Source organism: Oenanthe melanoleuca, chromosome 18, assembly GCF_029582105.1.
Source record: "Oenanthe melanoleuca isolate GR-GAL-2019-014 chromosome 18, OMel1.0, whole genome shotgun sequence".
In the NCBI taxonomy this organism is placed as follows: domain Eukaryota; kingdom Metazoa; phylum Chordata; class Aves; order Passeriformes; family Muscicapidae; genus Oenanthe; species Oenanthe melanoleuca.
In genome coordinates this window covers 11,224,853-11,293,712 of record NC_079351.1, presented here as the reverse complement: position 1 = coordinate 11,293,712, position 68,860 = coordinate 11,224,853, and the positions used below count along the sequence as shown (strand labels likewise).

At 55.0% G+C, this 68,860-nt stretch overlaps 3 protein-coding genes across 4 annotated transcripts in view; all 3 read right to left on the bottom strand.

The window, feature by feature from the left end:
- Window positions 1-14,615, bottom strand: part of PMP22 (peripheral myelin protein 22) — a 16,944-nt gene extending 2,329 nt beyond the window's left edge. The window contains exons 1-4 of the mRNA XM_056506311.1: window positions 14,495-14,615; window positions 13,541-13,641; window positions 12,285-12,375; window positions 2,561-2,701 (exon numbers count right to left, since the gene is read on the bottom strand). Of these exons, the coding sequence (XP_056362286.1) occupies window positions 2,561-2,701; window positions 12,285-12,375; window positions 13,541-13,618 (310 nt within the window). The 5' untranslated portion in view covers window positions 13,619-13,641; window positions 14,495-14,615. The remainder of the gene's footprint in view (window positions 1-2,560; window positions 2,702-12,284; window positions 12,376-13,540; window positions 13,642-14,494) is intronic.
- Window positions 14,616-21,510: 6,895 nt separating this feature from the next.
- On the bottom strand, window positions 21,511-30,973 carry TEKT3 (tektin 3). The gene is made up of 8 exons (XM_056506306.1): window positions 29,637-30,973; window positions 27,981-28,580; window positions 27,376-27,459; window positions 25,744-25,814; window positions 25,361-25,504; window positions 23,963-24,185; window positions 23,188-23,342; window positions 21,511-21,815 (listed from the first exon to the last, which is right to left on the bottom strand). Exons 2-8 carry the CDS (start codon window positions 28,554-28,556, stop codon window positions 21,584-21,586), a joined length of 1,485 nt encoding a protein of 494 aa, XP_056362281.1. The 5' UTR covers window positions 28,557-28,580; window positions 29,637-30,973; the 3' UTR covers window positions 21,511-21,583.
- A 23,205-nt stretch (window positions 30,974-54,178) lies between these two features.
- Window positions 54,179-68,614, bottom strand: LOC130260689 (uncharacterized). 2 transcript variants are annotated; one of them, XM_056506310.1, is made up of 3 exons: window positions 68,578-68,614; window positions 67,364-67,483; window positions 54,179-55,273 (listed from the first exon to the last, which is right to left on the bottom strand). In XM_056506310.1, exons 2-3 carry the CDS (start codon window positions 67,467-67,469, stop codon window positions 54,870-54,872), a joined length of 510 nt encoding a protein of 169 aa, XP_056362285.1. In that variant the 5' UTR covers window positions 67,470-67,483; window positions 68,578-68,614; the 3' UTR covers window positions 54,179-54,869. The 2 variants fall into 2 exon arrangements, with proteins under 2 accessions (XP_056362285.1, XP_056362284.1); XM_056506309.1 differs by lacking the exon at window positions 68,578-68,614 and adding an exon at window positions 67,791-67,852.
- Window positions 68,615-68,860: the final 246 nt, after the last annotated feature.

The following is a 68,860-nucleotide window of genomic DNA, read 5'->3' as shown; positions in this document are numbered from 1 at the left end:
GCGTGTGGCCACCCGCTCACCTACAGACAGCCACACACAGCGGCCATTGTCTGCAGCAGGACTGTGGCCAGCCAGGGGCGGTGGCTACGATGGCACTTCTGGGGCACCTGCCCTGCTCTGGGCCTGAGAAGGTGCTGGGCAGGCAGGCCCAGCTGCAGCCAGCTGCCTGCACTGCTGCAAGCAGTAATGCACCATCCCTGCAGAGCCTGGCTGTGGGAGCATGCTGCAGCCTTGCTTTGGCAGGCCAGAGGAGCAAACACTTCGTGACATTTGTTCCCAGGGTTTGCCCATGCTGGAGCAGCCCCAGCCCTGCAGAGGAACCAGGCTGGGGCTGTGCAAGCTCCAGGACAGCTCTCCGAGCCAGGTGTTTGCAAACAGCTGTAGGATGTGGGCAGGCACATCCCTGGAGGCACCCACAGGGTGCAGCTCTGGGGTGAGAGTGGGGGAAGAGAAGAGGTAAAAGTGTTGATGAGAAGGATGCAAACAATAGCTGGGTCAGACCCCGAGAGGCCCAAACCAGTGTCTCTATAGCTGAGCTATGAGGAGCTATCCATGGATATGCTGGACCCACCAAGGATGGAGGGGAGCCTTTGAGGGCCTTTGGATGCCCTTGATGCCATCAGGACAAATCCAGTCAGGCTTTGGGGGTGATTCCAAGCTGTGTGAAGGTGCTGGGGATGATCCTGCTTGGCTGCTGCACCACAGTCCAAAGTGGCCTCACACTTCTCTTCTTGCCCTTCCCTCTCCTGTGTCCCTGAGCTGAAGCTGCAGTGGGCAGCAGCCCTGCCCTCCTCCCTGGCTCTGAGGGCAGTACTGCCCAGCTCTGCCTCCCAGCAGAGCCCACTGCCCTGACTCCCTACAAGCAGCAAGGAGACCAGAACAGGCTCAGCTCCTGTGACCAAAGCTGTCCCCAGCTCCAGGTGGGATCTCCTGGCAGTGTTGGCACAGCCATGTCCCATTTTCTATCAACAACCCTGACATTTAGGGTCACAAAGATCAAAACTGACCTGTGCCTCCTCCTCCAGCCCTGGCCAGGAAGAACAGCAAGGATGGCCACCAGTGCCCACCTCTGCATGGTCCACCTGGATCCAGAACTCTGCCTACACGTGCCCCTGGCCATAGGAATCTTGATGGGATGAGGACACATTTTTTCTGTCCTTCATAATGGCTGGCCATGGCATTAACCCATAGCTCAGAGACTGCAGGTCCATGCCCGAACCTGCATTCCCTCAGGACACCCAGCACAGCTGCAATCCCATTTCCTCCTCCTCTGACAATGAGCACTCAGCAGCGAGCACTCAGCACTCAGGAGAGAGAAGCCTTCTGCTTCCAGGTCTATCAGAGAAGCTCTCAGGCAGGTAATTGCATTATTAATGCCCATTTCCCCTCCTTGGCTCCATGACTCTAAGGGGTTTCCATACATCTCTTTTTCCAGAGATGGTGAACTGATCTGAACTCCACCTGCACTATGGCCAAGCAGATGCACTCATCATGGATTTCATGCCAAGAAAGGTTAGCTCTGGATTTCTCCAGGGTTTGGGAAGGCCAGTTGCTTAGAGGATGCCCAGAAACTTTGTCTAAACTCAGTGAATGAGTTTTTCCACTGATAAAATAGCAGGACCTCAGGTGGCTTCTAGTTTAACACCTAAAGCTCTAGGAAAGAATCAGTCTCCTTAGCCTGAACTCCTGAAAATCCTCTCCACTGTTTTCACACGTGGAAACATAAACAGAGACAGTGGCTTTACAGCATCAGTACTTGGGGAACTGCAGCATAGGACGTGAGCTGTGGCTCCTTTCCAGCACTGAGTTCTCAAAGAGTTAAAAATAGCAGCTCAGTCCAAGCCAGAGCTCACCCTGCAGCTCCAAGGCTCTGTGTTCATGGGGAAAGCACCAGGCCCCCTCATGGCAAGTTTATAAATAATCACCGAGCTCTCTTTTGCCAAAACAGGATAGTCAGGACTTTCCCCACCCTGCCAGCAGCTGTGGAAGCCTCACCCAGCCTGGTGAAGGATTCCCAGAGCCAGCACAGCCACTCTGGACACCCAATATCCCACTCCAAGCCCTGGGGAACAGGCAGAGCTCTTGTTCCAGCATCCCTGTTATCTATTGCCCCCAGCTCTGCCCCAGTCGCTCTGGCACCCTGTCCCTCCAGTGCCTCCCTCACTGGGGCAGAAATTCTCTTGCTTGTGCAAGGGCAGAAGAGCCTGGATGCACAATGGCCCAAGAGCTGGACCCCATCCCAGGCATGTGAGACCTCAACACTCCTGAAGTATCATTTCCCTTCCCTTCCCTTCCCTTCCCTTCCCTTCCCTTCCCTTCCCTTCCCTTCCCTTCCCTTCCCTTCCCTTCCCTTCCCTTCCCTTCCCTTCCCTTCCCTTCCCTTCCCTTCCCTTCCCTTCCCTTCCCTTCCCTTCCCTTCCCTTCCCTTCCCTTCCCTTCCCTTCCCAGGCAGCAGCTTCAGGGCCCTCCTGATGTGCCCCAGGAGCTGCTTGTTCCCTCCCTGCCCTGTCCCTGCCCTCAGCCTGGCCCAGGGGGCAGTGCCACCGCTCAGCCCACTCACCTGCCAGGACCTGGAAGACTCCGGTGATGTAGAACCTGCCGCCCTTGGTGAGCGTGAAGAGCTGGCAGAAGAACAGGAAGAGCGACAGGACGCTGAAGATGACGGAGAGGATCATCATGGCTTGGACAGACTGCAGCCATTCTGGGGACAGACACAACACCTCAGCGTGGGCACATGGAGCCCCGGCTGTGCCTGTGCCCCTGCCATGAGCCCCGGGCCACCAGCCCAGCCCGGCTCCCGTGGGCTTTGGGAGCACTGGGGGCCGTACCCAGCACAGCCCCAGCTGCTGAGATCCCCAGCACAGGCACACTGGCCCAGGATTTCGGGTGCCATGTGGATGCCACGGATCAGCTGCTGGAATACAAGGGATCACAGGCCTGGGCACTGCCTCGGGCGCATTTACCACAAAAGAGAGCAGAGACAAAAGCCCTGACCTGCAAAAAGCAGACAGAGCCTCTCCCCCAGCTCCGTGCCAGGCCCTGGCTGTTCAGCTGTGCTGCAAACACCAAAGCCATGTGCAACAAGCCCTGGGACAGCCCTCTGGCCAAGCTCCGAGGGCAAAGAAACACACGAGAATGAAAACACTCGCTGCCCCTGTGGAGCTGTACCTTTTGGAAGCCCTCCCCAGCTGCCAAACACAGCTGTGTCCCAGTGCAGACCAGTTAAACCAGCCTGTGTGAGTCACTGCTCAGCTATTTCCAGGCTTAGTGGGTGTGTAACTCCCCACGTTAAAAAAAAAATAAATAAACAAGCAAAATGCAGCTCCATGCCATGAGCTGCTGCAGCTTGACAGAAAGAGGCAGTGCTCACAGATACCTTTGCCTTCCCCTTTCCTTACAAAGTCTGAAATCAAAACGAAGGACTCAGTACAAGTAAACTGAGGCACAAAGCACCCAGTGAAAGGCAGAAAAATTCTGCTAGGGGCTGAATCCTGAATGAGATTAGGCAGCACTGAAGCCTCAGACTCAGTCCCATGTTCCTGCCATAGTTTTACTCCCACTAGTTTCAGTCCTGCCTGTAGAATCGGCTCCCTGCAGCAAATGGCTCAAATGGAGCAAAACTTCCAAACAAAGCTGCCCTTCAGCTCAGCCAGCTCTGACCTTGGAGCAGCAAACCAGGCAGCTGGGACTGTCCAGGGCAGCGGGTGCCCCACAGAGTCCCCACCAAATCCCTGCAAGCCACACAAGGGAGGGCAGAGCGGAGTTTGGACCTGAGAGTGAGCACAGCCTCCAGCTGGGATGGCAGTGATGGCCCACGGGCACTCCCAGCAAATCCATGGCTGCAGGAATATCCTGTGCCACTCTGTCACATCTCTGGGTTTGACTTTGGACCAGGATTTCTACCCCTTGTCTCTGCCTCTTGTCTCTGGATGTTCAGGCAATGGAACAGACACAATCCCTTCTCCCAAAGCTTTGGAACCAACCACAGCAGTGCCTGCTCCTCACAGCCAGCCTGGTCCTTCCCCTCCCTGCCACACTTCCCATTTCAAACTACTCCCATTCCTTAGGAAGGAACAGCTATTGCTTCTTCCAGGAAATCCAAGCGTGGATTTCACTGCAATGTGCACACAAAATATTTAATGTATTTCCCCTAGCTCAGATACTGGGCAGGGAAACCCCCCCTGTCTCAGCCCCACCTGCCCCTTCAGCTCTGGCTGTCCTCCACCAGTGGGAAACAGGATGAGGCAGCTTCAGCACCACCAAAATCATCATAAATCCTTGCTCAGATCAGACCAGAGAATGGCTGGAGGATGTGCAGCTGCTGAACTGCACCTCCTTCCATTCCTCAGCACAGGCAGGGCTCCCATCCCAGCCCGGGGAAGCTGAGCTCTCCTCTCACCCCTTCCCAAGCCCTGAAGCTGTGTTCACCTCCGGCCCCAGCTGAGCCAAAGCCAAGCCCTGCAGCTTCATGCAGGACCAGAAAGCCAAATCTTTTGTGATTGCAAAGGCCAGGGGACCCAGCCCAAGAGGAGCCTTTTCTGCTGGGAGGTGGATGCTCCCACTGCTGGTTATTTTAGGAGAGGGCTGTCTAGACGGAAAGCTGAGCTGAGCTGCCCTTTAATTGCATCCACCTCCCCTGCCTGGTTTTTGGTTCTGAATGCAAATGATTTATAGGGGCTTTGCAAAATCCCATTGTAATCAAGAGCCATGTCAGAGGCAGAGAAAGGAGCACTGAGGGGGAAGCCCACTGTGGCTGGAGGGTTTGGGCAGGAGCCTGGGAGCAGGGAAATCGGGAGATGATCCCACAGAGCAGAGTTCTGGCCAGCTCACATCCAGCCCTTTGCTGACTTTTGCTGGCCTCCTTTGTGAAAACAAAGGGCAGGATCACAGCCCAGGACTGAGACCCACAAGAGTGAGTTCCAGAGCTCCATTAGCTCCAGGCCAGTTGTCCACAGATTCCAGCTGGATTAGGACAACTAATTGCCTTTAATGCATTTAAAATCACCCCTGTAACTGCAGGTAGGGTTGTTACCTCCTCAGCCCCACATGCCTTTACCCCTTGGCTGTTAGTGCTGTGTCCAGCCCTCAGGATCTCAAACACAGCAAGCTCCCTGGAGCTGCAGCCAGGCTGTCAGCACTGTTTACTCCCAGGCTGTTATTTGTGGTTTCCCCTGGGCAGCGAGCTGGCTATCCCATTTTCCCCTGCATCTCTTCAGCTCTGTGTTTATATCTTTGTTCTTCAGGAGGAAGAAGAAAAGGAAACAACATGGAAAGGACAGATAACACCCTGCACGCTGCTTCCGGAGATGACCCGGCAGGAGTGGGTTTAGAGCCCTTTCAGACAGCCAGAGACAAAGCAAGAAGTTTTTACAAAACAAATTTGGATTTTTCTTTAAGTTCTGCAAGCCCTGATGTGCTCACAGAACTGCTTACAACAGCAGGGAGAAGACTTCAGCCCTGGGATGATAAAGACCATGTTTCAGTGCCCTAAAATCCAGCATGAAAGAAAGAAACCGAGAGCAGAATTGGCAGATGAATCTCCCAGACAGACAGCAGAGCCCCAGCCCTGCTTGCAGGGAGGTTTTATGCCCTGACAGGACTGATAGGGCAGGGAAAAATGTGCCCTTGGCCAGGAGCAGAGGCCTTGAAGGACAGGCATTGTCTCTCCAGGGTTTAATTCACACCTCCACACTCTCTTTGGCCCCAGCCAAGGAGGAAAACCAAAGTGCACACTGAAGACACTTATTTGAACACTCAGCTTATCCACGGCTGTGAGAGCTCCCTAAATTAGTGCTGTGCATTAAAACCTTGCTGTACTGCGATCTGCAGCTGATGGGAATGTTTGGCAGACGGAGTTTTCCCTTTGCAAAGTGTGTACGCTCTGTACATTTAAAAAGCAACCACTTCTGGGGAAGAAAACATCCATTAAGGAGGTAACTGTAGCATATAATACAGCCAAAGCTGGAAGGAGGGAAATTCAGCCCCTAGCTGTAAAACCTGCTGCACCCATCCTGCAAGTTAAATCTCAGCAGGGTCAGGAGTAGCACAGGAACAAAGGCACCAGCCCAGGGCTGCCAGGAAAAGCTACATTTTCTGAGCAGAGTTTTCCCAGAGCACACTCTCAGGTGTCAAGACCTGACCAAGATCTTGAGCCCAGCTCACATCCTCCCCTCTGAAGTGGCCAGGTTGCAGCAAAACGCTGGAAGTTGCTGTGGTTTTGATGTTCAAACACTCTGAGGATTGTTGGAAAAGGGTGAACTGGAGATGCAGAAACAGCAGCTCTGGGCTGCACCTGAGACATAGGTCCCTCAGAACCCCAGGATCAGAAAGGCTCAGGTGCCTGTGGTGCTGCTCTGCACAGCCCAGATCCCCCACTGCCCTGACCCTCAGCCCAGGGCTGCAGGGACACCTCCATAGCTGGGGACACCTTCCCTGCAAGGACACCTCTATAGCTGGGGACACCTCCAATGCAGGGACACCCCTATAGCTGGGGACACCTGCAATGACACCTCTCCTGCAGTGACACCTGTTGGGGACACATCCTCTGTTGGGGACGCCTCTCCTGCAGGGACACATCCTCCCCATTTGTAGAGCTGAGCACTGTGCTATCCCAGGGAAAAGCCAGGGAGAATCCAGTCCCAGTGCAGCTTTCTCCTGCTGTGGCCCAGCCTCTCACTGGCACAGTCAGACATTTCCAGCTGGTGCTACCGGATGCTCAAGGCAGGAGCAGCAGGTCTGGCACCCAACACCTGCTCCTTTGCAATCCTCCCCTCTGCATCCCCTGGGAATCCCACTGGCACAGGAGGATTCTAAAGTGCTCCCAAGGTGTTTGTGAGGGCAAGGGGGTGAGCAGAAGGGAAACCCTGGGGCTGCAGGGAGGCACTGACTGAACACAGCACTCTGAGTCCTGTCCAAGGCCTCCTGCTCCTCTTCTGCAGCTCCTTCAGGTGGAGAGGAACCCCTCAAACCTGTATCTTCTCTTTTCCTTTTGGCTCTGCTCCCTTTCCTTTTCCTTGAAGCTCCATCCAAGAAGTCCATGAGGCCAAGGCATGCAGAGCTCTCCAGAGCTCCCACACTCCAACATCCCATCGGAACTCACATCCCGCAGAGGCCACTCCTGATGCAGCTGGGGCAGCAGGACGCTGCTGGCACCATGAGAAACTCCTTCCAACAGCTCCACAAAGCCCAAGGCAGCTCCTTTCCCAGGCCCTTGGTGCAGTGGCTCTGACCTCCTGCTGGCCTGTGCTGAGGTAGCAGATCCATCGTTCCATGCCAGATCCTCCCAAGGACTCCAGTGCCAGCTCCCAGCGAGGTGCAGTCCAGGCAGCAGTGGTGCCTTGGCCACAGACCTGGTGCAGGGTCACTCAGCCTGTGCCCACAAGGACATCGAGAGCCTCATCAAGGCAAAAAAATGTTGCTTGAAGGTTTTTCCAGCACTGCACTCTGCAGAGGATTCTCCCACCCTTTCTTCTGCTTTGACAGTCAATGTTTGCCCACATGCTGCCTTCTTCCTCCCATTCCTCTGTGGGCCAGAACACAAATATGGCAGGGAAGGTTGTCTGACCCCACCTCTCACAGAAAAAATGGGAGCCAAAGACATCTTGAGCAGCTGAGAAAAAAACAGCACCAGTTCCCAACCTCTCCTTTTCAGATGCCCTTTGTAAGAAGAACAGCAATAAAAAATGGTTTTAAGCAGAGAAAATCTCCCTCATATTGAAGGCAAGAAAGTTATGGGACAAAATGATCTGAAACAGAAAACATTCTCTTGGAATAGGAGATTTTTAGATTTTAAGAGAAAGTTCTTTACTCAGAGGGTGGGCAGGCCCTGGCACAGGGTGCCCAGAGCAGCTGTGGCTGCCCCTGGATCCCTGACAGTGTCCAGGGCTGGACCAGGGCTTGGAGCATCCTGGGACAGTGGAAGGTGTCCCTGCCCATGGCAGGGGTGGCACTGGGTGATCTTTAAGCTCCCTCCCAACCCAAACCATCTGGGATCCTGTGAATGCCCCTCAGGTGATTCCAGAACACCAAGGGATGAGTTCCAGTCCCTCAGTGCTGGCAGAGAGGGTTCAGCCCTACCCAAGTTAAGCTGGTGTCACCTGTTATTAATGACATTAATAAAATCTGCTCTGGGCAACCACCTGGGCTTGCTCATGGCCATCACATCAGCTAATCAGCAGAGGCATCACAGGGCCCCCAGCACTCAGTGATCGGGGATTAGCATCCAGGCATTTCCCAAAGTTTAGGGGTTTCCTTTCTCTTTGAAGCAGCCCCAAACCACCAGCCTGCCTGTGAATAAGCCAGCCACAGGAGAAACTGTAAGAAAACAACAGGAGAAACGTCTCCTGCCATTACAGAAGGATGTGGGGATCTCCATGGATCCATGAGGCCCTGTTGCCTCCCCACTTCCAGCACTCGCACCACAATCAGAGTAGAATGCAGCAGAAGTGTTCTTTCCTGCATAGAACATTCTGCTGCAAAAAGAAAAGGTCATTTTTGGAGGAAAAAATATCCCTGTCTGGAAATATGGGATGGAATCTCCTCGAGAGCACTTGCTGGACCCGGCCACGGGGCCGTACAGCCGGGCTGGCACACGGCCCTGCCGACCCACAGGCCCGGGACTCAGAGCTGAATTCCTGAGATAAGTCTTTTCCAGGAATGTCTGACAGCGCAAACGAAGCAAAGATTGCAACATTTTTTCCATAGTTCTCGGCCTCTTGAAGAAAAAAAAGCATTATCTAACAGCAGATGCAAAAATCAAAGCAACAAGCAGGCGGTTGTACACGAGAGGGAGTGGGAATGTGCTCTGGGCTCCTGCTGGGATGGCTCAGCCCTCGCACACACCGAGGGGCCGAGCCCTGCAAGAGGAATTTGGGAGATGGGAGCTCAGCCTCTCCCAGCCAGTCCCATCCAGCCCGTGGCCAGGGGCTGCTGATGTCCCGGAATCCCCACCTGGCAGCTCTGTGCTCAGCCCTGGCGCTGCTTTGCTGCCTGCTCCATTCCCATGGGATGGTCTGTAGGGTGAGGAGCACAGCCCAGAACCTGCCCCAGAGGAAAATGAAAGCAAATCCTTCTGGCACCTGGATTTACAAGCTCTGCTTCTCGTTGAGCATCCACACAAAGGTCATTAAGAAAAGGGTCCCTGTGGGACAGAACAGGGGAGACTCTAGCTGAGATCAAGGCAGACCACAGCACCAACACCCCCCAAAGTCACCATCCAGGACGAATACAGGTGATCCAGCACCATCTAACTCCCAAATTCCTCACTGAGTCCCACTGCCTTCTGAAAAGAGAAGAAGCAGTAACCACACCCTAGAGGCCACTATGATGGCCAGAGCAAAAACTGCCCCTGTGTAAAGACTGAAAGTTCTGCCAAAATTCCCAATGAGGATTCCTTGCTGCTTCCCCAGAGCACCTTGGCACTCCAGGATTAGCACTCAGTACCATCCTAGACACAGGGAAATTAATTTTTATGGCTCTCTGGAACCCACTGCAGCACAGCCTCTGTTCTGAGAGCTCTGACCAAGATGGCTTGTGGTATTTGTATGGAATCATTTCTAATTTTGAAAATAAGCATATTCCTAGGAAAGGGGTGTGAGGATGAGGCAGGAGACAAATATAAACCTTGGAGGTGGTTTTGCTAGGATCCTTGCCCTGTGACCTTGCTGCTGTTCCAAAGAGGGGCTGACAGCAGCTCCTGGCAGTGGTGACAGGGGAGGGAGGGAGCAGGACCCACTGGAAAGCAGACCATGTGGCATTTTGGTTGTTCTTACAAACAGACCTTAAAAGCCTGACATAAACCCAGGAAATATCCTTTGATTTTGTGTTCCTACAGCAGTGGTGGGCTCTGGACCCTGCATCCAGCGTGCCTCAAGATGAAGACAGGTCCTCAGCAGCACTGCTCCCATAGCAGGGTGACTGGGTCACAGGCTTTTATCCAAGCAAAAGCCCCTTCTCCTGATGCCAGAGCCGAACCTTTGGACACGTGAGAGCTGTCAGAGAGCTGCTTAAGCCTTGAGCACAGTGAACTTCTACTCAAAGAGCAGCTCACTGGGGCACTTCATCCTGGAATCCCAGAATGGTTGGTGTTGGATGGGATGTTACAGATCCCACCTGCCATGGGCAAGGACACCTTCCACTAAATCAGGGCTATCAACCCAACCCCAAAATGCTGCTCAGCTGCATTTTCAACAGCATCATCTTGACTATCATCCCTTTAATGATGAAAAACCAGCACTGGAAAGGCTCCAGCAGCGCAGGAAACAGGCAATGGGCACTCCCAGCACGCAGCAGGACTGCGGGGTGTGCAGAAACCATCCAACCACAGCCTGGACAAGCCCCTCTGAGCACTGACAGCCCTGACAGAGCATCCTGTAAACATCCAGAAAGAGCGGTGCAGCTTTGAATAGCGAAAGATTTGGGAGGCTTTAGAGCGCTGGGCTCCTGAGGGCAAGCGCTGCCTTTCATCGCAACCAGGGCTCAGCAGTTTCGGAGCTCGCATGACTGGCCCTGAAGCGGGGCTGCCTACGCTGCAATAGCCGGCCTGGAGCGGGACACGGCTCCAGAAGGCTCCGGGCGCGGCCGCGATCCGGCACCGCCAGGCGTCAGCAGAGACCAGCGCTGGCACGGAGCGGGCAGGCACCGGGGCGAGCGGGACCGGGCACCGGGGCGAGCGGGACCGGGCACCGGGGCGAGCGGGACCGGGCAGCGGCATCGGGAAACTCCAGCTGCTCGCTCCCAAAGCTGGCGATTCTCATCGCAGTCTCCAAAAACCCTCTCACAGCCTCCGTGTGCTGAGGGACCCTCGGCAGTATTTCATGCTCCCCGTGTGCCTCCAGGGCCACATGGCATCGCTCTGCTTCTACCCAGGCCCGCGTTCCCGGCACGGAGTGACCGTGTCCCAGGGACAGGCATTCGCAGCTGCTGGCACTAAGGATTGCACTGGGACAATCTGCTTCCCCAGGAAAGCAAAAACCAGGCTAACGAAACAAATGCTACCCCCAACACCACTGACATTAGCTCTGTCTTCCAGGGAAACTGAGGCACGGGCTTGCCCAGTTCTCTGACACGGATTGTGAGTTCCCGACGCCACTGGTCACCCCGGAATCGGCATGTCACGGTGTCTCAGCACACTCTCCTCCCCTGCTGACCTCAGCAAACGGTCCAGGAGCGATGTCACCCAGTGTGACATCAGCCTTCACCAGCTCGGTCCCGCAGGGGTTCAGCCCCCCGGCTGTACAGGTGCATGGGATGAAGGGGCCGAGCACTCAGCCCCACAGCAAACCCCACAGCCAGGCCTGGGCCCAAACCTCAGCCTGTGCCCGCGGCAAAACGCAGGAAGATTTCCGGGTAGGGAACAGGTGTCCTCTGGAGATAGAGCATCCTCAGGGCCTCATGTGCATCCTTCAAACCCCTCACAAGCAGAGCAACAGGGAGCTGTGCCAAAGAGTCCTACAGCCTCCAGCAGGGTGACAGGTGCCCCAGCGACCCCGCCCCACGGAACACCTCGTGTTTGTGCCTTCGAGAAGAAAAATGTGCTAATAACAGGACCCCCAAAAGGGCTCGAGCCGTCACCACCAGTGCAGCTGAGGGGGTCACCCTGCCCTGGTGCTGCCAGGAGCTGCCCCTCAGCCCGGGGGCAGCTGGGCAGAGCCACAGTAGCAGGTCTAGTTCTCGTCCTAAACCCCATCAGAGCTTCAGGGACTGGGAGGGGAGAGGGAGCAATCCCCCACTGCCGGGCCAGCCCCGTGTCCCCACAGCGAGACACAGCAGAGCCGCGCTCCTCCAGCGGGGGACAGAGGCAAGGGCATGGGGTGGACGCAGGAAAATCCAAGAAGGAATCCCTAATAATCCCCAAGGGCGAATCCCTCTTGATTCCATAGGAGCCAGCAGGACAATGAAAGCAGTGGATGGGAGCACTCCTGATCCCGGGGACAGCCCTGATCCCGGGGCGGGGGGGACACAGCCCCCATCCCGGCAGGAACACAGCCCTCATCCCGAGTGGGACATAGCCCCCATCCCGGGTGAGGGACACAGCCCCCATCCCCGGGTGAGGGACACAGCCCCCATCCCGGGTGAGGGACACAGCCCCCATCCCGGGTGAGGGACACAGCCCCCATCCCGGGTGAGGGACACAGCCCCCATCCCCGGGTGAGGGACACAGCCCCCATCCCCGGGTGAGGGACACAGCCCCCATCCCGGGTGAGGGACACAGCCCCCATCCCGGGTGAGGGACACAGCCCCCATCCCGGGTGAGGGACACAGCCCCCATCCCGGGGGGCACTCACCGTTGGAGGAGGATGCCAGGCAGTGGAACGAGGATCCGGAGGTGCAGTTCTGCCACAGGTCTGCCCTGTGCTCGCCGTTCACCAGCCATTGCTGTGGGATAGACACAGCCCGTGAGCAGGGCCCGGGGAGGAGCAGCCACCCGTGGCCGTGTCCACCCAGCGCCAGCCGTGTCACCCCGCACGTGCCTGCCCGGCCAGGCGCTCCCAGGGACACGCTTGTCCTTAGAGAGGGGTTTGGAAAGTAAATCCCGATATTTGCCCCTAACTGCTTTAGCCCTAGAGGCACAGGAACAGAAGCTCTTTATGCTCTTTAAACACGGAGCGAGTCCCGCGGGGCCGCGCTTCCCTCCCCTCGCCGGCCTCGCCCGCTGCCTGGCCGGGATATTTGAATGCTTCCACGTGATTCCTAACGGCTAGGAAGATTTTTGTAACGTTTTCCATTACTATTACCACAAACCATCACCCCCAACGCCCCCCCCCCCACCAAAAAAAAAAAAAAAAAAAAAAAAAAAAAGAACAACAAAAATAAAAACAAAAGCAAAAGCAACACGGGAAAGAATCCCCTGGTGAAGCAAGCTTGGAAGTCACCAGCTCCACAGAACAGCCGCTTTAAAGCCAACTCAAAGCTCTCCCCGAGCAGCTGACGTGTTCACTGGGCTGCAGCCCGGGACACTGCTGGGAAGCCTCTGTGCTGCATCCAGCCCTCGCTCCTACCGCTGCTCACACAGATTCAGCCTTGGAAGCTGCGTTAGGAAAAGGAGGCTGTGCCTTATTCCCAGCCGCAAAGGAGGAGAGCTGGGGAGCAGAACTGCTGTGCTGAGGAGTCCCTGCCCAGCCAGCCCCGTCTAGGGGCTTTGCTCAGACTGGCTCTTCTAGTCCTGTGCGTGAAGTTCAATAGCAGGTGAGCTCCCTTATGAAAGGGGAGAGCAGCATCACCCCAAAGGAGGGGATTTGGGGTGCTCCGAGGCTGCTCCTTGATGTGAACCAGCCTGGGGAGGATGAGGAGATGGTTTCCAGCAGCCCTCGTGTCTCTGTAGCAACGTGGATGCCCTGGGCACCCACCACAGAACACAGCCAAGCTTTCCCTGACAGCACAAACTCCCAGATTCCCAAATCCTACTGTTACTGAAACCAGCAATCTGCCAGTAAAGGCTTCCTGTTAAGAGCCAGTCTATAAAAACAGACATAAATAAAAATAAGTGCCACGCCATGTCCCTGCCTCAGGGAAGCCCGGAGCAGGGAAAACCCGTACTCACACTAACGATGGTGGAGACGAAGAGCAGCACCAGCACGGTGACGTGGAGCACGATGATCCCCAGCAGCAAGAGCAGCATCTTGGCGGTGGCGGAGAGCAGAGCTGCAGCGGGACAGGGATGATGCTGAGTGTGTGTGTCTGCCTGTCCCTGCGCCTGTTCGAGCGCAGCACGAACGCTCCGCTCTGCCCCGCCCGGCGCGGGGATGCTGCTGGGGCACTGCCAGGCGCCCGGCTTCCCTCCGCTGGCCCCGCCGACGGAGAAGGGTCCGAACCCTCTGCCCGCTCCCCGATGTCCCCCGGGGGTCCCTTGAGACTTTCCCCCGAGCCTGTTCTCCCTCTCCCACCGAGGGGGCTCCTCCCAGTCCCCTCTCCGGGGACCTTCAAAGGGGGGCGGTTCCCCAAGGGGCTTCCCCAGCCCCTCTCCCCGAGATGGGTCCGATGCCCCTCTCCAACAGGAATGTGCTCCCCGCCCCAGCTGAGGGCTCGGTCTCGGCGCATCGCACCCGAGGGGCTGCCCTGGCCCCGCTCCGCAGGGCATGGGGGCGGGGGTGCCTTGCCCACCCACCCATGGGAGCAGTGTGGGTGATTCTGTCGGCCCTCATCCCAGGGGGAATTTTACCGGCCTCATCTGCCCTGGCGACCCCAGGGGAGAGGGCAGGGGGCGGGGAGCAGGGGCGGCAGCCCCTGCCCCTTTCAGCCCTCGGCCCCTCTTCTCCGGAGGTGCCCCCAGCCCATCTCCCCTCGGCTCCCACTGCCGAGATTCTCCTGGACCCTCTCCCGAGCTGGGGAGAGAATTTTGTCAGCCTAGGGGCTGCTCTGACCCCTCTCCTTAGAGAAGCCCCAGAGCGGGGCTGCTCCTCCACTCCCCCTCGGCTGCGAACCCCCGGCGGGTCTCTCCAGCCCGTGTCCCCCCGGTGTGGCCGCTGCCCCGGCGGGACGGGAGCTCCGTACTCACATCGCGGCGGAGCGGAGAGCGCTGGCGGCGGCGGAGCGGGCGCGGAGCGGAGCGGGCGGCGGCGCTGTCAAGTTTCCCCTTTAACCGGGGCCACCGCCCCGTTTGCGTCTGCGGCACGGGGAGGGCTCAGCCGCCGCCCGCCGCCCTCCTATAAACGGGGCAGCGTCCGGCCCGGCCCCGACCCCGCCGCCTCCCCCCGGGACACGGCCAGGAGCCACTCACGGAGCCGCTGCCGTGTCCCCGGCTCCCGAGCCGCTCCCGCCCGACAGCGAGGAGATTTGAGCGGGGACAATGACGGGCACCGCGTTCTCTTGAGCCCCCGCTGCCCCGGCAGCCGTGCAGCGAGGCGGGGCACAGATGGCCGTGCCCCGCTCTGCGAGCAACCCCCCGTGGGTGCGGGATGTCCCACAGCGTGGGCGCTGCAGCCCCGGGGTGTCTGGCCAGGACCGGCCCGTGCCTGGAGAGCACAGAGCTCTCCACATCGGGGTCCCCTCACCCCGGCGCAGGGGGGATTTGGGGACCGAGCATCTGGCTGAGCTGAAGGGATTCTAGCGCTTGGAGTAGACCTGTTTTAGAACTTAAGAGCCAAATTAGGTAGAACTGAGCAACTTTTCACTAAATGGAGAGTGCCATTTTCCACAGCTCTGGAGGACACTCAGAGAGTCAGGACTCTTGGGAGAAGACTCTTGGGAGGGCTGAGACTCCTTTCAGTACCTAAAGGGGCCCCGGGAGAGCTGGGGTTTGGCACAAGGGCTGGAGTGCCACGACACAGGGAATGGCTTCCCACTGCCAGAGGGCAGGTTCAGGTGGGATAGTGAGGAGAAATTCTTCCCTGTGAGGGTGCTGAGGCCCTGGCACAGGTGCCCAGAGCAGCTGTGACTGCCCTTGGATCCCTGGCAGTGCCCAAGGCCAGGTTGGACATTGGGGCTTGCAGCAGCCTGGGACAGTGGAAGGTGTCCTTGCCATGGCAGGAGTGGCACAGGATGGGCTTTGAGGTCCTTTCCAACCCAAGGCAGTCTGGGATTCTCTGACTCAGGTGCTCGGGAAGGAAGGGGTGGCTGCGCTCAGACCTCGCTCATTCCGCAAGCACAGCCAATCTGCTCAAACAGAGTCCACCCGCAGCTCCCAAATAATCCCTCCAGGAAACCTGCACGCTCCTGAGCATTAACGCCAATCCCCCATCACCTCCCCTCTCCCCGCACCAGCTCCAGACTCGTCCCGCATTGTTGGACAAACGAGGGAACTCGGCATCCAGCCACCGGGGCTGTAAATCTTGGGAGAAGGGAGCTGGGGAAGCGTGCTTGGCTCCTCTCTCCTGGCAAGCAGAGTCATGTTCCCGCAGCACGGGCTTCTCACACTCACGGAAGGGGTCCCGGCACAGGCTCCAGCCAGGGAGTGGGAGTGGAGCTGAGAGCACCCGGGGGTCGGGGGAGAGAGGCAGCGGCTGAAACGAGATTCCAAAGGATGCGATTTCCCTTCCCCTCCAAAAAATCCCGCCAATTCCTCTGCTGCTACCATCCTTCTGCACCCTGTGACTCCTGTCAGTGCCCTCCAGAGGACTTAAACACCCGCGCCACCATCAGAACATTCTTGGCTAACGAGGCTGATTGGGCCGGGTGCCTGAAGGAGCCCCCGCGCTCGGGGCTGAGAGAAAGGTCTTGTCCCAGGGCTGTGATCCAGGCTCTGGTAGAGACTGGGTGTGATTCTCTGATCTGGGTTTGCGGGTCTGATACCTCGGCTGCTGTTTCTGGATAAAACATCCAACCTGTTCCCTGGAGCAGAGCGGGATGCACGGTGGGGGAAGGCTTTGGGGGGGTGTGGGGGGTCACAGACAGCTCCCGAGCTCCTCCGTGAGTGAGGGACAGCAAAACCGCCCCAGCTCCCCTTCTGAAAAAGTGCCTAAAACAGCTTTTTAAGTGTGGGGAGAAATATCTGAAAGTCAAAGAAAAGAGCAGTCTGTGGGTAACAAAGCCAGTTTTGACTGAGAGCCGTGGATTGGAAGCAGTGGAGAATGCCCAGAGAGAAAAGCACATCGCTCCCCTGCTCCTTGCACACTTCTTTTGGAAAGGTGCACTTTTCAAACCGAGCAGGGCTTTGGACAAACCTCAGCTGCTGCTGTGAGTGCTGTGACAGAGCTCTGGTACCGGGGTCGGGCAAGGCTCCTCTCCACGCCTTCTGTCAGCCGGAGATGCTGGAGGGAGCCTGTGCAGGGAGGAGAGGAGGCGAGGAAGTGAGGATGGTCAGCAGAACCCCTGGGAAGTGAGCGGAGCCCTCGGGAAAGTGTGGATGGTCAGCGGAGCCCTTAGGGTTTTGCTGGAGAGACAAGGTCACAGCCAAGGCGGGACGGGCTGCAGGCGCTCCCGGGGCTCCGCGGGGCTCGGTGGCAGTGCCACTCTCCCCGAAGTCAAAGCAGGCGCAGCAATAAATTGGAAAAATGTTTTGTGTACAAACAAGATTCGCCACAGGCTGTGCTGGGAACACCGGAAAATTGACAAGTTGTATAAACTCTGGGTAAAAAATGTGGATTTCTCACTTTGAATCTATTCCATAGGACTACTTTCAATATGATGTTTCAGCTTGAAATTCTGGAATAAAATTATGAGAATCCAAGAGGGAAAGTGGGGTTTCTATCACTTTATGGGGCTCAGATGCTAATCTAACAAGGCAGGGATGGACTGAAAGGGATCTAAGGCTCATTTAACTGTTTTTCATCAACGGAACCAGCACATCAGGACTTCGCTCATCCCTTTCCTCAGGCCAGGTGAACGAAACCCCTCTTAAGACAAATCATTCCCAACCACATAAAAAGGCAACATTTCCTCTCTGTGTCTTTGTGAGGATGAACTTGTTTAACCCCACATTTTGCTCTCTCATCACAGTTTTAGGGAGTCGCTTCCTGTTCCCTACCCTGGTGATTAAGACCATGAGCGAGGAGGGTTTGAAATGCAAAGGGCAGGGGCCGAAATTGGCGCTGCCGTCAGCAAACCCCTCCTGCCGTCCTCTGGGGGCTGAGGAGGGAACGAGGAGGGGAAAATCACGTTTTCAAACGACTGTGCCACTAGGAAAAGGAGGAGAGCAAGACATGGTTTGACTGCTCTTTGTGCAGGATCTGTAGTACTCTCTCAAAGAACACATATGCAGATGTATAGAGATATATACATATAGATGTAAATATATAAATGTATTTACACTGGTGGAATGGGTATTGGAAAAATATTTCAATGAGAAAAAAAACATGAAGGGAGACTTTCTACTCAGCAAACTTCAATTACAAAAGGTCTAATGTGTCTTGAAGGCATTGACTTATTTTTCCTGATTTGTTTTCTACCAGTTCAAGAAGAATTTAAAATACTTTAGTCCTGTCTGCATTCATGCCCCCAAACCAACTTCATCCAAGTTTTGCTTTCCACTCCAAGTTGTCAGCATTGATAGAGCCAGGCTGAAATCACTGGAGAAAATCCCACTGGTTTGAAAGTAACCAAAATTTACCCACTGACCCCAAAACCCTCAAAAAATCAACTGAGCTCCCTAGCTGGAGCTGTGAACATCCTCAGATACTTTCTGAGCTGCTGGTTCATGCTCCTCTCCTGCCAGCACAGAACAGAGGACACAGGTCTAAACCAGCTTTGAGCCACACTTTTGCCCATACTGTTGAGTTTTACACTTTTGGCTCCAGCAGTGCCAGATGTGGCCCTTTCCAGTGCCTCCAGGATCGCAGAGCTGACACTGCTGCTCCGAGGCTGCGGGTGCTCCGTGCCCTGCGGATCCAGCTGAGGAACACAGCGGATGCTGCACGAGCTCCAAGAGCAACTCCAGCAAGAGCATGCAAAACAAATCCATTGGGAGATATTAAACCCAAGGACAGCCCTGTCTGCTCAGGAAGTCCTTGGGATACTAATCCCTGGAAGCTGGGAAAGTGGACTGGGAGAATCTCACAGAGGTCTTGCCGCCTTCTAGTGCTTTTATCTCAGCATCTCCTGTTGGCTCTGGCAGAGGCTGCACCAGAGGCTGCACTTTGGCCTGAGCCAGCACAAGCATTTCTGTGATCCTACACTGCCCAAATTTTCCTTTAGCATTTTGCCAAAGTTTTCTCCCTTTTTTTCCATAACAGCAATGAGTTTAGGGTTGGGTTTTTTTCCTGACTGCTGATGCTCTTTGGGGAATTTTCTCTCCCTTGAGCACAATAATCTGCACTAGTTATGCAATACATTGTTAACATGGGTTTTGGCAAGCTTTGATTTCACCCAAATTCATATCAGACCCTTCCAGGACATTCAGACCCTTCCATTCAATGATTTTTGTTTTCTTAAACAACAAAACCTCCTTTCTTAGAAGTTTCTTGCTAGCCTGCCTGGAGTGTTCACCTGGATCCTGGAACTGAAATGAAGCAAGAGTGTCCTGGTTTTATTAATTTATTGTCTTTCCTCCAGTCAGTAAACAAATTCATTTACACACCCAGCACTGCAGCAGTGATGCAAATGGGATGATGCAAAAGGGTGGGAATATGGTTGTAAGATGCAAAGGAATTTCCACAAAGTAACTTTCTCAGCAACTTGGCTGATAGAGGCAGCAGTAAACCAGCAATAAATAGCAATAAAAGCAGACACATCAGTCTCATGGAGAAAAGAGCCATCCCCTCAGTACAGAATGGTGGAAGATGGGCCGGGACTATGATTTAGAAGGGATCTCTGAAAGGAAATCATTTAATGGCATGACAGCAAAGGCATCTTAGCCATCAGCAGGAGGAGGCAGAGCTGTTGTTTCATCTCCTAGAGCACATCAAAGGCTGCTCAAATCTCAAAGCCAGCCCTGCAGGGACTAAATGGAGCAGCTTCACTCAGCAGCAGCTCTACCATGGAAAGCAAATTCCCCCCTGTGCAGGAGAGCCGGCCACAAGCCACGTGTTCATTGGAATCACACCCAAACCCTCTCTCTGCAGACCCATTCAACAGCAGTTTGTGGCAGGGCAGGCTCCCCTCAGGGGAAGAAGAAGACTCACACTGAAGCACACATAGGATGCCCTGATCAAAGTCTCTGGGGGAATTGGAATATATCAGCTGCCAGAAGAAGTAACATCAGTACTGTCAACTTATGGAAAACTGGTGTGGAGAGAACAAAACCCCAGAGGGAGCTGGGAATTCTCTAACATCTGGGAAATTGCTGCAGGAAAGTGGAAAGTATTTGTGAAAGAAATTAGAGGAGCTGAAGCTGAAATTCCTCTGGTCATGGCTCTAACAGAGGAAAGAAACTCTTTGGCAGTGCTGTGGAAAGGAGCATCGAGAGGCCAGGACTGCAAGAGAAAATGGAGTTGGGTAATTGCAGCACCACATAAATGCTGGCAGTTAGGAGAAAGCCCTAAAGGAGCTGGGCCAATGGGAAAGATCAGTGTTCGGGGAGCTCCAAAAGCAAAATTAGAGAAAAGTGGAGACAGATCCTGGTGTGCCCTCACTGTAAAACAGAGCCCAGAAATTTTTGACATGACTCAAAACCAAAGGTGGAAGTTAAACGAAGGCAAAGCTGTCACTGGTGCCAGGACTTGGCTCTGGTTACTCAAAAGCTGGAGCCTTCCAGCAAAGGCATGTTGGTGCCTCTGCACCCCACACCACACTCAGCCAGGGACAAACTCCTGGGGCCCAAAAGCCTGGCAGCTCTCCCTGAGAACATCTAAAGTGGGTCTGCAGACAAGTGGAGCAACCAATATCACCAGGAGCTGGGAAGATTTTGGGCAAGGAGCACAGACAGAGAACAGCAGGGAGCCACTGGCTCCTTTGTGAGGCAGAGAAGTGGAGAAAGGGAAGGTGAGATCAGCTGGGCAGTTTCTCCTGCTCACAGTTGTCTCTTTCCTCTGGAAAGGGTGGCCGCTGCCTCTGATGGACTCCGGGCCCAAGACACACACAAAGTAGAGGAAATCTATTTTTAGTCTCGACAAAAGTGCTAGTAAAGAAAAAGAAAGGTTAGAAAGACAATTACTTCCTGTTTAGGGCTGGTGCTGGGAGGGAGATCCTGCCAGGGCACTGAGGCCAGGCAGGAGCTGGGGCCAGGGAGGGTGGGGAGGGCAGAGGGGTGAGGAGGAGTCATCTGGGGATGGGAGAGAAGGAAAGTGCTCCCAGCCCCTGTGAGCCCCCACGCTGGGCTGGTGGTCCCTGCCCTGGATTGCCGAGGGAGGGAGGGAGGGACTCGAGCCCCTCTGGGATTCCTGGTGCCCACAGGCTTTAGGCTGAGATCAACAGCTGAGCTTAAAGACTCAAGAGATGCAATAGTCTAAGGAGAGAAACTGCAAAGTGACTTTCACACTCACTCTCAGATTGATTGAAGACTTATCCCTCTGAAAATTCCATTACCTGGTAAAATCAGTTGGATTTGCAGCAGGAGAGAAGGCTCTGTGCAGCCAGAGTGGCTTAGACACTGATTAATTTCTTTATCTTCAAAATGCTTTGGTGCTCCAAACAAACTACACGTGAGAGGTTAAATTAGGAACCCAAAATTAAACCCACAGCATTTTCTTCAATGAACTTTCTCCAAGTTGAATTTACTTCCTCTTTTTAGGACCCCAGCATTGACATTTTTGATGGCATTCAACATTTTTCAAAAGCAAGACAATTATCATTAGAAATCCGCTTAAAATGCACATTTTTCTATTTTAGGAACAGCACAAACTGCAACTCTTTCCGGGACAGTTTGTGTTTCTTCTGCAGCACCATTAAAAATCCATCCTGGATGTCAGCAGCTCATTATTCTTACAAGTGGCTTTACTTCCCCTTGTGCCTTTTCCACATCACACACACCCAAAAGGAGGAAGATGCGACAGTTTTTCTCCTGAAAACACAGACTGGAAGGGGAGGGATGGATCCCCGTGGGTGGATTTGGTGACATACAGGATATTTTCAGCTCCTTCCTGGCACACAGTGAAAGAGAAAATACAAAGGGAAAGAATCATCCTGGTAACCCAACAAACAAAACACTCATTTAATTTCTACCCGGAGTTTACACCAGGAAATGAAATCCTAACAAATTCATGAAATTGCAACAATATATTTGCAAAGAAGCCGAGGGAAAGCGGGGATGCGTCCCGCCACGGGTGCCGAGCGCTCAGGTGAGTCCTGCTGAGACGTAGCCCAGGATCTGCACGGTGCTGGGGTAGCTCTTGCGCATCCCCATGCAGCGCTCCTGGTCGATGAACAGGGAGTTGTTCTTGACCACCAGGTCCTGCTCCAGGACCCCCTTGGAGCGCACCAGCATCTGCAGCATGTCCTCGGAGGCCCGCAGGCACTGGTGCAGGTTCCGCAGTGTCTCGTTGATCTCGTTGACCTCTTGGACAAGGCTGGAAAACAGCGGGAGGGGGTCAGAGCCCCCAGAGAGGCAGTGTGCACTCAGATGGGCCCTCTGGGCACAGGGTTTCCCCATCAGCACACATCAGCACACTCAGGCTGATTCCAGCGCCCCGTGCCCTGGAATGGGACAGCCTAGGGCAAAGCTCCTCCCATCCTCCACGGGGAGGAGTGGAGAAGTTTGTTCCAAAGCTCAGGATGTGTTCAGCCACGTCTGCCAGAGCAGCTTGTGCCACCGGGGATAGGGATGAGCAGCTGTGGTTTCCCGTTTCTGTTTGGCTTTGTGTGGCTTTGTTGGTTCACCCTCCTGAACTTCTCCGTGCAGGGGTCCTGCACTGGAGACACACACAGCAGGACAGGACACTGGGAGAGGCTGAAGGGGAGTGTGGAGCAAGTGGAGGAGGGAAAAACTAGCAGTGTGTGAGATGCTGAACCGATTCCAGGGCTGGGTTTCAATTACTTTGAAAAGGGAACTGTGCTCAAAGGGCTCCCCGGAGGAGCTGTGAGCTTTGGGTGCCTCCCAGGGCTGCTGCTGGATGCTCAGGGCTGCTGCTAGACCCTCCCTGGGCCACAATCCCAAAGTCCTTGAAAGGATTTCCAGTGTGCCCAGCAAGGGAAGGACAAGTCCACATGTGCACCATTCCTTGGAGTTACCCAAAAGGAAGGGCTCAGTGCTCTCAATGTCAGCCTGTCAGAAAGTAGAATCATGGAATCATAGACCAGAATCCCAGAGCAGTTTGGGTGGAAGGGACCTTAGAGCTTATCCAGTGCCACCCCTGCCATGGCAGGGACACCTCCCACTGTTCCAGGCTGCTTCAGCCCCAGCCTGGCCTTGGGCATTGCCAGGGATCCAGGGGCAGCCACAGCTGCTCTGGGCACCTGTGCCAGGGCCTGCCCACCCTCTGCCCACTTTTTTCTTCCCAATATCCCATCTGTCCCTGATGTCTCTGAGTTTAAAGCCACTGCCCCTTGCCCTATCACTCTGCCTGTATAAAAGCCCCTCTCCCTCCTTTTTCTAAGGCCCCTTAGGGTGCTGGGGGGCCACAGCAAAGAGAGTAAGAGGCTTATCCTCCAAAATGCAGCACATTCAGACACCTGGATGAGGCAGGAGAGAAAATGAGGTTTACCCAAGTGGGAAAATTCCAGCCCCCCATGGGGTGGCATCAGGCTGGTCCCAGCCATGGTGCCCAGCCTCTGTCACGGGTGCAGAGCTCTCTCAGCACCTGAGGGCTAGAACACCTGCTCAGTGCTTTAGGTCTGACCAGGGCACTTATGGAAGGAATATTGAGGGGAAAAAGCCATTTTGTCATGCAGAGATGCTCCTGGTGACCCCCCGAGCCCTGGCAGCCCTTAGCCCAGCCTCACCGGATCTGGGCAGCGTCCCGGCACAGCTCCACGTTGGGTCTCCTTGTGCGCTCATCCAGCCGGGTCTGAGCCACCTTCAGCTGAGCCTCTTTGTCCTTTATGGTCTTCTGGATGACCTGGATCTTCGTCTCGATCTGGAAGATTTCCTGCCGCGTCTGGGGTGAAACAAATACAGGTATCAATGAAAAAACACCTTCTCAAGTGATCACATCATTCCCTTTTCTCTTGCTTGTGCAGAAAAAAACCCAAGTTCCGTAAACAGCCCCTGGGCTCAGGCCACTGTTGCTCTGCCACATCCAGGCACAGATCCAGCAGAGCTTTCAGGGAAAATCTCTGCTCCTGCTGCCACATCACAGCAGAGTTAAGAGCAGAGGAGGTTTAGGAGCGCAGATGGATCTATTGAATTACCAGCTTCCCAAAATTGCTGCTTGCAAGAATGGATCATCCATCAGCTAATACAGGGAAAGGTTATAATGGCTCCTCATTTAAGGATGTGGCATCAGCCCCTAGTGCTGAAAACTTAACCAGTCTGAGCCTTTCCCAGGATGCTTCCCATGAGTCCCAAGCCAGTTCCCATGACTGCTTTCCCCCTCCTGTGCCTGGCAGAGCAGGGCAGGGAGCCCAGGAATAAGCAGCCATCCCTTGGGGGGAGCCCAGGAATAAGCATCCCTTGGTGGGGGGGGTCCAAGGATAAGCAGCCATCCCTGGGGGGACAAGGATAAGCAGCCATCCCTTGGGGGGACGCTAGCGCGGCAGCGAGGGCGGGCTGCGGCACCTTGGCCAGGTGTGTCTGGATCTTGCTCTTGGCGTTGGCGATCTCGGTGATGCGGCTGGTGAAGGCGTCGTTGACCTTGCTGAACTGGCGCCACATCTCGTCGGCCGTGCCCATGAGGAGGCTCTCGGTGCTCGCCCGCAGCTTGGCCGAGGCCGCGCGCGCGCTCTGCGAGCGGAAGATGTTGTTGTCCGTGAACCTGGCCCAGGTCTCGGGCACTGAGACCCTGCGGGGCAGAGCACAGCCTTAGCAAAGCCACGCTGCTGAGCCTGGGTGCAGACTGATGCAAATGAAATCTATGCTCTTAATTAAATCACATGGAAGTGAAACATCTGGACCTCGTTTGGGTGATGGTATTTATCAAATGAGGGCGTGTTCACAAAGATAACTTGTGAAAGCTCAGACAAACAAAAGATTCTCCCATAAAAAACCAGAGATTCCAATCAGAGCTCTGATTTACACCTTTGAGGCATTAAGTGCCAAGGAATTCCCAGCCTCATAAGGACACGCAGATCACAATTCAGTCAATTCCTTTCGCTCACAGCCCATCTCAGTCTCCCACTAAACTGAACGAGGTTTAGATCCCACTCCATTCCCTGTCTGTGCATTTGGGATGAAGTTCCTGCCTGTGCAGTAGTCCAGAACAAGGTCAACAAAAGACTTAAATACCACATAAGCTCCATTTAAAAGCTGCTGATTCTCGGCACATTTTCCCCCCCTCTGAATTTCAGCCTCAATCCTTTGCAATCCATTTGCCTGACTAAATATGTCTGAGCTCTACTGTGAATAATTATTCAAACTACTAGAAAAATGGTCTCAATCTGTGCCTCTCCATAAACTTCATGGGTTTATGTGAGCAGATTTATTCTCTCAGCCCTTTGCTACTCGGGCATCTCTCTGTGAGTGCTGGGTTAGATCACTGTTCATTTACTGCAGAGCCAAAGCTGAATTCCTGAAACCCAAAAGCAGCTGAACCCTGTCCCAGGACCACAGTCTCATTTCTTGATTTTCTTGGTCATTTCAGCTCCCTGCCAGGCCCTCTCCATACAGGGGTGAGCCCCCAGACTTTCCATCAGTGAGGAGCACTCAGGCAAGCACTGAGACATCTCTGAAAATATGCATGAACTTAATGGGCTGTGCAGAGGTGCTGGGCTGAATTCATTTGCAGGCTGAGCTCTGAGCCCTGATCTAATGTTTAATTGGGTCGGGCTCGCTTTTGCCCACCAGGCGTTCGGCATCCAGCTGAAAGCAGAGGATTCTTATCCCCCTGGAGAGCCCAGAGGGAAACAACCCCTGGAGATGGGTGTCTCCAGGAGGGATGGATGTGCCTTCAGAGAGGGCTGGGAAAGCCCAGCTCCCTGCCAGGCCCAGCTCTGTGCCTGCCAGGCCCCCAGTGCTCACGTGGCATCGATCCTCTCCACGCCCTTGAAGAAGTGGATGTCTCTGGAGGTGTCCTTCAGCTGGTAGCACTTGCTGTCGATGTGGTGGCCCATCTGCTTGTCAGCCAGGTCCTTCTCCAGCTCCTGCCGGGCCTCCTTGTTGCACCTGGAACACACAAACAGCAGCCCCAGTCGGGATGGAGGTGTGGGATGGTTTTCTGCCCATCCCGTTCCCCTCAGCCCCTCCATGCCCCCAGAGCATCCCTGCCTGCCTCCCCAGAGCCTGCTGGGTTTTGACCCAGTGGGTTAAACCAGGTTAACCAGGGAGGGGTGCAGAGGGGTCTGCTGGGGGGCATGGCACAGATGCACATCAGCCCTGCAGCAAGGGCCCAGACGCCTCCTTACATGAGCTGGGCATTCACCGTGTCCAGGCACTGCTGTAACCTCTCCCGGCAGGACTTGATGATCTTGATTTCCTGGGCAAAGGCAGAACAAACCCCATCAGCATCGCTGCTCAGACACCCTGGGCACTCCTCCCCTTGGGCCTCACACACAGCAGGAACTTCCCCTTCCCCCACAGCCAACACGGGGTGCAGGAAGGGACCCCCACTCCAGTGCACCCACCTGTGCAGCTGAACCACACCCAGGGACCAGGAGGGGACAGGAGGGGACAGGAGGGGCTATGGTCATAGCCAGGGACCAGGAGGGACAGGAGGGGCTGTGGTCATAGCCAGGGCCTTTGAAATCACTTTCAGGGTGGGTTGCCAGGATTTTTCATCTTGACATGGCCAGGGCTGTTCTCCATTACAAGGAGACAGGGCTGGATCCTGACCTGACATGAACAGACACTATGGAACCCTGGGCCAGCATTGCCCTGAGCCAGCAGCCACACATCCCCATCCCCATCCCCATCCCCATCCCCAGCCCCATCCCCATCCCCATCCCCATCCCCAGGCATTCTCCTGCCCACAAGAAATCCCATCCATATGGGACAAGAGGACTTTGGTGTAAACCCCCAGTCAGTTCTAGGCAGGGCTCATCTCCTCTGGAGGAAGGCTCGTGCTGCTCTCAGCTGCCTTGCTGAGCACAAGCCTGTTGTACCCACAAAGATTTCCAGGGACAGGTGATCACTGCTCCAAACCCAGGGATTTTCAATCCCTCCTGTTTGCAGGAGCCAGCTGAAAGCATAGCCTAAATGCCTCCCAAACATTCAAAAACCCAAATGGCATTATGGAGATACCAGCTCTGATAGTTTTCCTAAACCCTCATGACCTTTAAACTAATCTTTTAATTTTTCAGGGCCTGTATCATAACAAAAAATCTTCTAAGAGAGCAGTGGCTTAGGAACCCATTAGCAATAGGCCCAGGGGCTGCAATTTCCTTCCCAGTTTTGTGAGGCTTTGTCAGTGATTGTATTTCACTGTACCCTGCATTAGGATCCCATTTGCTGTGCCATGTTTGCTTTTAATTCATTATTTAAAGCAGCCTAGATAAAGGCGGGCAGGAGTGCTGTTTTTATGATTTCTATCAAATCCGTTGCCTGAGCACACATTGAAGTTCTGCTGCAGCCACTCTGCCCTGAGCAAAGCAGAGCTGGGGGAAGTGCAATTAATATCTTTTATTAGCCCAACTAATATAGCTGGGGAAAGCAGATGAGATGTCGAGCACACCCTGCCCTCTCCATTTGTGTGTGTGTAATATATAGAATGTGCTACAGATAGAGAGACTGGTCACATAAATAACGAGATCTGTGCAGGCAGAACTCTGAAAGGCAGGACCATCTCACAGTCTCCTCCACAAGAGGGTCAGAGGACCCAGATATGTCACACAAACCGGCTCACTTCCAGCTCTCCCTTCCTCTGCCATGGACACACTGCTGGGTGGGAACACCAGCCCCAGCCCCAGCAGGTGTGGGGGTTGAAGAATTCAGCACCTCACCAGTGCTGAAGAGCCACTGAGGGAACAGGGCTGCCAAACTAGTTCAGGGGAGTTCAGGTAACAATAACTTAGACACAGGATGTGTGTTTCCAGACTCACTGTGACGAGCTGTTTCTCCACGTCATCATTGACCAGGTCAATGCCCATCCTCTTCTCCCGATGGAGCAAACACTTGTGAGCCACCTGTTGGGACATGTCGTGACATCAGTGCTGGCTGCAGGGACAGAGCTCCCTGCAGGGACAGTGCCCATGTCAGGGAATGCAGGAATAGAAAACACAGGTGGGCACAGGCTGGCAGCCTGGAAAAAGCTGCCTGAGGCAGCTGGGTTAGCTGACAACAGCAGCGAGTGCAACATCAGCATGGAATCAATGGGAGGGAGCCCACGTGCCCCCGGGCCACCACAGCTGAATGCAGGGACCTGTGCCAGGCTCGGTGTTGACCTCCCCAGAGCCTTGCAGTAAGACATGGGACTTCGTGTCCCAAGCCAGGATTTTGGATATAGAAATATTTGGTTAAACAAACACTGCAGTGATGTGCTCAGCATGTGCTGGAGGAGGATGCAGCAGATGCAGGGGATTTGTTTATCACTGACTCAACTAATGGGCTCTTCATGAAAACTTTCCAATGTTACAGAGCTGGGATGAACTTTATGAGAGGTTTGAGTGGCTGCAGATGTTTGGGCTGGGGGTTGCAGGGTCCCTACCTGGAAGGGGCCCTCGGTGTCGGCCAAGGCTCTCTCCAGTCGTTTCTGCATATCCGCCAGGGAATTGGTCTCCCTGATCATGGCATCCAGCTCGATGCAGAGCTCGGATTTCCAGTACTCGATGTCATTGACACGCTCTCCCAGGTTCCTGGTGCTCTCGCCTTGGGTCCTCTTGGCCTGCTGGTACACGTCCTTGATGGCGCGGTTCAGGTCGGCCCGCAGGCGCTCCGCGTTGTGCCGCGTGGTCTCCGACTCCTTGTAGTTGGTCATGTTGGACCGGTGCCAGTCATCCAGCGTGTGCCGGGTGAAGACACCGTTGGGTTTCTCAGAAATAAAAGGAACTATCTTGGTGGGGGGAAGCCCAGGGAAGTTTTCGGTGAGGGGAGCCAAGGTGGGGTTGAGGGCAGCTGCTTTGTAGTAGGAGTTGGGCATCCATGGCATGGTGAAGCTCTCGGGATGACAGGGAACGCAGTTCTTGTAGTTGGCAGCCGCAGTGCTGGCGGCTGGCAGGACCTTGGGAGGTGGTGGCCGTGGCTGGTTAAACTTGGCTTTTAAGGGATAGCCGTAGAGTTCCATCCTGGAATGCTGCTGGTGCTAGTCCTGCACAAAGGGGGCAGAGGAAAACCTCGTTCAGAAAGTTCCTGTCCTTGTGGTACCTCTTACAGCAACACCCAGCTTGTGATGGGACCAGCCCTGCCCAGGGCACCCACACAGCCCCTCAATCTCCTGAATGCAAATCCCCTCTGACAGCATCCCAAGCATTTGGATAGGGAGGGATTTGATACCAGCTTTGCTGTTGGTACCTTGTATCAGGTTTGAAACAAGAAGAGAGACAAATCATGGCTGTTTAGGAGGATGACAGTTCTTACGCTTTTGTTTTCCTTATTCCTTAATTCCTTATTTCCTATTATTCCTTCATTTTCCCTGTCAATCTAATGACCTCCCCTGGGAGGGTGGGCAGGTGCTGACATAGGGTGCCCAGAGCATCTGTGGCTGTCCCTGGATCCCTGTCAGTGTCCAAGGCCAAGTTGGAAATGGGGCACAGAGCACCCTTGGACCGTGAAAGGTGTCCCTGCCATGGCAGGGATGGTCCTTTCCAACCCAGGCCAGTGAGTCTCATCCCAGATCCAGCCTGGCCAAAGGCTTTGGGATGGACAGTGGGACACCCACACCCTTAAATTCAGCACAAAGGCTTTCACAGGTGTGACTGGCTCAGAGTCACTTTGGCAGACCTGAGGATGAGATGTCTGTGCTCAGCACCAACAAAGCCCCTGCGTGTGCTGCTCCCACAAACCAGTCATTCCAGCCCTTTGTCCCTGCTGGGGACAGGCCACTGCCATCCCCTATCTCCATGCCACTTATTTACCTGGGGAGCAGCATTTGGAGAGTGGGAGATGCTTTCCCTGGCTCCCACCCTGCAAATAAATCCTTTCCCTTTAGACACTGACAGACAAGTGTTTAAGAGAGAAAAAACTTTGGGAATGGACTGGATTACTTTTCCATGCATTTCCAGCTGAAATAAAGGCCCTTCATTCCCCTTGGGATAAACCATGCCAGGAGGAGAGTTTCTAGCAGCCCTGGACACGGGCACAGCCTGGGAGCTGCTGCCCACCCAGCCTGGGCTGTGTGGGGGATGGAGGAGGTTTGGGACAGTACCGGCCGTGCTGCTCCTCCCTGTGGGTGAAGCACAGCTCCCCCCTGGCTGAGCTCTGGGCTGGGAGCGCCCGGGGGTGCTGCTGCTCATCACTGGCTGCTGCGGTGGTCCTGGCACGGCCCGGCTCTGCAGGGCCCCGTTGCTATGGATGGGGGTTCCGTGGCAGTGACCGTGTTCTGGGGCGGTTCTGTGACACTGGCCACCTCTGTGACCTGTCCTGGCCATTGACCCGCCCTGTAATGGCCACAGCAATGGCAACACAGGCTGCTGGGTGGGCAACCTGGGGCCAGTAAACACCACCCAGGGCATCCCAGTTCCTGCCCTGAACCTCCTGTGCTGCTGGGCAGCTTTGTGCAGCCCCTGGGCAACCAGGGGTAGGTGTTGAGTGGCTGGATAATGCTTGTGGCCACCTGCTTTAGGTGTAGGATGTCCTGCAAGGAGCCTTCCAACCTGGGCCCTGTGAGATCAGAGCCCTCAGTGGACAGCCCAGTGCCACCCTGGGCAGCCCAGTGCTACCCCAGTGTCCGAGGCCAGGCTGGCCAGGGCTCTGAGCACCCTGGTGTCCCTGTCCATGGCAGGGGTTGGATAGATGAGCTTGAACATCCTCTCCAACCTAAAGCATTCCAGTCAGGAGCTCAGTGCTGACTTCCTGTAACCCAGTGCCACCCCTGGGCAAACCCCAGTGCCATCAGTGGGAAACTCAGTACAGCCCTTGTGCATCCAGAGCCACTCCTGGGAAACCAGTGCCTCTGGGCAGTGCAGTGTCCTCACTGGTGCTCCTGGGCCAGCCAGAGCCTCATGGGCTGGGTGGGTGCCCCAGCGTGGGGGTGAGATATCCCCAGGAGCCCCACCCAGCACCAGGGTGAGAAGCACCCGTGACCCAGTGACATTGGGAATATTTCTGGGAATGCTTTCCTGATTATGTCTGGGAAGAGGCAGACAGGAGGAGCTGGGAGGGATGTTGGGGATGAGCCCAGGAGCCCCAGCTCATCCAAGGGGGTCTCTCAGCTTCTGCTTCCATGTCTCACTTTATCCAGAGGGATATTTTCATTTCCTTCATTTCCCAGCTGTGTCCATGGCTCATCGAGTACCCAGGCTGGTGTTTCTGCCCTCTCACAGCCTCAGCTTCTCCTGACTCTGCCAACTCCTGCAGCTGCAGACTGGGACTGTACTGAGGGGTTTCCCAGGTTCTGGTGACCCCCTGGCCACCCCTCCTGAGCTGGGGTCCCCGGGGCAGCTCTTTGCCTCTTGCCAAAGAGTGACAGAAAATGGAATCCAAAGTTCTTCTTGTACACAAAGTGCAGCACATCTTCATTTCACATTAAACATCCATCCTGCTTCAGCCACGGGAGGAATCAGCTTCATCAACCTGAAACAAAACATCCAGCACATCAGTTGGTTTTCTACAGCCAAACCAGATAAATAATGGCAGTTAAAGCCTGCCAAGCTCTGTCCCCCAGCAGGACACCCACCCACCCTGGGAGCAGCCCAGTTCTCTGCTCCCTGCATGCTCCCAGCTCCAGCTCGGCTCTCACGCCCTGCCCATGGCTAATTCCGTTCAGATGAATCACTGCCCGGCCAGGGACACCACTAATTGTGGGAGGCAACCCCACGGCTTTTGAAGTATTTGCTAAATTAAGCAATAATAATTCGATAATGCTGTAAAGGGCCCAGGGGTGCTCTTTGAAGCCCAGGCAGGAGCTTCCAGGGCAGCAGCACAAGCAGAGGGACAGTGAGGACATCACAGTGGCCAGGCTTTGGTCCCACCAGAAGCACAGAATGTCCTGAGCTGGAAGGGATCCACAAGGAACATCAACCCCTGTCCCTGCAGAGACACCCCAAAATCCCACCCTGTCCATCCCTGGCAGTTCTGTCCAAGCTCTCCTGGAGCTCTGGCAGCCTCGGGGCCGTGCCCATTCCCTGGGGAGCCTGGGCAGTGGCAGCACCCTCTGGGGGAAGAATCTTTTCCTAAATCCACCCTAAAGCTCCTCTCACACATCCTAAAAGCTGCAAAGATGAGAAGAATTGGCACAGGTAACACAGATACCACAAGTGACTCTCAAGTAGCTGCCAAGTGCAGAGTCTGTGATGCCAAAATCCCAGATCTCTGAACACCCCAGTGAATTAAACTGCCTGTTTACACCACCACCATTTATTCGAGTAATTGAACCTGTTCCTTAATTCTGACTACAACTCCAACAGCTGCAACATCACTAAAATTACAAACTGTCCCCACCCAGTTGTGCTGGGGCACATCCAATTTGGATGGACACGTGAGGACACAGCTTGTGCTGAAGCCTCGACCAGTTTAGCTCAGAATAAAAGAACAAAACCAGGCTGAACCCGGGAAGCTGGGGGGAAGTAGAGGTGCCAGTTCTCAGCACGGCAGCCCAGGCTGGCCAAACTCGAATTTCAAGGGATACATTTAGATACCTGAGTACAAAACCTGCTGCCAAGAGCTGTCAATCTTTGTGTTACAGCTCTACATTCTGCTGTCTATTAATACAGCATTACACTGGGTCAGAAGCTGCCCTGCTGAAAATACACAGGTCCAGGTCCTTGATAGCACCCCCTGTGAGCCTGCACGTAGCCAGAGCAGCCCAGTCACTCTTTGACTCATGTTTGAATATTCCTCTGACTCCCATAAATGCTGCACCTGCCTGAAAGGGATCAGCTGTTCATTCATAGAACCACAGAACCCCAGAGTGGGCTGGCTTGGATGGGGTTTGGAGCAGCCTGGGATAGTGGAAGGTGTCCCTGCCCATGGCAGGGGGTGGGATGAAATGGGCTTTAGGTTTCCTCCCAACCCAAACTATTCCATGATTCTCTGAGATGATTTTCACCTCTGAATATAAGGCTCTTAGAAAGCAATGAACAGATCAAAAGTAAACCAAAAGTAGACCAAAAGTAGGTTGGCAGCTGACTTATTCAGTCTAACCAGAGCAGCATTTGACTGAGCTTTCCAAACAATAAATGTGGTATGAATAAATCATCACAAATCCCTCCCTGAGCTCTTGTGATGAGTCACAGCCACCACACCACAGAGGCTCAGGGCAGGCTCTGCTCATCCCCAAGGTTAAGCCTGGGATCACTCCTATAATTACAGCAGTGGTGACCTCAGAAAATGTCATCATTTACTGGTGATGCTCTCAGCAGTGCCCAGGAACCATAAGGAATAAAAAATTGAGTTCAGGGAGAGCCTCCCTGCACCCTCTTCAGTCCCTCCTGGGCTGGGGGAGCTCTGGACTTTGCTCCCTGCACTGGGGGCACTGCAAAGTCCAGGGCAGTGGGGATGGTGTGCTCTGAACTGCACCAACCAGCCCAGGGGCTCTCACAGCACAGGATCTCCCAGCTGCACAAAGCAGCAGGTGTGGAAGCAGGAGGAGACAGCTCTGCACAGCCCCTGAGCCACACAGAAGCTGCAGCCCTTGGCTGGAGGTGGCCACGAGCCCAGGGCAAGGCATGCAGAGCATCCAGCACAGCTCTGACCCTGGATCTGGGGAGCCAGGGGAGTTTGGGCCTTCCAGCCAAGCTCTCACAAGGTCACAGTTTGGAGTCACCTCCTTGGCACACAGAAAGGCCTCCTGAAACATCCCCAGTGTTTTCCTTTGTATGTCCCACCTTGCTGCAGCCCTTGATTATCAAACCTTCCACCCACCCTGGGGCTGACTTCTTCCCAAGAAGGGCAGGCAAAAACTGCTCCAATAACTGATGGAGGGAGAAAAAGGGAAATGAACCAGTCTCTCTACATTTACCTTGAAATGTCCCACCTGTGAAAGTGTTTAACCACATGCTGTTTATTAACATCAGCCCCATTATTTCAGGGCAGTTTAAATACAAAATTTAAAACTGAACCCCAGCATCTGAGGTCTCTGAGTAGAAGTGGATGGCTCTGGTGATTGATGCTCCACACATGCTTTAGTGCTCAGCTGCAGTGAGTTATTGGTGGCCTTTCCTTACACACTCCTCATTTCAGAGCCAGATGTGAAAGCAATTAACACACTGAGGGGACTCTCTCTAAGTCTGTGGGGCTTTTTATAGGTTACTGTTTATTTCTGGACCTCTTTTCTTGAGGTGAATTTTGGCAGACAGCTCCAGAACTGGTTTATGTCATGACTGGCCATTGTTTAAAGTTTTTTATTGCTTTGGCAAAGGGCTTGCATTGGAAAAGGGAGGCAGTTACTGGATTTTTTTTCCCTGTCATCGTATTCAGGCTGTGACTCCACAGAGAGCAAAAGGATCAAAACGTCTGCAGAGCTGATAGGAACAACCTCAGCTCCTGCCCCTCAGGAAATAGTGAGGGCTGAACACAATCCTGGTGGGGAAGGGCCCAGAAATCTCATCTGGAAAAAAAATACAAACCAGCATTCATGGAAATTGCTTTTTAAAAAAATTAAAATCACAGAATGGTTTGAGTTGGAAAGGACCTTAAAGATCCTCAAGTCCCAACCCCCAAAATCTCCTCACTTTTCAGCTCCCCTCGAGCACTGCCAAGCTGCTCCGTCCATGGTCATCCCAACACCTTCCCCAGGCTTTGGAGAGGGGAGATGTGCCCTGCACTGTCCCCTGGCACAAGCTGGGGATGTTCCACGTCCTTTTGGTGCCACTCAGGAGCCTTTGCTGCAGAAGTGCCTCTGACTCCTGGCCTGTAGGATCACTGATACAGGAACTGCAATAATCCCATAATAATCCCAGCAGACCCAGCTAGCCCTGAGACTGCTGCAGCTCCACAAGGGAATGGCCCATGGATCCCCTTCCACTGCTACATCTCTGCTCCAGCTCGGGGGAAGGGAACCATCTCCCTCTTCCCTTGGTAAATGCCCAGGAAATGTTCCTGCTGGGAATGGCTGCAGAGAAGCTGCTGTGCACGGCATGGGAACCACAGGATGCTGTGCTTGAGCTGCAGGAGAGGATCCATTCTGAGCCTGCAGCCCCAACACGCCCTGGCTGAGACTGGGCAGAGCTCCTGTCAAACCCCTGGTACAGCCAGGGCAGGGAAATCCAGCAAAACCCCCTCAAGAATGCAGTGAGCTGTGGGTGTGCAGTGCCCTGACTGCCCCAGCCCAGGGACACACTGCCAGTGTCCACCCTGTCCTTCCCTGGCTGTAGGACACAGCCAAGAGCTCGGGCTGGAGGAGAGGGAGCAGGGGGAGCATCTGCTCCATCCAGCCCTGCACATCCAGAGCCAGGCTGGCAGAGCTGGGGGCGTTCAGCTGGAGAAGAGGAGGCTACAGGGAGGGCTCAGAGCCCCTGAAGGGCCTGAAGGGAACTTAAAAAAAAGAGGGAGAGCAACGTTTTATCCTGGCAGAGAGTGAGGGGACACAGGGAATGGCTCCCACTGCCAGAGGGCAGGGCTGGATGGGACATTGGGCAGGAATTATTCCCTGGGAGGGTGGGCAGGCCCTGGCACAGGTGCCCAGAGCAGCTGTGGCTGCCCCTGGATCCCTGGCAGTGCCCAAGGCCAGGCTGGACACTGGGGCTGGAGCAGCTGGGACAGTGGGAGGTGTCCCTGCCATGGAGGGGTGGCACTGGGTGGGCGTTGGGGTCCCTCCCAGTCCAAGTCTTTCTGTGATTCTGTGATGTGCCCAGAGGACCTCGGTGGCTGCAGCCAAACCACGACAATTTAAAATTCCAGCTGCTTGTATTTCAACTTCCCAAAATCCAGGTGGCCTTGGCTGGTTTGTCCCTCACACACAGAAAAAACCAAGTGTTTTTGAGTACAGTTGGTTTTGAACACCAGCCAGGCTGTGCCTGACTGATTGAACACCTCTGCAGAGGGATCACCTGCAGAGCTTCTGCTGCTACAAATGAAGAAATAATTTCCCATTTCAGTATCACTCATTATTTGGGATCACTTGAGGGATTGTCTAACTCCAGACAACACTTCCTTTGGTCAGATTTGGCCCTGAGGGCTCTGATAAGCCTAAAGTCTGTATACTTAAGAGATGTTTTGATTTGTGATATGAAAAGCTCCAACTACCTTTAGGTGCTGAATGAGGACAACAAAGCTGCCAGGCTCACCTGATCAAGTATTTGTCTGGAATCAGAGCCTGGATCTGAACTGTCCTTTTCTTTCAGAGAATTTGCTTTTCTTCCACGGCAGTGCCTGGCCCCTGCAGCTGCCCCAGCCCAGCCAGGATGCCAGGCTGGATCCTGCATGGAAATGGGGCTGGCTCTGGCTGGCTCCAGCCCAGCCCTGAGCTCCAGCCTTGGGCAGCAGGGCCGAGGAGCACGCAGGATGTTTATCCTTCAAAACAAAGGGAAGCCATTCCCATGTCGAGATGAAAAATAATTAAGACAGCTGCAATCAGATCAGATCCTGCAAATGAGTTGGCATCGTTTGTCAGGGCTTTTTGCTGGAAAGGGCAGATCAGATTTCCCAATAAAGGCCCTTTTCCACCCGTGCCAGTGTGTTCTGTGCATCTGTTCCTCCCTGTGACACTGCCCTGCCCTGCACAGACCTTTAGAGGGATTGGTAACATTTCATTACATAAATATTTTGCTGATATTTTCTCTCATATTACGTGACATTTTTATCCCTGGAGCCCCGTGTCTGCTCAGTCAGAGGGAGCACATGGTGCCTGCCCATGGAAATGGAAAGCAGGGATGAAGCAACAAATATTTTCAAGGAGTTTAAGCAAACCATGTTTTCTGATTGTATGCTGAGCTGCCTGCAGGTAAAGGTTAATTCTGGCATGTTTTGGAGACATGGATGTCATTCAGACTAACAGGAAAGAATGAAAATCATTGAGGGCTCTCCTTCATAAAGGTTTGCTCCAATTTCAAGGTTTGAGCTGGGACTTTCACCTGCACCCCCAAAAGCCAGCCTCTCAATTTTCCTCTAAATCCCATGGTTTCTTCCTAAGTTTTGCCATACACAATCACAATCCAAGGCACAGACAGTTTGCACCAGGCCTGTGACATGGAGTGGGGTGAGGAGCACCAGGCTGGGCTCTCCCTGTGTCACCCACGGGCCTGGGAAAGGACTGTCCTGCACCCAGAAATTCATCACACAAAGGAGCCTGGGGGTGGGCAGTGGGGCCCTGGAACGTGATCCACCTTCAGCCATCAGCTGGAAAGAGCAAAACAAACCACCCTGAGTGCACCTTGGAACAATGAGAACAGATAAAACCAGATAAAGACAGTGAAGCAAATAATGGCCAGAAGACATTTGCAATATATAACAAAAGCAGGAAAAGCACACCAGGAAATCTGCATTTTCCCACACTTTTTGGAGAAATTATTTCACGATCTGCTTGCCCTGATCATCTGCAATCACCAACAATTCTGGAATCATGGAATGGTTTGGTTTGGAAGCCCAAACCCAAAGCCCATCCCATCCCACCCCTACCATGGCAGGGACACCTTCCACAGTCCCAAGCCCCAATGCCCAGCCTGGCCTTGGGCACTGCCAGGGATCCAGGGGCAGCCACAGCTGCTCTGGGCACCTGTGCCAGGGCCTGCCCACCCTCCCAGGGAACAATTCCTGCCCAATGTCCCATCCAGCCCTGCCCTCTAGCAGTGGGAGTCATTCCCTGTGTTCTGTCCCTCCATCCCTTGTCCCAGTCCCTCTCCAGCTCTTCCAAAGCCTCTTTAGGCACTGCAAGAACTCAGCACACAGCATGGGGCTCACATTGGTGTGTTTGAATTCTTATCCCACGGGAAGAGTTTTTCCTCTTGTCTCAGTAGAGGGTTTATCCCTTGGAAGCTGCAAGAAGCAGGAAGGAGCCACCTGGGCTGGCCCAGCCCTTCCCACACTGGAGTTCTGCCCTGAGCTCCCTTGGCTTGGTTTGCCACAAACAAGCACCAAAATGTTTCAGGTTTGCCTGGTGGAGCTCACGTTTTTCCACCTGATTATTTTCCCCTCTTTCCAGAGTGTGAGATTCAGTTCACACCTGGGGGCTTGTCAGGGGTTGGGTGAGGCATCTTTCAGATTTGGGAGTTTGTGGTTTCATTACATCCACCTGGACTTTTATTTGACAAGGCCCCAAAGAACCAAGTGAGTAATTGGCCAAACCCAGTGGGTTTTGCCTGATTTTTTCAACTCACCTGATATATAAATCATCTCACTTGTAAAGCTGGGCTATAAAACAGAGCCAGCTCATTCCCTTGCTTTTACATTTAATATCATCATGGTTTTGCCCCAAAATTTTCTCCTTCTGCCCATGAGAGCTGAGGGAATCACCACAACCACAACCAGCTCCCATGGGGACACTTTCCCTCTGGACATGGACTGGGAAAAATGCCACCCTCCACCAGGCACAAGCAGCCCTCAAAATGCTGTTTTCAAACTAAAGATGCAATTTGCTAAAGCCAAAATCAGGATATTTGAGGTCTGGCACATGCTCATGAAAACCTTGGGATGATGTTTTTTAGTGCTGAGCATCATCAGAGTCCAGAGACAGATTTGTGGGGAAAGCTCAATCCAAAGATGAGGCTGAAGTTGCACAGAAAAGGCTTCCAAAAGCTCTGCAAGGGATCTACCAGAAGCAGGTACAAGCTCTAGGAACGGGGAAGGTGCAGCTGGAACCTCCAGGACATATTGAGCTCTTGGCTTCTGAGGGTGTTTATAACTTGGAAAATTGAAATTGCACTGCCAGCCCTTACAGGAAGGAAATGGGGCGGAAGGAGCTGCCTGTGCTGTCAGGTTTTATTGTTTCTTTGGGACTTTCATTGGGGTTTTCTTAAAGCCACAATTTGGGGGTCATGAAGCTGTTTGAGAAACTCAGCTCTCATGCCAAGATTCTTCTCTGAAGCTCCCATTTGCACAGAAAAAGGTGACCCCCAAAAGGCGAATATCCAAGTCAAAAGTGTTCAAATGGTGCAAAACTACTTTGTAGAGAAAAGGGGTGGGAATGCAGACTCCATCCCTCCAATCTCTTGTTGAACTCCATGGAAACCAGGGTACTCCAGCACTGTGCTTTTCAAACTGGAAGAGATGGGAATAAGAGTCTTCCCTACCCAGAGAAATCCCTCTAGCCTGGCAGATCTGGATCCAAGATAACTCCCCTTGGAGAGAGGCCGCACTGCCCATCCTCACTATTCCCATCCTCACTATTCCCAGGGGGGGCCTTTGCTTCTCTGCATGGGGACACAGAGCCCTGCTGGAGCATCCTCTGTCTGCCTGGAGCACGGTGCCGCTGGCTCTTGTGGCCGAGGGGAGGGACAGCATGACCTGCACTGCAGGGGCCAGCAGGGCCCCGTGAACAGCTCCATCCCCCAGGAGCCCCCGGCTGCCCCATCCCCCGGGAGCCCCCGGCTGCTCCATCCCCCGGGAGCCCGCGGCTGCTCCATCCCCCGGGAGCCCCCGGCTGCCCCATCCCCCGGGAGCCCCCGGCTGCCCCATCCCCCGGGAGCCCGCGGCTGCTCCATCCCCCGGGAGCCCCCGGCTGCTCCATCCCCCGGGAGCCCCCGGCTGCTCCATCCCCCGGGTGCCCCCGGCTGCCCCATCCCACGGGAGCCCCCGGCTGCTCCATCCACGGGAGCCCCCGGCTGCTCCATCCCCCGGGAGCCCCCGGCTGCTCCATCCCCCGGGAGCCCCCGGCTGCTCCATCCCCCGGGAGCCCCCGGCTGCTCCATCCACGGGAGCCCCCGGCTGCTCCATCCCCCAGGAGCCCCCGGCTGCCCCATCCACGTGAGCCCCCGGCTGCTCCATCCCCCGGGAGCCCCCGGCTGCTCCATCCCCCGGGAGCCCCCGGCTGCTCCATCCACGGGAGCCCCCGGCTGCTCCATCCCCCAGGAGCCCCCGGCTGCCCCATCCACGTGAGCCCCCGGCTGCCCCATCCACGGGAGCCCCCGGCTGCTCCATCCCCCGGGAGCCCCCGGCTGCTCCATCCCCCGGGAGCCCCCGGCTGCTCCATCCCCCGGGAGCCCCCGGCTGCTCCATCCCCCGGGAGCCCCCGGCTGCTCCATCCACGGGAGCCCCCGGCTGCTCCATCCACGGGAGCCCCCGGCTGCTCCATCCCCCAGAGCCCCCGGCTGCTCCATCCCCCTGAGCCCCCGGCTGCTCCATCCCCCAGAGCCCCCGGCTGCCCCATCCACGGGAGCCCCCGGCTGCCCCATCCACGTGAGCCCCCGGCTGCTCCATCCCCCGGGAGCCCCCGGCTGCCCCATCCCCCGGGAGCCCCCGGCTGCCCCATCCACGGGAGCCCCCGGCTGCTCCATCCACGTGAGCCCCCGGCTGCTCCATCCACGGGAGCCCCCGGCTGCTCCATCCCCAGGAGCCCCCGGCTGCCCCATCCCCTGGAGCCCCCGGCTGCTCCATCCCCCGGGTGCCCCCGGCTGCTCCATCCCCCAGAGCCCCCGGCTGCTCCATCCCCAGGAGCCCCCGGCTGCCCCATCCCCCGGCTGCCCCATCCCCCGGGTGCCCCCGGCTGCTCCATCCCCTGGAGCCCCCGGCTGCTCCATCCCCCTGGAGCCCCCGGCTGCTCCATCCCCAGGAGCCCCCGGCTGCCCCATCCCCTGGAGCCCCCGGCTGCCCCAGCCGCCGGCCCAAGGAGCAGCTCCGAGCCACCTCGGCGGGATTGGTTCTCCAGGGCCAATCACCCACAGCCACAGCTAAACCCCATCACTTCCCAATTCCAGCTTGTTCAAGGAATGCACTCCTTGTTTCCCCCAGCCTCTTTTCCTCCTGGCGGCATCCTGCCCTACCATGGGGAAGGGCTATTCTTAGGGACATCTATTTTTGGGTTGGAATGCTGGAATTAAGATCCTTCCTTCCTTTAAAGAAAATACGCCTGATGATATTTAAAAGCTTCACCCCAGCTTGAAGGCTCAGCTCCGGCTGCTGAATGAAGCAGATTTATTTGTTAGTTTAACATTTACTGGAGGCTGGGATGAGCCCAGCTCCACCAGGACCACCCAAACACTCTCCAGGGGCTCTGAGATGTCTGGGATATTCCCTTTAATGTGCTGAGGAGCACATTTACTCATTTCTTCTTTCTTGGCACAGTTTGAAATCAGTTGCAAACAGATTTAGTAAAATATTTTCCATCAAAACCCATTTTGACAGAAAATGGCTTTCGGACACAATGGAAACTTTTGTGGAGAAGAAAAATGAAAATAAATCCTGCTCAGCTGATGCTGGAAGCCCTTATTAGAAACAGAAAGTTGTTTTCCTCCTTGAAAGTTTTTTGGGAAGGTGCTGCTGCAGCTGTTTTATCAAGGTGAACACCACCTTGTTCTGGAATAGTCAGAAAAGTTCTCATGCCATTGTCACTCCTGGAGCAGGGATCACAATCATCTCAGTCCTGGGAGGAGCCCAGGACCCATTCCCAGGACCCATTCCCAGAATCCATCCTCAGGATCCATCCCCACAATCCATTCCCAGGATCCATCCTCAGGATCCATCCCCAGGATCTGTCCCCAGGATCCATTCTCAGGACCCATCTCCAGGATCCATCCCCAGGATCTGAGCATCTCCCCTGCCCCGTGTTCCCGGCCAGCTGGGGTGTGAATGGCTCATAGCAGGGGCGTTATCCACCTTCCCTCGAGTTATCTCCTGCTACATCTGACTCCAGGGAATCATTAACGCTCAAAACATCTTGGTTGGGAGCTGCAATTTCCATTGCCTGGGAAATCCTGACATGAAGGGAGAGATTGATTCTGATTCTGCACAAAAAGCTGGAATCCTTGTGTTTGCCAAGGAACAACATTTCCTCCCAGGCAGCAGTTTAGGACCATTACAGTGTTTCGCTTCAGTGACTCTTTCCATGATTCCTGTCCCTCCTGTGCCTTTCCCAAATCACACTGCATATGTGTGAGTGATACAATCTAGAAATACAATAACATATGAAAATTTACATTCCGCATTACATGAAATTAATTTAATGACAGAACAGAAACATTCTGCTTCTGCTGGAGTTTCTAGACTGCCCAAACAAAATATTTCCACTTTTTTTTTTCTTTTTTTTTTTTTTTTTTCTGCTGGAAAATATTGTTGGAATCAGCACATTTCTACTGCATGGCTCAGGTTCAATTAACCTGCTGGAAGTTATCCTGAGAATAATTTTTAGTGGCTTTATTATCTGAGATACTCCCATCCTACTCATCCCCATAACACTTCCACCCATCTTTTGTGTGCTGCAGTTAAAATGCTGTGCCACAGGTAAGCAACAAAGACAGAAACTGAGACCATGTTTTTCCAACTTCATATTCCCAAAAGTTGGCACAAAAAAGGTTCAGAGCAATTCCATCCTCTTTTGCTTCTCCATGGGCTCCTCAGGATTAAATAATCTACTTCTGCTGGTCGATGGGCCAAATCTCTGTTTCTCTATAGCAACAAAACACGGATTTGGCTTTTGTGTGGCCTGACTGTGCTGGATGCAACAGGACAGGAAATGGGAAAGTGTGGCTAAAGAGATACACACCTTGAGGTCTTTGGAATACTTTAATTTCACCAGGACATGAGGAAAAGGGAGTGCAGACATTACAGGCAGTGAGGGGGATTTATCCTGAGACTGCCACAGAAGACAAAACCACCTCTGCTCAGAGCAGGACTGTGCAGGTGAGATGACACAAATGTCACCTCCAGTCACCCTCCAGCCCCAGGCTGGAGCTCCAGCAGGCTTGGGGCTCTGCTGCCTCCAGAGGGGTTTATTTGTTGAAAATACCCCACGGACAAGACAGAAGGAGAAAGCTTTGAGGGCACCAGGAGGTCTCTCAGTGTCTCCTTTGGGGCCCTGGGGCTCATTTCTGAGGGTAGCACAGCCCATCCTGCCCCATTCCCTGTCCTGTCCCCTGAGGGCTCTGCCATCCTCCTGTCCCGTGTGTCCCAGGCCATTTTTCAACAACAAAAACGATCTTTTATGCAGTGGTGCCCCGAGCAGCAGTGCTGGAGGACCCTAACAGGCTGCTCCATGGGGAATTCAGAGCTCCTGCCTCTGGGATGCCTGAGCCATTCCTTGGGGACCACAGCTGTACCTGCTGTGACCAGTCCCCATGGGGCCACAGAGCAGGGAGGAGTGGCACAGGGACCTGCCCAAATGTGCTGGCTCTGAGATAAGGGAGTCAGGCTGCCTCAGCAAAAATCCCAGATGAAAAAAAGAAGAGCAGGAATGCTGCTGACTCACCAGGCACAGAGAGCCTGGCAAACGGGACAGCAGCACAGAGCTGGGGGGCGTGGGGAGCTTGGCTCAGGAAAACCTCCTGGAATTCCAGTGCCATCACTCAAGGTAGACCTGAGCTAGAGCTCTGTGCTTGGACAGAGGAGGAGGAGGAGGCAGAAATGAGTTTCCAGTTGAGCCCTTGGCATCCCTGAAGGTGTCTTTTGAGTAGCACAGGAGGAAAGATAAATGTCAGCCCTTGGCAAACCTGCAGCTATGCAGGGCACGTGGCAGGACCAGGAGCATCCCGGGGGCTGGGGAGGGTCAGCCCCTGTGCCCAGCACCACATGGAGCAGCTCCTGTTCAGCAGCAATCAGTGCGTTCCTGACGAGCCCCAGGCTCAGGGACGTGCCCCAGCCTCCAGCCAGTACATCCAGGCCAGAGGGGAATGATGGGCAGCTCCAGGAATATCAGAGAGCCTCAGTCTGGGTCTCATGAAGGAGAAGGGGCTCCAACAGGAATGGCACAGGCACTCTGCAGGGAGCTGTCCTGCACTGGGATCTGTGACTCAGCCCCTGTCCCCAGCCCACAGATCAACCCTTCACCGGGCAGGAGCTGCCTCGGCTGGGCCTCCGGGCAGCCAGACTGAAGGGAGCATCTCAGTATTGGGTCTATTTGTGGTTCATTAACCCCAAAGCAGTGTCTGAGGCGTTGGCAGCTTTATCTATGCCCAGCTCTGAGTCACCTCGGGGAGCCGTGCCCCTCATCCTGACGGATCCTGCTGCTGGAAACCAGGGTGAGCTGTCCCTCCATCCCCTGCCATCCCCTGCCATCCCCTGCCCTGGTGCTGCAGGGCAGGAGAATGGGAGATCACGGAATTCCAGAATGGTTGGAAGGGACCCCAAAGCCCATCTAGTGCCACCCCTCCCATGGGCAGGGACACCTTCTACTGTCCCAGCTGCTCCAATCCCCAAAATCCAACCTGGCCTTGGGCACTGCCAGGGATCCAGAGTGCTCTGGGCACCCTGTGCCAGGGCCTTACCTCCCTCAAAGGGAACAACTTCTCCCCAGTATCCCATCCAATCCCATCCACTGCCCTCTGGCAGATGCTGCATCCAAAAAGGGCTGCAAGGAGATTGGGAATGGGAACTCTTATTATAAAAGCTGAGGTGTCTCATTTCTGTGGAGTGCAGGGTAGGGGGAGCTGGGACAGGCGGATTCCTCTGGAATCCTGCTCTTGCAAGGGTGGGTGATGAAGCACTTTCCTCTCACAGGAGGACATCCCAAAGTCCCTGGGCAGCCTCACACCGGACCGGGATCAGGGAAAGGACATCTCTGGGTCCTTTGCTCATTGCTACTTGGAGCAGAGGATGGAGCCCTGTGGCTGCTCTGGGCACAGCAGCTCCATGTCAGCACATCCAGGAAGGCCGGAGCCAGCACCTGCAGGAGCTGCCAAAACAAACAGCTGAACTGTCCAAGAGCTTCCTCCCCTGAGACCCCAGGAACAGCAAAATGAGAGCCAAAGAGCCCGAGGTGTGGGGCAGCAGCACAAACACAGGGCTGTGCTGGGGCTGGGACTGTGAGACCATCCCAGCCCCTGCCATGGGTTCCACTGGCCCAGGCTGCTCCAGCTCTGACACCTGCAGATGTCACATTGGAACCAGGGTCTGAAATAACCACGTGTGTCCTGCCTGGCTTGGGACACTTTGCTACATCAGGGGACAGAGATCCTGGGAGACTAGGGAGTGGAACAGGGGCAGCCACAGCTCTGGCACTCCCCGGAACCCCGGAACCACATAGCACCAGCAGTGCCACACACATGGCCCCTGCAGTGCCACACACAGCCACTGCAGTGTCACACACGGTCCCTGCAGTGCCACACACGGCCCCTGCAGTGCCACACATGGTCCCAGCAGTGCCACTCACGGTCCCTGCAGTGCCACACACGGTCCCTGCAGTGCCACACACGGCCACTGCAGTGCCACACACATGGCCCCTGCAGTGCCACACACAGCCACTGCAGTGTCACACACGGTCCCTGCAGTGCCATACACAGCCACTGCAGTGTCACATACGGTCCCTGCAGTGCCACACATGGCCCCTGCAGTGCCACACATGGTCCCAGCAGTGCCACACACGGTCCCTGCAGTGCCACACACACAGTCCCTGCAGTGCCACACACGGCCACTGCAGTGCCACACATGGTCCCAGCAGTGCCACACATGGTCCCTGCAGTGCCACACACGGCCACTGCAGTGCCACACACACGGTCCCTGCAGTGGCACACACAATCCCTGCAGTGGCACACACACAGTCCCAGCAGTGGCACACACAATCCCTGCAGTGGCACACACACGATCCCTGCAGTGGCACACACACGGTCCCTGCAGTGGCACACACACAGTCCCTGCAGTGCCACACACAATCCCTGCAGTGGCACACACACGGTCCCAGCAGTGGCACACACACGGTCCCTGCAGTGGCACACACAATCCCTGCAGTGGCACACACACAGTCCCAGCAGTGGCACACACACGATCCCTGCAGTGGCACACACGGTCCCTGCAGTGGCACACACACAGTCCCTGCAGTGGCACACACGATCCCTGCAGTGGCACACACACGGTCCCTGCAGTGGCACACACACGATCCCTGCAGTGCCACACACAATCCCTGCAGTGGCACACACACGGTCCCAGCAGTGGCACACATGGTCCCAGCAGTGCCACACACACGGTCCCAGCAGTGGCACACACACACGGTCCCAGCAGTGGCACACACATGGTCCCAGCAGTGCCACACACACGGTCCCAGCAGTGGCACACACACGGTCCCAGCAGTGGCACACACACGGTCCCAGCAGTGGCACACATGGTCCCAGCAGTGGCACACACACACGGTCCCAGCAGTGGCACACATGGTCCCAGCAGTGGCACACACACGGTCCCAGCAGTGGCACACATGGTCCCAGCAGTGCCACACACACGGTCCCAGCAGTGGCACACACACACGGTCCCAGCAGTGGCACACATGGTCCCAGCAGTGGCACACACACGGTCCCAGCAGTGGCACACACATGGTCCCAGCAGTGCCACACACACGGTCCCAGCAGTGGCACACACGGTCCCAGCAGTGGCACACACACGGTCCCAGCAGTGGCACACACATGGTCCCAGCAGTGCCACACACACGGTCCCAGCAGTGGCACACACACGGTCCCAGCAGTGGCACACACACGGTCCCAGCAGTGGCACACATGGTCCCAGCAGTGGCACACACACACGGTCCCAGCAGTGGCACACACACAGTCCCTGCAGTGGCACACACACGGTCCCAGCAGTGGCACACACACAGTCCCAGCAGTGGCACACATATCCTGCTCCTCGTGCTCCTCTCTGTTTGGAAAGGAACAGGAACATCCCGCCGGCAGAGCCGGGAGCTGCGCTGTGGTTTGCGTTTCACTACAAGCTTTTTATAGCTCGCAGGGACACAAAGCTCTGTAATGTGAGAAGGTCGGGATGAGGCTGCCAGGGCCGCAGTAGACGCTGCCTCTGAGAGCAGCCGAGCACCGAAACACAGCCCTGCCACCACCAACCACGGTGACACTGGTGACATGATGCCCAGCAGCCCCGGGGGCACACAGAGCCATCGCCCCAGGGAGGGACGCTTGTTGCCACTCATACCTCATCTCTGTTCCAGCGAGGGAACAGGTTCGCTCATGTGCCCGGTCACGAGGAGCCCCCACGCTCCGGTCTGGTGTCAGGCACTGCACATCAGCACTGTGGCTGCTCCCAAGTGCCCCGGCAGGACTCAGGGGCTGCTCCTTCATTTTCACACCACAAAGCTCTTGGAAGGAGCTGCTGGCTCCGTGGCTCTTTACCTTGGATTGCAGAGAGCATATTTGTGCTTGAGTCAATATGAAACTGATTGTTTGGGCAAGGAAAGAATCCAGACCCCAGATTCTGTTCCCCTCAATGCGAGGAAACTTCGGGGGGGGGAAAAGCTCGGGAAAAAAAATTATCCAAGTTGGTTGGAATCTGCAAGGAAAATGTGGAGACACAAGAGCAAAACCCAAAATGAGAAACAAACTGGATGAATTCTCTGAGCTGTCTGGCAGCAGCTGGGAATGGGACTGGTGAGGGGCTGCAGTGGGGGGGCCCAGGGATGTGTGTACAGCCCCCCGGCCCTCCCTCCCTTTCCAAAGTGCTCATTCCCAAATCCTGCCCTAACTGCACCAAGCGCTCCAGGAAGCCTCAAAGGGAAACAGGAAAAGCAGCGAGGGCTGAGTGGAGCCGCGATCCGGCAGCACCTCCCGCCCACCCACTCACCCTCCAGGATGTTTCCGGAGCCCCACGGAATCCTGAATAACCCAGCGGGGCTCCCCTGGCTCTGAAACGGCAGTGCCAGAACACAGCCTCATTCATCACACACTGCCGATGAATCTTCCACGGGACAAACCCAGGGATGCTCTCAGGGACAGCTCCTGAGATGGAGCCTGGGTGTGAATCCCCTGGCCAAAATTGAGTCCTGTGTTTCAGAACAGATTTAATTAAAAAATAACAACAACAAAACAAAACAAAACAAAAACTACTGAAAGACAATATCCAAGTGGGACATTCAGCCCCTGCCCCAGCCCCTCCCAAAGACAAGGCATTCTTCCCTGTCTCAGAGCAAAGGCACCTGCTCTCCCTCTCTCCAGAGCCTCCCAGGACTTGGAGACAGCCAAGCAAAAGGAAGAGGAATCAACCCAGCAGTGACAGAACAACCCCAGACCCTCCTTCAAAAGGGCTTTAGCCACCAAGGGGCCTTTTCTTCAGTTCTAGGCACCCTTTTTTCTTTCTCAGGTCAATCCAAAATGCAGAGTGTTTGGTGCAGAAATCTCTTCAGTAAAGCAGGACTCAGCTGGGGCAAGGACAGAGGAGACACTCAGTGAGTCTGTGCCATTCCTCCCTTTTCCTCCTGTGCTCAGAACCCACTCCCAGATCAATCCCTGCCATTTGGCAGGGCACAGCAGGAAAACCAATCCCCCATGTTTCAGAGGGAGATTTCAGAGAAAACAACTCTGACACTTGGCCCCAGGACGCTATAGGGGAAGAAGAGAGAGGGCTGGGTGCTCACAGAGCCCTGCCCAGGCCAGGGAGAGGAATGGATCCACCCCCAGCCTGTGTCCAATGCACAGGGATGGATCCACTCCCAGTCTGTGTCCCATGGACAGGGATGGATGGATCCACACCCAGTCTGTGTCCCATGGACAGGGATGGGTGGATCCACCCCCAGTCTGTGTCCCACGGACAGGGATGGATGGATCCACCCCCAGTCTGTGTCCCACGGACAGGGATGGATGGATCCACCCCCAGCCTGTGTCCAATGCACAGGGATGGATCCACTCCCAGTCTGTGTCCCATGGACAGGGATGGATGGATGGATGGATGGATGGATGGATGGATGGATGGATGGATGGATGGATGGATGGATGGATCCACCCCCAGTCCATGTCCCCTGCACAGGGATGGATGAATCAACACCCAGCTGGGCAGGAGTTGTTTGTCTTGGTGCTGTTGGGGCACCCACAGTCTCAATGACATCATCAGGACACCCCTGGTTTGTCCCTAAGGAAAATAGTAGGTGACACAACCCTGTGTAACATGACCTCAGCCAAATTATGAGAGAAGCTACACTTGGTGACCCCAGCTTGTCACCAGCCACAGGGCCAGAGGGACAACCCCACCCTGAGAATGGTGTGGAGCTGGCAGGGGGCCCCACTGACCCCAGGAGATCCATCCCCCAAAAGCTGTGTCAGCAGTGGGAGGGATGGGGAGGGGATGGGAGGGGAGGTGGCTTGTCTGGAATTCGATGTGGCCATTAGAGCTCTGCTGCTCCAGGGAGGGGGAGGAAGAGTTTTCCAGGGCGAAAGCGCTTATTCATCACCAGAACTCTTCTGGAAATTGTCCAAAACGTGGCTGTTTGAAGAAGTGAAACCTCTCCTCAGCACATCCTCCTGTGACATAACTCTAGGAAAGGTTTCTCCTCCCTGCAGGAGGTGGGAGCAGGGCAGAGGCTCACCCTGGGAATGTCCCTCCCAGACAGGGCTCACTCTTGGCTCTGCTTCTTCATCAGAAAACGTGTAGCAGTCCCAGCCTGTCCAGTTGCAAGAAAAGAAGCTCTGTTGTTGGGAAAAATCTCTTCCTACAGTCCTTGTCCTGGGGTGCAGAGCCCAGGGAGCACAGTACAGCACGTGGGACAGCTCAGAACTGTCACCAAGCTGCTCCCAGGCTGTTCCCAGCACCTGCAGCACTCCAGGAACGTGGGCAAGGCTTGGGGGTGGGCTGGAGGGATCTGCATGAAAACAAGCAGTGGGATGCCTTTTATCCCAGAGGGAGTCCATGTGGAGTACATCAGCTGGAATGTTTTCCGGCAAAGTGAGAGGCTGGAACAAAGCCAGGGCAGCCAGAAAAGTAATTTCCACTTTCTGTTTCACAATAATTGATCTGCCTCATTTGCAGTGCTGGAAGCAAAGGGCCAGGCCGAAATTTGCAAGGAAGTTCACTTCTGTGGGAAGCCTCACTCTGCCTCCTTTGAAATCTCACCTCTCAGTCTCGGTCTGGAGGAACAGCAGGAACCTCTGCTCAGTCCTGGGCCAGCTCCTGCAGGGACCAGAGCAGGGGCTGTATCTGACCATGCTGGGCTCTCAAAGCTTGGAAAATGGAGCATTTTAAGGTTAAAGTCGGCACAAAGCCAAGTGAAAACTGGAGCTGCTCTGCATGGCCAAGCTGAGCATGACCACAGCGGGAATGTCACCAGAGGAGTCCTGGCCATGGTAGGGAAGAGTGTCCCATTGAACTCTGGTTTTAACTCCACTGATCTACTTCTCCCCCATAAAAGACATATTTAAAAAAACACCTTGTTGGGTGTTTTGCCCTTATTCTACTCCCAATCTTTGAGAAATGAGGAGGAATGGAAAAGCACACCCAGGCTGGGACTGAGGCCTTGGAGTGCCTCGAGGCTTCCCCAGCCTGAGCAGCTTCCCAGGAGACAGCAACCGTGTGTGTGTGTGTGTGTGTGTCTGTCTGTCTGTCTGTTCACAGCCCAGCACAGGGACAGCCCCAGTGCCACCAGCCCTGTGTGTGTGTGTCTGTGTGTCTGTCTGTTCATAGCCCAGCACAGGGACAGCCCCAGTGCCACCAGCCCTGTGTGTGTGTGTCTGTGTGTCTGTCTGTTCATAGCCCAGCACAGGGACAGCCCCAGTGCCACCAGCCCATGGAGCTGGGGCTGTCCAGCCTGGCTGTGCCCACACCAGGCCAGGAAACTGACTGTGGCAGGGCAGGAACAGCCAGGCTCCTAAACCAACTGCTTCTGCCCAAAACACTTTTCTCAGGTGGAAAGCATTTTTAAGTCAGGTAAGGGCTTCACCTGCCCTATTGCATCACTGCAGGGACAGTGGGGTTAGCACAGCTGGAAGCACCAAACTCTCTGGAATCCCCCTGGTCTCAGTGACCAGAAGGTTTCAGGGATCTCCTCAGACCAGCTTGTCCAAGCAGGATGTGTTTCTGCAAGCCAAAGCCTACACAAAACCATCCTACAGTGGATTCTCCAAGCCTTTCTTTCACTGCCTTTCCCTTCCCGGGGCTGTGCTGAGGGCAGAGCACCACAACAGCTCTCACCTGCCTCCAAAGTCACAACGAGATCACTGTAGGCTCCTCCAGCTCCTGCCCCACCCAGTTTTACAGCCTCACCCCGTCATTTCCCCACCCTCAGGCTCTGGGATGCTCCAGGGAGGGGAGCTCCCGCTGGAAGTGCTGACTCGTGTCTGGGGAGCCACGGAGCTGGGCGTGCACAGCCAGGCACAGAGCATGGGCAGAGCATCCCCGTTTATCCATCAGTGAGTGAATCAGCAGCCCTGGAGACGGCTGGCTGGGATCAGCTCCCATTGCAAAGATCTGTGTGCTTGGTGCTGGACTTTGCCACTAATCCAGCCCAAGGAGCCTGGCCAGCAGCCCTGGCAGCCACAGAGGTTCTGCTCCCCCAGCAGGTTTTCATCTGCCCCTGAGAGCTCCTGGCAGCCTCGGCTCTCAGCACAGCCACTTCCAGCTCCCAGCGATCAATGCTGATTTAACTGCTGGAGCACCTCCCAGGAAATGTGCTGCTGCATCCATGTGCAGGTAGAGAGAAAGCAGAGCAGTGACCTGCTGAGCATCAGAGCAGGGCTGCCCTTGGCTGCCCTCCTGCTGGGAAACCCCCAGATCCAGGCACAAACACTTGGAAGAGAAAGGAGAGTTGCCAGGAGATTGAGGAGCAGATTTGCCCCTGTGCTCAGGTGAGACCCCACCTGCAGAGCTGGGGCCCAGCACAGGCAGGAACTGGAGCTGCTGGAGCCAGCCCAGAGGAGGCTCAGGATGGGCAGAGGATGGAGCAGCTCTGCTGGGAGGAAAGGCTGGCACAGCTGGGATTGTTCACCTGGGCAGGAGAAGCTTTGGGCTGAGCTCAGTGTGACCTTGCAGGGCCTGAAGGAGCTGCAGGAAACAGGGAGAGAGAGAATTGGCAAGGGATGGAGGGACAGGAGACAGGGAATGGCTTCAGACTGACACAGGGCAGGGCTGGATGGGACACTGGGCAGGAATTGTTCCCTGGGAGGGTGGGCAGGCCCTGGCACAGGGTGCCCAGAGCAGCTGTGGCTGCCCCTGGATCCTGGCAGTGCCCAAGGCCAGGCTGGACAGAGGTTGGAGCAGCTGGGACAGTGGGAGGTGTCCCTGCCATGGAAGGGCTGGATTTGATGTTCCAAAGGTTCCTTCCAACCCACTCCTTTCTGTAATTCTCTGACTCTTCAATCTGCATTTTCTAGGGGAAGGGCTACTGATTTTCGGTGCTATTGTTCCTAAACTCGACCTTTGTGGATGCTGCCAGTGCAGGGGAGGAATCCAAATGCCAGTGCTGAGGCAGCAGAGGCTGCTGGAGCCGGGCAGGATGCGGAGCAGGGAGGGCTCAGAGCCTGCAGCCAGCGTGGGGAGCCTGAGGAGCTGGCACAAAGCTGGGCTCTGTGGGACCAGCCAGAGCAGTGGGGACATTGTCCCAATCCAGCAGCCTGGAGAACAGGCCAGAGGTCAGCCCAAGGCTCGAGGAAAAGCACTTTGAGGCGAGATGGAGATTTCTGGTTTATTTTGGAGGCTCCCCCTCACTCAGAGCCACAGAGCACAGTGAGCCAGGCTGCAACTCGCTGCTCATCAGGATTATTTTTCCTGATCATTTAAGGTGCAAGAGTTAAATCCCCCTGGATCCCAGAAGAGTGACCCTGTGAGGCCCTGAACTGACCTGTAGAGCCTTGCAGGCATTAGCCCCACCTTTCTGCCCTCAAGGCTTTTTCCCATCACAGAGATCTGAGAGTTTTGCCCCCACACAAATCAGTTACCCTTCCATTAGGTGCTCTCCAAAGTGTCCCAGAAACCCTAAATCCAAGTTTCCAATCCAGCCCCTCTGAGCAGCAGCACAGAGTGAAGCCCTTCAGGGCACTAGCCGAGGTGGCAGAGCACCCCAGAGCCATCTAGCACCTCTGGCCAGGGCAGCAGCACAAGCCATGGAAAGTACAGCTCCCACAGCTCTCCCACGGGCTTCGGAGAGTCACTCCTGACCTTTGGATCTTCCTCACCTGCCACCCACACCCAAGCTCCCCTTCCTGCTGAGGCAGGCAGAGAACAGGGCCTAGAGAGCTTTAACTAGTGACAACAGCCCCAAAGCTCCTTGCAAGCAGGATCAGACCTTGAGAGGTAGTGCAGGTGAAACACCTCGAGAAAGTCTCAAAGCACTCCAAAACTGTGTGGTGAAACACTTTATCCAAATTCCACAGATGGGCAAACAGAGGTGAAGTGAAATGCAGTGATTTAGACCTTCTACATTCAGCAATGGTGACCTGAGGACACCTCCCTCATCACCATCCTCATCATGCTCCAGAGTCAATCTCAAAACCCTGCTGTGCTGCACCCCTGCCCTGCAGATGAGCCAGGGCAGTTTGTAACAAGGCATGCAGCCCCAGAGCACCCCGAGATCCCTCTGGGTGCTTCCTGCCTGGACTGGGAACACTTCAGCAGGTCCAGGGACGTTGAGGCTCCCACTGCCAGGGGCTCAGAGCTGTTTGCACACATCCTGAGGGTCCAGGGGGGATGTGCTGTGTTGCAATTGGAAGCAGATTCATAAAGAGAGCCTGTGTTCAGGCACCAAGCTATAAATATTCCTTTTTGAAAAGGCATAACTGGAAAAATGTCTAAATGTCTATTTTTGCCTCCTCTGCTTCACCCACTCAAAACATTGACATCATACCAAGCTCCTACTGAGGCAGAGTCACTGAGAGAGCTGGAGCAGCACAACTGCTCCCAGCACAAGTGCTGGGACAGGAAAAAAGCATCTTTGTGTCCTGGAGGATGGAGCAGTGCTTGGGGAGAGGAATTCTTGCATGGAAATGGCAGCTTTTCCACAGCTCTGTGACTCTGATACAAATGACTCAGCAAAGCCCAGGTCAGGCTGTCAGAGCTCATCTGAGGCCCAGGACTCCTCCAAGAGGCTTCCAAATACCTGGGCTCAGCCTCAGCAGCCAAACATGAAGTGGTTTTATCCAACAGAATTATGGAATAGTTTGGGTTGAAGGGGCCTTTAAAGCTCGTGTGCTCCAGCCTCCCTGTGATGAGCAGGGACAATCCCCCCCTCAATTCCATCTAGTCCCACAAAACCTACCCTGAGCTGCTTCTAAGGAGAGAATCCTCCTCTCTGTGGGAGTCTGAGCACCTGGGACCCCCTGGCACTCAGCACAGGTTTGGGAGGAGCTGTGAGGGATGGGAGAGCACCAGGCAGCAGCAGCTGCTCCATCACCTTCCCACAGAGTGCCAGCACATGTGCAAACACTTCCACACGCGAAAGAAAAACGGGAATGTTTTCTCAGCCACCTCAGCTACCATTCCTGGCTCTCCAGGGATGATTCCAACCTTTTCCTACACCATTTCCTGCCACAGAACTGCTTGTAAATAGCTCTGGCCATCCACCTGAGGGATAAGGAGGAGGTGCAATGTGATAATGGTTGGACACAGAACCAGACCCCAGCCCTGGAAAAACCTCTGTGCATCCCTGAGTGAGCACAAACAACTCCCAGCTGCTCCAGCATGCTCTGCACAGGCAGGGCTGGCTGACAGCAACCCTGGAGGGAAAAGGGGAAATGGGGAAATGGGGAAATCAGTGCCTTCCCTGCTCCCCTGGGAATGTGGGATTGAACAGCAAACCCGGGAGCCTTGGCCAGGGGCTCGCATCCCACCAGCCGTGGACAGCCCTGTAATTCAATGGGTGCCCTCAGCCCCCACACCCGAGCTCTGTCCCCGGGAGGTGCAGGGGACAGTCCCCTGTCTGTCACAGCAGGATGGCTCTGCCCCCACCCCTCAGCAGCACTTGGCTGTGCCCCTTTCCAGGATCCCCCAAAGAAAGCCCCAGGGAAGAGCTGGAAAGGGAGCTTTATCTATTTATTTGTTTGTTTATTTATTTATTTACTTATTTATTTGTTCCCAGTTCTGTGGCTCATGACCAGCACTGCACGTTGGCAGGGCCACTCCTGAGCACGGGTCTTGTGATGTGCTGCAGGCATAGGAAGGGGTACCAGGCTCAAACTAGGGCAGGGAACAAATTTATTTATCCAGCCCCAGAAAGTCGATGTTTCCCTTTTTTTTTTTTTTTTTTTTGCCACATTTTCTCATTCTTCACATTTTTTCCCTGCAGAAGCCAAACACCCTTTCCCAAAGCACTCAGCAGCCAAGTGGCATCGGTCCCACAGCGGCCGAAATCCCAGGAGCTGCACAGCAGGAATGACACACTGGATGCAGCAGAAAATACTCATGATTATCAGATAAGTTGTTTATAACTTCAGCAGAGTTTTCCAGTACAAACGGCTTCCTTAAGCAAATTTTATTCTGACAGCAAAAAACGGGTCAATATTTTTTCACCGCCACAAGTTAAATATTTCATTTCAAATGCAGAGGTTGTGGCTTGCTCCAGACCTGAGAGCAGAGAATAGGACACATTCCACTCCCTTCTGCTTTCATTCCAATCAGCCTTTTAGGAAAAGACTCCAAGAGTCAAATGCTGCTCGCAGGGGAAGTTTAATGGAGTCTGGAAAACACTCAGGAGCATCTTCCTTTGTTTTGCTTTGCTTCAGCCGCAGCCAGGTCACTCCCTCTGGTTGGAACACGCCGGGTTGCTCTGGGGCAGAACAGTCGAGGGAGGTTTTCTTGCAAAAGTAACCCTATGGCAAACACTCGGTGGTGCCAAGGTGCTCTTCTCGCTGGGAACAGCCGTGGGATGCTCCCGGATGCCGGCGGTGCCGCTCCGCACGGGGCTGCGCTCCGCAGCGCCTCGGGGCTCCGAGCGGGGCTGCGGGCCGGGCCGAGCCGGAGCTGGAGCCGGGCCGGGCCGAGCCGGAGCTGGAGCCGCAGCCGGAGCCCTCCCCGGGCGCTCCTGCAGCAGCAGCAGCCGCACCAGCGGCCCCGTGTGGGTCACGTAGGCGGGTCCGGGCGGCTGCCGGGGGATCAGGGCTGCGGGCAGCCCCACGTTGGGCGAGGGCGGCACGTCCTCTGGAACCCAAAAACACAGCGTGAGAGCGCAGCCGGGCGCTGCCGCCAGCTCCCCGCCCGGGGACGGTCACGAAGAGTCCTTTGGTGGCACCAGCGACGCTCTTTGGAGCCAAGGACCCCGCGGGGATCAGCCACGGCTTTGCTGGGGCCATGGGGGCAGCACCGAGGGACAGCAGTGCCTGTGGCTACCCTGCATCGAGACCCAAATAATCCATGGAAGAAACGGCTGATATCCATAATTTCCAGCCTCTGAGACACCATTTCTGTGTTTGAGCACAGGGTGCGATTCGCTGCCCAAGGGATGGGGATTTGCTCGCCTCCCCCGTGCTCCCTACAAGCAGTGATCCTGCAGGGACAGGGACGCACTTCCAGCCCCATCCCCAGCAAACAAAGCTACCCCCGCGTTCTGCAGAGCGGAGATCCAGCTCAGCCCCTCACCCAAGCCACCAACTGTGCGCTGGAAAGGCAAGGAATGAGCACACCGAGGTGGTGGAACAGGGAAGGACAGGGGTTATGGCACTGGGATGTGCAGCCAGCCCACTCCTCCCACCGGGGTTTTCCTTGGAACCTTCCTCCCTGCACCAAGCCAGATGTTCCCAGCTCTGCAGACGAAGAGGCTGGCTGAGCTCACATGTCCAGGACAGCAGGACATGTGCACGCAGCAGGAATGGCTCCTGTGTTATTTAGTCCTGGATAAATACTGCCACTCACGGGATATTGCTGGGGCTTCTAAAGGGTCTTGGGCTCAGCTGCAGTGCCCAATTGCCACAGCATCATCTCACAGAGCAATAAAGAGGTTTTACACTTTCCAGAACGGTGAGAGGAAAAAAAGCAATGTGATGGAGATCATCCCAAATTTGGATTTTTGATGGTGTGGGAACTTTTGGTCAGGAGAAAGTTTGGATACCACCAGCTGAATTTTCCTGTGTGGTTGTGGGTGCTTGGCTGCAAAGAGCCCCAGACAAGGCCACAAGATCTGCCAAATTTCCCATATTGGAGAGTTGAGACAGAGGCTGATGCAAGTCCCAGACATTTCTCCTCTGACCTTCTCTCTAACCCTTCCCAAAGCAGAAATGATAAAGAAACCACAGCAAAAGGACACACCAACATTCCCTGCCTGCAGAGCCTGGATCCAGCAGCTTTCCCTGCATTTCATCCCTGGGGAGGCCCCCACAGAAGCAACTCCTTCACACCAAGAGTGTGACAGGAGTGCCCTGGGAGCTGAGGATGGGAATGCCAAGCACTGGAGAGAGGATGCCAAGGGAAAGCCCAGAGCTGACAACATCTTGAAGCAAAACGAGCTGGGATCACCAGCCACACTTTGTTATTTACAGCTTGTGCTTGGCTACTGGCCTGGAAGTGACTCCAGAGGCCGGGGAGAAAGGGCTCCATGACATCCCTGGGAATGCCCTGAGCACGAGCTCCTCTCCCTGCAGCACCTGCCAGCGAGGGCTGTCCCTGCCCTGGGATCCTGGGAAAGGCAGCACTGGCCTGGCTCCCCTCCTGCTGCCCCCTGCATCCAGCTGTGGCCCAGCAGCAGCCAGAGCAGAGGCAGGACCCCTGCAGCTGCTCCCCCCTGCTCTGGCAGCAGCAGCCCCAGGCTCAGCCCAGCCAGGCTGTAAATCAGGCCCAGGATGTTGAGACACCACAGGAGCCCCCTTTGGAGAGCAGAGTGTAAAAGACCCCTTTGCTCAAACAATGACCCTTTTGTGATGCTGAAAATGGGCAAACCCAGAATTTTATAGTTCGTGATTGAATTATGATTTCTGGGAGAGTGGGGACACACATGGCCCACTTTAAATCCAAATTAATGCTGCTGAGCTTCAAGACATTGACAGACAAAAGTTCACATTTTTTTACCACTATCCAAAAAAGCACCACCAAAGACAGGAACAGACAGATACACAGAAGTATCATCACAGAGAACACAGCTTCTCCTTATCAGCCAGAGCTTAAAGCACATGCTGAGATGTGCTCAGGCCTTCCCCAATTTTCAGGCATAATTATCAATTCACTTCATCAGCAGGCTGAATGAAGTATGATGAAGTATTACTGCCACTGTGTGAGGCTTCATTTGGCTCATTTTCTTTACCTTTTCATGAGAATAAAACAAAACCTGAGACCAAGCTCTGGTGCTAAACCCTTGCTCAAGAGAGCTGTGCCTCGTGGTGCCGAGTGCTGCAGTGCCAGCACTCAGCTGAGCAGGAGCAAACAGCCCTTCCTGCTTCCACTACCCAGCTGCAGGACGAGAGATCCTCTGTAATGCAAGGAAAAACTCTCCCCAGAGGAAGAAGGGAGGGTGTTGTTTCTGAGAGCCATTTGAGTCATAAAGCACCCAGCACTTTGCTTCATGCTACAACTCCTGAGTTTAATTCTCAGAGCTGCTGGCAGTGGGACAGGTTTCACACTCTTATATTTAGAGAGCCTCCCCTGACAAACAGCCAAAGCTGTCGCGTGTAAATCAGGGGGTTCTGACAGGGCCCAGAGCAAGCAGTAAAAGCAAATGGGGGAAATGAAATTACAGGCTGCAGAGGGACCTCTGCGAAAGAATAAGCTTTTATTTTCTGTTTCTAAAGTTCACAATCATTAGAAATATTTCTCCCTCTGTTTTTTCATTTGTTTTTAAGCCAGTCTCTGCTGTCAGGCGCGGGGCCCCCTCAGCTTCCCGTTCACTTGGCTTTGGCCACGTGGCTCCCACATTCCTGGCTGGGGCAGCCTGGTCTGCAGGAGCTGACAGATCGCAGTGCTGGGGCACAGGAGGTGCCTGAGGAGATGCCACACACGGCTCCCTGTGGCCAGGGGAGCAGGAGCAGCCTGGCACTCACACATCCCTGCAGCCCACGGGCCCCAGGCTTAGGGACAGGGTCCTGCCTGGGATGGAGAGCACAGCACAGGAACAGGGCCCTGGGGTGAAGGTGGCAGTGGGAGATCCATGGCCTCAGAGCCTTCGCCAGCATTACTGACTCTACAATCTCCCACTGACACGGGATTTTCATCCACACTGAAACATCTTCTTTTCCTACAACCAAGAAGAAGCACAGAAAACTTCTGGACTACCCTGGGAAGCAGCAACTGATGTCCCTCCTGCCCTGAAGCCTGGGGGGGGCCAAGAAGGCTGACAAGCACAATTGGGAACATCTTAATGCTGCATTTGACTTGCTTAGCCTGCATGGCTGGGGGATCCTCAGGACAGAGACTTCCTGCCTCCAAGGCTCCCACCCAAAGGTTTTCCAACCTCTCAGAATAAGCAAGATGAGGAGAACCAAGTGCTCCTCTGACAGAAGTGAAATTCAGCCCTTCCTTGTCTTGTACAATTCCATAGCACTTTGCTCCCATCTCCAGCAGGGTTTTAATCTGACCCTAAGCACAAAGATGGAACAGCAATTGCAAAATCAACTGCTGGGAACCAAATCAAGCTGATGAAAGGATAAGAGCAACAAAAATCCCTTTTATTCATTCATCTAATTCTACTGTTTGAAGTTCTCCAGGAGCAGCTCCCAAGCCAAGCTCCTCCCAGCGTGTGTGAACTGAGGGCTGTGTGATGAAGGTGCAAAGAGAGGATCACAGGCTTTGACAGGGAAGGAGCAGGGACAGATCAACACAAGAGGTAGCACGGCAGATTTGGGAAGTCAGGATCCCATGACAGATTCCAGGGAAGGTGGAAAAACCTTGTCTGGGAGCTAGGGCTACAGTGAAAAGCCAAGAGAAGGAACAAATAGCTGAAGTATTTCATTCCTGTTTATTCCAGGACAGGCTTGATCTGAGATCAGGTGGAGTGGGCAAGTGCCCATCCACTGCCTTCAGGGGGCTGAGATCAACTGGGAATTGAGCCAGGGGCTAACTGGGGTGGCTGATTAGCCAAAGTCCTGCCCCAGGGGGGGACCCAAGGTCGGGGGTACCACACTCCCACATACTTCCAAAAAGTGCTGAGGTGGGAATGAATCCCTGTGGATCCCATCCTCCTCACCTCTCTCCAGAGCAAGCACTGCCCTCACCAACCCCAGGAGCCATGTTCAGATTCTGGGACTACCCCCCCAAACAGCCCCAAGGCTGGAAAGCTCTGGTGGAAGAGCAGGAACGAGCATGAGGGCTTTCCCAGCAGCAGGAAGATGCAGGCAGTGCATCCCCAGGCTTCCTGGGACACTGCTGACAACGCTCCTGGGGACAGACAGGAGCCAGGGGACACTGAGCAATAACCACAGGAATGCTGCTGCTCTCACTTCTAGTCCAGCTCTGGTCTCTGCAGACACATCAGCAGTCCTTCCTGCACTTCTGTTTTTTTCTTTTTATAAAGGGGAAGAGAACACACACACAAAAAGGGCAAGTGGACTCAGGACAGAAATCATTGGTGCTACAACTCAGACACTCCAGTGCCCATGCAAACAACCCCAGAACAGCAGGGGCAGCTCCTCAGCTGCTGCTGCTCATTTGACAGGCACCAAAGCAGGGGAACACGGGGATGTCCCAGCAGAAGCAGGTACTGGGCCAGGCTGATGCAAACAGGGGGGATTCACCAGGCTGCTGGTGCTTCAGCCAGCTCAGATCTATAAGCAAGAGATTGTCCCTGCTGTCAGACAAGCAGCAGAGTTGAATTAAACTCTGCTCAAGCTGCTCACTTCTCCCCAAGCCCAGTTTTAGTTGCCTTTCCTGTATTCCCCTCCTGCCACCCCAGTTCCCCTGCACGGGTACCACCCTGGCTGGGAGATGGACAGCAGGGACGTGTCCATCCCACAGGAGCCATCAAACAGGGAACAGCGAGCTGGGGGAGCCACCAGAGCACAGAAATTCAGGAGAAAGTGCTTGTTTATGTGAAAGCACAAGGAGGCAAATAGTTGACATTAAGCTTTTGGGGAGGCTGTGGGACTGGGCTGTTCCTTTCTGCCCTGACACAAAGGGCCCCTTTTTGTCTCGCTGTAAAACAGAAACCACATTGAAGGGTCTGTGGAATTTCTGGGCATTTTTTCCCCTGGGAGACACAGTGCCCTGCACTCCAATGCAGATGAAGTAAGATGTAAAGGGCAAGATGTTCAGAAGTGGTTCCATATCCGCCTCCTGCCCTGCTGCTGCCACAGCCTCCCCAAAATCCTGCCCCCCACAAAACCTCAGTGCTTCCAGCATGCACAGGGCAGAGCCTGGAGGTGTCCCAGGGCTCCCAGCAGTTCCTACACCTGGAGGTGCTGCAGGGAGCCAGTGCTGAACCCACCTCCCTTTAGAAAGGGGACAGCAGCTCCCACCCCACCCCTCCTGAGCTCCAGGTGGGTGCCTGACCCAGCCCATGCACCACACTGCCTCAGACTCATCATCCCACATGAGTCTCCACTTCAGCTGTCCCCAGGAGTGACACCAAGCCTGTCCAGAGTCCCAGGCCTGCTCAGCTCCCTGTCCATGCACATTCCTGTTCCAGCAAGGACCAAGGTGCAGCTCTGCTCCATCAATGCTGAGGTCATCTCCCTGTTTAACTTGTGGAAGTTACACACCAGGTTTTGCTCCCAGAATTTCCTGCCCCACAGGGCTTGGACCAGCCCAGAAACAGCAGCCAAGCCCAGGAGCACCTCTGGAGCACCCAGCACTTCCTGCAGCTCCTTTTGGCAAAAGCAGGGATTGCTCCAAGCCCACAAAGGTCCTTGGATGTACTTGGGTGACCCTCCAGGAACTCCTGGCATCTCAAAGGCTAAAGTGGGCACATACCCTACCACATTGCTCAGCCTGAAGCTCCTCACATCCCTGAGGAACTTTCTGGCCATGTGTGATGGAAGAGCACATCCCCTGCAGGCTCTGTCCCAGGAGTGCAGAGGGGACAGGAATGAGGGCTCACACCCAGCATGGCAAGGCTGGGATGTCTCTGTGGGGTGAAGTGGGAGAAACCCAACCCGGACACAGCAGCCAGAGAACCCCACAACAGTCTGGGTTGGAAGGGACCTTAAAGATCACCCAGTCCCACCCCTGCCACGGCAGAGCCCCTCCCACTGTCCCAGCTGCTCCAGCCCCAGTGTCCAGCCTGGCCTTGGGCACTGCCAGGGATCCAGGGGCAGCCACAGCTGTGCCAGGGCCTGCCCACCCTCACTCTTCCTTCCTAGAGAAGTTTGTAGGATCAAAGTCCCATTAACACCAGGATTGCAGCTGCTGCTGTTTGCAGACATTTCCCCTCCTCACTGCTCAGCACCAAAGGGAGAACAGCATCTTTCCTTCCCTGGAGCCCCAGCACCTTCCCCTTCCCGGCGTGCCCAGCACACGGCCAGGGCAGGAAGGTCGTTTCAGGGCAGCTCCGGTGCAAAGGCTGCTGACACAGGGGACAAAGCCCGCCCTGTCCCGCCGTGTGACCCGCGGTGGCAGCAGCAGCAGCAGCAGCAGCAGCGTGTCCCCCCGCCCGGCACGGGAGGGACCCGCCCGGCTTTGTGCGGGGGAGCCCCGGCAGCCCCGGGCAGCGCAGAAATGTTCTCCCAGTTCACTGTGAGACCTCGAGGAAGGAAAGAAAAACCCAGGCACATGCACAGCTCCATCTGATGGAAGCCTTCCGGGGAGCAGCCAGCCCCAGCCCCAGGATCCGCTCCCGTTCTGCAGAGCCCTGGGCACTGCCTCGCCCTCACACCCCCCGCAGCCCGAGCCCTGCTGGAAATCACTGTCAGGGAAATCCTGAGCTGGGAGGGACCCACAGGATCACCCAGTGCAGCTCAGCACCCTGCACAGACACTCCAACAATCCCACCCTGGCCGTCCCTGGCAGTGCTCCTGGAGCTCTGGCAGCCTTGGGGCCGTGCCTACTCCCTGGGGAGCCTGGGCAGTGCCTCAGAAGGCTTTTAATAACAGAATGGAGAGTCGTTCACTTTATGGTCTTTCCTGCTTTCACTAAAATCCTATTCTCTAATATGGGAAAAGGATTTCTGTGTGAAGGAACTCAGATGAGGAGACATCCAACCCCAACAGCTAAAATGAGTTGAGGTGGCTGAAAAGGAGTTAGGAAGAAAAAGCTCCAGCCTGAAAGTATTTTGCTGGAATAAATGTGCTTTTCAGAGCTGTTGACTTTTTGACAAGATGAAAAACTGGAAAATATCCACTTTGCATCAAAAACGTGATCAGGCAAGAGAACAGAAAATCTCACTTTTCAGTGAAAACAATCCCTCCAAATGGAAAACTTACACTGTTTGTTTTCATTTGCCATGAAATTCCCCTTAGCACAGGGAAACATTTCCAGCCAGCCCCATCAGCACGTGGGCTGAGAGGAGAAGTTTTGGGACAAGTGACACTGTGCCCCAGGCGCGACATTGCAGGCACAGGGCTCGGCTGTTCCTGCTCATCCGACTGCTCTGCTCCTGCTGGGTGTCACAGGCTCCCAGACTGGCCCCTGCTGGGCTGAGGCCCCTCCAGCTGCAGGAGATGTCACTGCCCAAGCATCTCCCGAGCTCCGAGCCAGCAGCGTCGCTCCAGCACGGCTCCCTGCTCCAGGCAGCTCCAGGCAGCTCCAGGCAGCTCCAGGATTTTGGCTTTGCTCAGCTCAGTGTTTCAAACCCCTGCCTGAGCAACCTGACTCTTTGAAATCACAGATTCATGGAATTGTTTAGGCTGGAAAAGCCCTCCAAGGTCACCAAGTCCAGCCATTCCCTTAGCACTGCCAAGGCCACCACTAAAGCCTTTCCCCAAGTGTCACATGCACAGCTTTTAAATCCTGAGGGATGGGGATGCCACCCCAGCCTGGGCAGGCTGTTCATGGAGCAGGAGAGGATGGACAAGGCCATGTCACCCCAACGTCCCCAAGCCATGCATGCCCGACAGCCCAGCACAAGTCCCTGACCCACCCCACATTCCTGGGAGGGGCCTTTGGACACAAACTGTCCTGGACACCACGTGCAGCAGGAGCAGGCCTGGGACAGCTGCTGTTTTTAGCAGGAAGATGCTGCAGGGCTGTGACACCTCCCTGCCACGCCAGAAATGTGAGACAGGAACATTCAGTGTCCAACCAGATCTGTCTCACATTATACAATTCACCTTCCATGGGGAGGGAGCTCCCCTGCCCATCCCCAGGAAACCCAGGATGGGCCAGGAGGGGCTACCCAGCCCCTCATTCCTGTCCAACAAACAAGAGAGCAAACACAAGGGCAGGAAAGGAAACCCTGCCCAGACCCACCACCAAATATAACCCAGGCAGGGCTGGAGCACACGAGCAGAAAGACCTGTCCTGCACATGGGTTATCCCTCAGTTGTGACATTTATTGTTTAATTAATTATTTCTGGAGTGCTTCAGCTGCAGCAGTTCCTCCTTTCTGTTGTGTTTTCCCCCTGCACCCCAGCACAGATCCCCCCCAGCACTGGGGTCTCCAGAGCTTCTGCCGGAGCAGCAGCTGCACACAAGGATAAAAATAAAATTTCCACATCCAGGGAAGAGGCTCCCTCCACAGGAGTTGTGGTTGCTGAGTTCTGGTGGGGGAATTTTTGGGAGCCTCCTGGAAAGAACTGGGTGATTTGAGGTCACTTGAAGCAAGTCTGGATGACTTCACTTTCCTCCTCATTAGCACAACCCAGTGGGTGTCCCACACCACAGGCCCATTTATCTCCCAGAGGAAAAGACAGGCCTGGATTCCACCGGGACTGTCACAAAGCCAGCAGGAGCACTCTCCCAAGGGAGCTGGGCTTTGTGCCTGAGCAGCCCTTACCTGACCAAACCTCTCCCCACGATCCAGAGCTGGGAAGTCACTTCTGTCAACTGGAACTGTGGACAGCTTTGTCATCAAGAGCACTCAGAGCACTCCTGTCACCACTTGTCACCCTTTCTGTATCTGCCATCAGCACAGCTTTTTGTCAGCCTGCAGCCCCACTCAGCACAGGAAATTCTCCCATTTTCAGACCACACCTCCCCAGAAGGAAAAGCAGCATTCCCAGAGACCTGCAGCACATCCAGAAGGACCTGAGGAGCTTTGTGGTGATTTTTGGAGGAGCTGTTCATCCTTTTGTCCAGAGGAGATGCTGTGCACAGGCTCAGCCCTGCACACACCGAGTGTGACAGAGGTCACCAGGAGCTGCTGGAGGGACGGGGGGCCACAAGGACACCTGATGGCACCCTGAAACCTCAGATCAGCCACCCACAGTGAAACCTGCACTCTGCTTTCCTCCAAGTGTCCCCAAGAGCTTTGCTTGCACTTTCCTGCACCCCTCACACATTCCTGCACAGAAGCTTTGGGGGTGATTTCCAAGAGACACCAGCACCAAAGGAGCCTGGGCACCAGGAGCACGAGTCTCCCCAGAAACAGGAGTGCCCACTGCAGGATCCATCACTTGCAGCATTGTCTTTCCTGAGCTGTCAGTGAATTCCTGCCTGGGGAACAGCTCAGCTCTCCTCTCCCCAGCTCAGTCTTCCAGCACCCTCTCCCTCCTCCTGCCTCATCTCCTTTGCATGGCACATGGAAGTGGAGATCAGAACGATCTTCCTGGGAGCAAGGAAGGCAAAACCAAGAACAGCCAAACCGAGTGCCCCCCTCCCCACCCTGCCCTTCCCCTGAGCTGGTCGGACAGGGATGTCCCAGATTAACACTCCATAAAGTGCTTGAATCCTAAAAAATTTAGGAAATTAGGACATTTCATTTGAGGCACTCTCAAATGAAAGCACAGACCACTATGTCCAAGAGCATCCAAGATTTTTCTTGCCAACAGTGACTTGACTGGAGTTTTCTCGGCAAAAGGTTAATCCCCTCCAAAGTGCTGGTTTTCTTTTCCAGAGAACAGTCTTGTCCAAGCCATCAGCCACATCCAGGCACTCACCTGTGGGACTCAGCCCTACACAAGAGGCATTAAACACCTCAAATCACCCATTGGGTCTCAGATACTCCATAGCCAGAGGAGCTACATAAGGGCATTTGGATCCAATTAGTTTCCCTAATCCACCCTGAAAGTCAGCCAGGGCTGGGGCTGCTCCAGCTGCACACATGGCCTGGAGCAGGAAAGGCACAAGTCCCTCAGAACATCCTCTCCAGCCTGGATTTGCTAACAGTCTGGTTCCTCACTCCAAGAGCAAAATCACTCCACTGAAGTTTTCCTGCTCAGCAAAACTGATTCCTCCTCCCTGTAGCAACCTTTGTCTGCTCCTCCAGCCCTGACCATCAAACCCCTTTGGAAATTCACGAGCAGAGGCTATGGGTGAGACATAATAAAATTCATGCATGGTTTGTTTTTCGTTTTTTGCTACAAAGAGAGAGCAAAGAAACCCCAAGCTGCAGAAAGGCTTCCAGCACTCACAGACACCTCCTGTGCTGCAGGAACTGCTCCTCTTCCACATCCGAGCTGCAGGAGCCAGGGCTGGCAGGAACCTGAATTAGGATCCTTTCTCATGGCCCAGATACATCCCCTGCTGCTCAGCCCCCATACCTGGTGAGCAAGCATGAGGTGGCACAGCAAAAGACAAAGGAGAAGTGAGAGAACTCCCATTCCTTGGCTTGTGGAAGTCAGGGAAGTTTGTGGAGCCCAGCTGGCATCTCACCCATGGGGGTCTTTCTTCGGGAAGTTCAAATGGATGTGAGGATCTGGCCCAAGGGCCCAGATCAGCAGTGCTGGCCCTAAGGAATGAGCAGGGCTGGCTCTGGGTGGGCAGGACAGGCTCTGAGGAGGACTCACACCCAGCTGTCCTCAGTGGTCACCCTGGGGAAACTCAGAGCAGACCCAGCCTTCCTTAGGAGCACAGAAAAGCAGGGGGAGTGCCTCCATTTCTGGATCAGCCTCTATGTAACGTGACCTGTGGCTGGTTTTGCATTCTGCAAACACCACCTGAGCAGACATCGCGTTCAGCCAGAGCTGCACTGAGCTTGCCTGATCCCTGCAGAGCTCCTGACTCCAGCCCTGACCACAGAGGCACGGGAGGAAGCGACGGCCCAGGGCTTCTCCAACAGGTCCCAGTCCAACATCTGCTTTCCATGTTCCCCTGGCAGTGCTCCAGGTGCACACAGCACACTTCTGTCTGTCTGTCTGCACACAGAAGGGTCCTCTGTCTGCTCCAGCATCACTGGCCACAGATTCCAGCAAACCTGGGTGGGGGGACCAAGCAGCTCCCTGAGGAACACCCCTCCTCCCCGGGAACAAGGTGAGGTGACAAAACACTGCAGGAGGAATCCCTGCCCATCCACCGGGGCTGGAAAGCAGCTCAAGCCTGCCCACCAGCAGAGCCACCCAGAGCATTTCTGCAGCACCCAGGGCGGACACGACCCTTCCAGCTGGGCCGGGGAAAGCCAGGGCTCCACGGGGAGCCAGTCGCACATTTTGGGGTGTCTGGGGCAGGACTGCACCCTGGCAGCTTGGGGGAAGGGCTCCTCCACCTGACCCTGGGGTGGCCACTGAGCTGGGCCAAGGAGTCACAAAGCAGCGATGCACCAGCAAATACGTAACTGCCAGAAGGTGAAAACACGCAGGGAAATTCAGACGACCCGGAATTCAATTACAGACTCCGTAATCATTTCATTATGGCACGGACTCCACCCCCTGATTCCCACACTAGTGCAGGCTCTGCACACCCTGGCGGCTCCGATGGCTCTGCAGAGGATTCACAAACAGAATTCAATGGTCGCTCTGAACGAACCACGCCCAAATACCCAGAAAATCATTTCGGTGTCGCCGGTGCAAACACAAACTCGCTGCAGAGACAAACGTGGCGCTAATGACTGCAATTAGCCACTAATTAACATCAATTACCGGCAGTCAGGGAGGGGGAAGTTACACCTGGGGCAGCGAACTTGAAAGTGAGGCTCACTTTGCTGCTGCGCTGCTGAACCGAAATCCGAGTATTCCCTGGTATTTCAGGGAATGCGTCCCACATTTACCAGAGTAAATCCTGACTCCCCTGGGAGCTGCAGGGACCGAAAGCTTCCCGCAGTGCTGGAGGACACGCAAGGCAGCACAGCCAAGGAAAAACAGAACACTGACCCTTCACCCTGCCACAGCAGAGCCCTGAAGTCCAGCACAAACCATCTCCACCCGCAGCCACGGGTTGAGTTTCAGCCCAGGGGAGATGTAAGGTTATCAGTAAAAACGTCCCAAAGATGTTTAGGAAAGCAGCGTGAGGGAAATGCTCACACTGGGGATCCTCTGCTGTGACCCTGCCCATCTCTGCCCTCACCTGAGTGCAGGCCTGCCATGTTGATAAAAGGTTTTTCCATCCATGTCAAGTGGTCAAATGCATCCTGCTCCGATGGCTCCAGGATTTTCTTTAAAAAACTCCCCATTTGTCTCACTGAATCTATAGTGGGGGTACAAAACAGACAAATTAGTGTTTGGCTAGTTGGCTAGGAGTTATTTTCCTTTGTTCTCCCTCAGGGACAGGTGAAACATCACGCTATGAAAGGCCAGTGTCCATAAAGGAGCCAGAGGAGTCGGCAGCTGTACTGGAATAGAGGGAGGGTCCATTGGGCCATGCCCCGTGAGGTCTCTCCCGAGGTTCTGAGGATGCAGCCTCTTTTTAAGCCAAACTCCTGGCCCCGTGCTGTCCTCTTCCTTTCCCCTTTGGCTGAGGTACCAGGAAGGCACAGCTTTCCCAAACCACCTACCCCATATCCACGCTTGCCCACGTGTGGACATTTCCCCCCAAAGCTGGGAAATTCAGGCTGCCTGAGCACTGCAGTGGACTTTGCACAGACCTGTTTGTCCATTCCCCTAAAGGTCAGGAGGTCACACTCGCTGTGTCTGTAACCAAGCCGGGCAGCGAGAGGCCAGTAGAGGCACCAGGACCCATTTCAGAGACATAATGCCCATTTCTCCTAAAGACCACTCGAGCAGTTTGTAAAGAAACAGAACCTGCATTCTGCATCAGAAGCAGCCTGCAGGGAGCTGCTCTCTGCCAGAATTCCTGCAGAGATGTTCTGGTGCTCTCCTGCCTTGCTTGGGAGCGCAAGTGAGTCTGACTGGAAGCCTTGGAACCTGCCTTGGAGCACTGGATGCTGCCCAGGGAGCTCACGGCTTTGGAAAGCACAGGCAGGTGGCAAAGTCACCTGTTCTAAAGAAGAGCCAGGGTTCGAGCTGGTGACAGACATTTTGACCCCATCCTCCCACACTGTGTTCCTTAAACCCAGGTTATTAAGGAAACTTCCCAGTGTGTCCAGTCAGGAGCCGTCCTGGAGTCACACTGCCAGCCCAGACTGCCTGCACCGGGGTACGAGATGCTGCTGGATACTGGGACAAGTGGGCTAGTGGGGAGCTGGGCAGAGGATCCGGACCGGGGCTGCAGGCACTCCCTGGCCTTCCTTTCCCATGGCCTCTCTCTCGCTGCTGGCTCCCCAAGCTCAGCTCCCCCCTCCCTTCTCCAGGTCCCAGCCCCACCCATCCCCATTTTCCCACCCGCAGTCCCTGGATGCAGCACGCAGCAGCGTCTGCTGGAATTAAGGCCCAGGACACACCCAGGAACGCAGCTCCTGTTGGTGCCCGTGACAGCATAAAGCACCCCCAGCCCCCGTTAAAGGAGAGCTGAAACCCAGCCCAGCTGCTCTTATCCCCAGTGCCACCAGCTGAGCCCCAGCCAGCCCCAGGCCTGCACACCCTCCAAAGGGGTTTTTACGGTCTTGGGGAATTCCTCCTTTGCTGGGTTCCAGCAGGGTCAGCCCCGTGCTTTGAGGGCTCCCAG

What these genes read in the sequence shown, in the direction of transcription:
- TEKT3 (XM_056506306.1), bottom strand. Translation starts at nt 28,556, where the DNA reads ATGGAACTCTACGGCTATCCCTTAAAAGCCAAGTTTAACCAGCCACGG. An exon ending in TCCAGACACACCTGGCCAAG is followed by an intron (nt 23,343 to 23,962) that starts GTGCCGCAGCCC and finishes GTTTCACCCCAG; the next exon opens with ACGCGGCAGGAAATCTTCCA. An exon ending in CGGGACGCTGCCCAGATCCG is followed by an intron (nt 21,816 to 23,187) that starts GTGAGGCTGGGC and finishes GCTGTTTTCCAG; the next exon opens with CCTTGTCCAAGAGGTCAACG.
- LOC130260689 (XM_056506309.1), bottom strand. Translation starts at nt 67,821, where the DNA reads ATGTCCACACGTGGGCAAGCGTGGATATGGG. An exon ending in TGGGCAAGCGTGGATATGGG is followed by an intron (nt 67,484 to 67,790) that starts GTAGGTGGTTTG and finishes CCCCCACTATAG; the next exon opens with ATTCAGTGAGACAAATGGGG. An exon ending in CATGGCAGGCCTGCACTCAG is followed by an intron (nt 55,274 to 67,363) that starts GTGAGGGCAGAG and finishes TTTGGGTTCCAG; the next exon opens with AGGACGTGCCGCCCTCGCCC.